General features: G+C 37.2%; 2 long non-coding RNA genes and 1 pseudogene across 2 annotated transcripts in view; 1 reads left to right on the top strand and 2 right to left on the bottom strand.

The window, feature by feature from the left end:
* The window catches only part of LOC145117466 (uncharacterized), a 1,926-nt gene extending 611 nt beyond the window's left edge, over window positions 1-1,315 (bottom strand). Inside the window, exons 1-2 of the long non-coding RNA XR_013712678.1 lie at window positions 595-1,315; window positions 1-64 (exon numbers count right to left, since the gene is read on the bottom strand). The exon at window positions 1-64 is cut by the window's left edge and continues 24 nt beyond it. This is a non-coding gene — a long non-coding RNA (uncharacterized LOC145117466). The remainder of the gene's footprint in view (window positions 65-594) is intronic.
* Window positions 1,316-39,727: 38,412 nt separating this feature from the next.
* Window positions 39,728-42,775, bottom strand: LOC145117512 (uncharacterized). Its single transcript, XR_013712696.1, has 3 exons — window positions 42,181-42,775; window positions 41,615-41,714; window positions 39,728-40,320 (listed from the first exon to the last, which is right to left on the bottom strand). It is a non-coding gene; the product is annotated as an uncharacterized LOC145117512 (long non-coding RNA).
* A 10,190-nt stretch (window positions 42,776-52,965) lies between these two features.
* Window positions 52,966-53,295, top strand: LOC145111401 (putative mitochondrial protein AtMg00820 pseudogene; annotated as a pseudogene).
* The last annotated feature ends 18,794 nt before the right edge of the window (window positions 53,296-72,089 follow it).

The following is a 72,089-nucleotide window of genomic DNA, read 5'->3' as shown; positions in this document are numbered from 1 at the left end:
TTTGGTGTCATGGAAGCAGGCTTTGGTGTAGTTGTGTCTCATGTTAAAGAGGATTCACTATCATCTGTTGAAAAACAAGAATAGTTCCCAGTTAAAGCTTAATAAACATACATATTATGTACTTGTGATTTGTATATAACATTAGCTTCCTATTTCAATCCCAATTTATTATTTATGATTTTAATTATTTTCAGTCTTCATATATATATATATAAGAAAACAATGAGTTTCTGTTTATTTGAGTTTTTTTCAAGGTTCAGATCTAAAATGTGAGAAATCGAATTGAGAAATTGAATTGGGTTTATTATTTTCTTTAACAACTCTGGTCCATAGACAAACTCACTTCAATTTCACAATCAATTTTGAAGACAAACATAGATTTCAATACAAAGTTTCAAGACTCAAAACCACATATGTTCTTTAAAAAGCCCATAACCACCATTACACATCGACATCTGGAATACATACGAGCACAACTTTAATAATTAAAATCCAGTCGAGCCAAAATCCAGATCCAGAAAATAAAATTAACTTAAAAATATTCAAAATTAAATTCTTGAGAGTTTGCGTAATGATGATTTCATTTGTTTTCACCTTACAATCGAGACTAGAGCTAACAACTGCTGCCTTCGTTTTCGCCTTACAACCAAGGCCAACACTATTGATCTTCGTTTTCCAGCATCAACCCACAAAAGAAAAGGAAATGAAGAAGAAATAACTGATATTTGAAATGGAACAGAAAAGAAAAAAAAAATCTGATGAGCCTTACATCCACTGCTTTCGCTTTCGTTCCAACAACCCAACAGCCACTACCTTATATCAACCCCTCTCGAACACCACTGATAATGATCACCTTCGACTACTGCTGCCATGGAGAAGCTGCGACCAGAACCACCTGCCTGGTTGCCATTTTTTTTACAACATCATCACCACCCCACTGCTGCAATCGAGCTCCTCCTCCTTCGACAACCCCACTTCACCGTTAAAACCCGAGAACCTCGAAGATCCTGCAGCCTCTTTATCGTTTTTCACATCCAAATTGGAAACCAAACACCATCGAACTAAGAAAGATAGACGAAGACATAAAACGATATTTGATTTTTGAGAAGCTGTCGATTGAAAGGAAGAACAAGAAAAAAGATTTCTTGATTTCTTTTGTTTGTGTCGACTGGAACAAGGAGAAAGAACAAAGAAAGAAAGAATTTTTTTTTTGTGTTCATTTGGTTATCGATCAAATAAAAGAAACAAGAATGATCTCTTTTGTCGGCTGGACACACAAAAGATTAGGGCAACAAGGATTTCGGCTTAACCTAATCAATTTGGGCTAACTTCAAAAGTTTATTTGGGAACCGGATGATAATCAACAAAGCAGTTTATAAATTATTTAATTTTATGTGTTTAAAGTTTAATTTTATGTTACTATTATATGAAGTTATAAACGTATTATGTTTTGGTTATATAAAGTAAAATGAAAGTAACGAATGAAAAGTAAAAAGATAATGGTATGTTTAAATAAAAACTAGGCTATGAAATCTTAATTGGAAATAAAGAAAAGATATGGCGTGTATATTTTTGCTTGAAAATAAGAAAAGTATGTGAGAGATGTACAATTTATTTGTAACCATGTTTTTCCTTCGTTTATTACCGTATATTCTCTGTTATTTTTATTATTTTATATTATAAAAATAATGAATAAAAAAGTTGAATGTACATAAAAAAAATAAGCATGATAAAAATAATGAATATATTGTGTTTTAAGTTGAAGTATTCAACTCATATTAAATGGAATTTTGAGATGCTCAGTTTTTACTACAAAAGCAATATAGAATAATGATATGTTATTTTTTGAATTAAAGAACAACGTATATTTATTTTTTAGTAAAATTGTTTATAAACAATTTCATTTTATTTTTAACCAAAGCCACAAAATATATTTATTTTTAACACAAAAAAGCAACATATTTTTATATGTAACGAAAACCGTCAATATGCTTATGTATTTAACCTAAAAAACAATATATTTATATTTTTAACCTAAAACAGTAATGCATGTTCTAAATCTATTTGTGGATGCATTATCTCTTTTTAGGTATTACATGACTTCAAAATAAAAATAATATACGAAACATATGTATTCACCGACTTAGTACAATATGCCGAAACAAACAAACCGTTGAAATTAAACAAACCGAAAGGAAACTATTAGACGGTCGCCAAAACGAAATGAATTTTGTCTGAAAACTAATCATCGTCACCGCTGAAAACGAAAGGAAACTATTTGTCGATAAAACCTATTCACGGACCCCGCATTGAATACCGTTGCATATACTTTTACATTTAATCTAATTCTAAAATAAAAACTAGAGCAATAGATGACACCGAATAGGAAACTATTTCGCCGAAAGGAACTATCTGACACAAAACAACACGTCAAAAGGCTGAAACGAACTATCTGACACGAAAATGAAACTAACCGCCGCATGAAAACTATCTACCATAACGAAAAATCCCACGTCGCCGCATCGCGCGGGTACACTACTAGTATATATATATATATATATATATATATATATATATATATATATATATATATATATATATATATATATATATATATATATATATAGTGTTCGAACCGTATGTATGTAAGGTTGGGCCCATTTGTATGACGGGTTGGGCCTGATTGTTTGTTGGGTTGGGCCCGTTACTATGGATTGGGCCCAATGTTGGGTTGGACCTATTGATATGTATGGTATGTGGTATTTTGGGGAACTCACTAAGGTTTGTGCTTACGGTTTTTTGGTTTAAACATTCTTTAGGTACCTCCACTTCCAAAGGGAAGGGCCCGGCATGATCGCACATCATCCCCATGATTTTATTCTGCATTGTTATTTCGTCGCACTCTGATGTTAAGAATATTTATACTATGATTGGTTTGGAGCAATTGGTTGTATCTTTTGGGTGTTTAAAAAATGAAAATTTTACTTCTAATTTTAGGACGTTGAAACAACCTGTAAGTGATGAAATATGTGTTCATATGATGTACTCTACTCTCTACTGACATGTATTGCGTAGAAATCCCTTAAACAGTACTGTCAACTCGATGTTAGACGATGATTCGTAGGATAGATCCTTGGAGATGAATATAGAAAAGGACGGGATGGGTAATCGAGTTAATTGTTTGATGTGAAATAGATAATTAAACAAATTAATTATATTATTGTGGGTTGAAAACCCTATGTACTTACCAGACTTTCCATCCTGACCCACTCAATTTCTTTGTATCACATGAAGCAGTACAAAGGTACATGGATGATGATGTTTGGATCTGATAAGAGATTCGAGGAGATGTATGTCATAGTATAAAAAGATGTTGTAAGGATTGTAATGACTACATTTATGCTTATGTTTCTTGTATGAGTTATGACATCCCAAGTTTTAACAATCAATGAAAAACATTTTTTCGTAAACACTTTTTATTAGACAAATTATGCAATTACAAAGAATACTCTTTTTTAAAACTAAGCATAAAGAAAATGTCTTTTTGCACTATGAAAATGAGGATGTCAAATGGCTATCCAAAATCAATTTGAGTTCAGTACACCATCAGATGAGGGTTAGGGAGGATGACATTCAGAAGACAGCCTTTCATACTCATTATAGTCATTATGAGGTTGTGGTGATGCCTTTTGGGCTCACCAACGCACCGGCGACGTTCATGGATCTCATGAACCGGGTGTGCAGACCGATGTTGGATCGATCAGTGATCATTTTTATTGATGATATCTTGGTCTATTCTAAAACTAAGGAGCAACCTGACGAGCACCTTTGTAAGATTCTTGGGGTTCTACGGATGGAGAGGTTGTATGCTAAGTTCAACAAGTACGAGTTCTGGTTGCGCGAGGTTCAGTTTTTGGGGCATCTCGTTAACCAAGACAGTATTTTGGTCAATCCAAACAAGATTGAGGTGGTGATTCAGTAGGAGGTTCCGAGATCTCCATCGAAGATACGGAGTTTCCTCGGGTTGGCTGGCTACTACACGAGATTTATTCGACATTTCTCCAAGATTGTAGTTCCTCTTACCAAGTTGACGAGGAAGGATGTCACTTTTCACTAGGGACATGAGTAGCAGGTTGCTTTTGAGACCCTACGGCAGGGGTTATGTGAGGCTCCGGTTCTAGCACTCCTCTAGGGAGTTAATGATTGTCTGGTATATTGTGACGCATTTATTTTAGGCATGGGTGCCATTTTGATGCATAGGGTTCATTTGATAGCTTAGGCTTCGAGGCAGCTGAAGCCTCATGAGGCGCATTATCCTACTCGTGATCTTGAGTTAGGGGTAGTGGTTTTCGCCGTCAAGATTTGGTGCCTTATCTATATGGGGTTCCTTGTACTATCTACACAGATCACAAGAGTTTGAGATATTTCTTAGATCAGCCAAATCTGAATATGAGGCAACACATGTGGCTTGATGTAGTTAAGGATTATGACTATGATATTTTATATCACCTGGGGAAGGCCAATGTGGTGGCCGATGCTTAGAGCCGCAAGACGAATGGTACTCCCATTCGAGACTTATTTTTAAGAATGACCATCATTTCACCACTTTTGGATATGATCAGAGAGGCTCAGGTTAAGGAATTTAAGCGGGAGAACTGAAAGAAGGAGAAGATCAGGGGTCAAATTGATAGATTCATCACCGATATTCGGGGGCTATTGATCTAGTGTGGGTGGGTTTGGGTTCCAGTTTCTGAGGGATTCCATCATACAATGTTATAGGAGGTGCATAAGTCTAGGTTTTTGATTCATCCTGGAGCCACAAAAATAAATTGAGACATGAGAGTTAGTTATTGGTGGCCCTTCATGAATAGGGAGATATCACGGTTTGTTGAGAGGTGCATAATATTTAGGAAGGTCAAGGCCGAGTATCAAAGACCACACAGTAAGTTGTAGCCTTTAGAGTTCAATATGTAGAAATGGTACCAGATCGCTATGGACTTTATCACCAAGTTACCAAGGACAGACAAGGGACTCGATGCTATTTGGGTTATTGTGGGTTGTTTGACCAAGATTTCCTATTTCCTTGTTATTCGAGAGAGCTCATCGGCCGATAAATTGGATGAAATTTATATTCGAAAGGTTGTGGCTCGTCACGGGGTGCCTACTTCTATAGTCTCAGATAGAGATATTTGACTTACATCCAGGTTTTGGAAGAGGTTCCATGAGGAGTTAGGTACCATACTGCATTTCAGTACAACATACCATCCGCAAACGAATGGCCAGAGTGAGAGGACTATTAAAACTATCGAGGATATGTTGAGAGACTGCATCATTTATTTTAGTGGGATCTGGGAATCCTACCTTCCCTTGACTGAGTTTTCGTACAACAACAACTATCACGCCAACATTGGCATGCCTCCCTACGAAATTCTCTATGGGAGGAAGTATCGAAACCCGGTTTAATGGGGGCGAAGTTGGGCAAAGAGTCATGGGGAGCACAAAGGTGGTGCTCAAGAAGTGGGAAAATGGCCTACCCATTAGATCTTCTAGAGGATCTCAATCAGATCCACAACATTTCCCATGTTTTGTAGTTGATGAAATGTGTGATAGACGAGTCCATTGTTGTCTTGTTGGATGATATTCAGGTTGATGATCGCATGAATTATATTGAGAAACCAGTGGCGATTCTTCATAAGAAGACAAAGGCATTGCGCAACAAGGTGGTGCCCTTGGTCAAGGTGCAGTGGCAGCATCGGAAGGGCTCAAAGTGGACTTAGGAGCCCGAGGCGGAGAAGCACAAGCTCTACCCGGATCTGTTTTCAGTTGAGGATTTTGAGGGCGAAATTTTGTTCAAATGGGGTAGAATTGTAACATCCACTCCTAGGAAATGATTCATTTATGTTTTGGAAATTAAAGAAGTAAAAGGTGGGTTTTGTGATGACCAAGATGTGGTGGAGGATACACCGTGATGTGGTCATGGCCTTATACACAGCCAGAGTGCAAACCCTAATTTTTTCGGGTTTTCGGCCATATGTAAGGGATGTGATGGCTAGGGTTTTCATATCCTCGACATCCATCACCTCCCTTTCAGCCTATAAGAAACCATAACCTCCATTTTTGACCTCGTGAGCTCTTTGTGGTGATTTTAGCCTCTTGAAGAAGAAGAAGGTGTTCTTGGTGCATTTTTTCAGCAAGCAACCCCCCCCCCCCCTCAACATCTTGTGTTGTTTTAGGACTCTTGTGATTATTAGGTTCAGTCTTCACTATTTGAGAGATTTTTCATCGAGTTGATATCTGTGAGGTGAGTCTTATCGCTATATTACATATGGCATAGTAGGGTGCATGCTAGACTAGCTAAATCTTATTTTCTGATCGTTGCTTTATGTGTTTATTGAGTTGCTGCTAACTCCAAGACTGTTGATAGTTCACACGGTTGTTGATAACCCATGAGGCTGGTGTGAGTCCATATGATTGCTGATAGTCCTCAGGACTGTTGATAGTCCTAGACTTGCAGATAACCCATAACTATTTATTATGATGTGTTGTATGTGATATTTCGGGGAACTCACTAAGCTTTACGCTTACAATTGTGGATTTAAATGTGTTTCAGCTACTTCCGATTACCATGGGAAGGCGAAGGCTTGATTGTACACTTTCATTGGTAGTTTTCATGATTCAACGTTTTTGTGATACTCTGATTTTTAGGATGACTGTATTTCGATACTTAAGGTTTCTTGACTTGGTTTTCCTAGAAACGATAATTTTACTTAACTTAAAAATGAAAAAAAAATGGTTGTGATTTTGGGATGTTATAGTTGGGAATTAAGCCTCTTATACAAGGTGTGGTCTCTTGTGATGGTGACAAGAGTAGTCAATGGATGAACACCGATGGGGGTGGTTAACCACATTAAATCATGATTTCTTCTCAAACTATCGATTCCTAAAGGTGATTCCAAAAACCTTTACTTAAAGCCTTAACTGGTTTTTGTTCATGAAATCAAATTTACAAATCTAGGTTTTCTATTTATTTGTAATTAGACATATCTGGTTCATATAAGTTTTTCCGATTTTGATACTCCATGCCATCTTTAAATGAATCCACCATCTACAATTTTCTGGTGAAGATCTTAAGTTACAATGCTCTACATATATGAGTTGCAAGAGCAACAACAATTTCATATTTGACCCACCATAATTGTAGGTTATTTGGATTTCATGAATCCCAGTTTTGAACCACATTTTGTTGGTTATTGGGTGTTCAACTTTTCACATCTAGATAAAACAAAGAGGAGTATTAACTAGGTATTAGCAGAGTTTTCTAAAAATTTGTGGAATTGCAGAAAAATTAAAACACTTTACATCCCAGGTTTAATCATGGTTTTACAATAAAATCTAATCATAAAAATAAACAAGGAAAATACAAGGAAATAAAATTATTCTTCTAATCTAAGTCCTTGTGCTCTTATCTTCTCACGTACAATGGCTGCTACCTAAACCTGAAAACATAGAAAACATCTACTACATCATACCATAGGTCTGGTGAGTTATATTCTATTATGTCTTCATGCTTATCTACTCTTCATCTAACTCTTTTCAATCTTTCCATATTCCAACCTTTCTTTACTTTTTTCTCATACTCTACATTCTAAACTCTTTTTGTCAAAGCATACACCGCCATTCTTTCTCATTCATCTATCTGTTATATCTTTTTCTCATTTATACCTTCTGCTCTTGATCTATCTCATACTTTATCTTCTACTCTTCTTCTATATGGATACATACTTTATACATACATTATCATCTCTTTCTATATCTCTCTCATAGTCTTCTTCCTATATCTATTTTATTGTTCCTTACTCTGATCTCATCCCATACTTCGTATGTTCTTCTCATACTCTATGCATGCTCTTCTCGTGTTCTTACGATGCTCTTCACACATATCTTGCTCTTAGAATGTCTATCTCATAGTCTGCTTACTCTTCATCTCTCTATTCTTAAATCTAATGCCTCATCATTCTATTCTCATCTAGACCCAACAGTCCCATCTTATACTATACTTTCATCTATCTTCTAAGGGAAACAACATCCCACTACCATTACCAGGTACACTCGTCTGGTCTTACTCCCCTCTCTTATGATTCCTTGTGGATTCTTTATCAAGTTTGTTCTCTTAAATAACTCACATATTCCGTACCCTTAATCGTTCGCAAATTCACATCTAAGTTTTTAAAAGAACTCTCTTGCCATGTTCAACTCATGGAACGTTTTCTCTATATTCTCTAACCATACAATCTTATTTGTAACATCTAGTTTCGGGATGTTTTTTATTACGAGGTAGCAGACTGTAATTTGATCAAATAAAGGTTGTTGACTTCAAGAAAATAGATTTTAGACCCTATTGGATATTGATAACGTTGGTTAAGTGATTTAAGCCCTTGAATTGTGCTTTTGAGCCAAAGAGTAAAATAGGAAAAGTGATATTTTGGACTTCTTTCATGAATTAATGAATTTAGTTCAGTCTATTTTATGTTAGAAGTAATTAGATAGAATTGTATCGATTTTCACTACCTTCATGTGCATATAAAGATCACTAAAAACAGAGTTGAAACGAAGAAGTTATGATTGTTTGAAGTTGGAATAGAATTGGGAAAAACACGTCACCACAACATTGTAAGGAGGTCACCATAGAGTGGTAAGTTGTGTAGCCAGGGCACATTAAATTAGGGTTTGATTTGTATTTAAAGGCACTAACCCATTGTTTTTTAAGGTTTGTATTACTCGGATACACTTCAAGTATAAAGAACAACATAAAATTAATCTAACAAATAAAGAACGAAAAGTAAAGAACACAAGATATTCTCCAAGTTATCTTTCACCAAGAAAGAGTTTGATTTCACCAAGAAAACGTGTTTGTCACAAGGACGGTCACAAAGACGATCGAAGACACTAAGCCGTAGAGATACATTAGGTTTTCACCCTAATGTTTTATATATACTAGTCTATACAAGTATATCCCTTGATTGAAGGAATTGTATCTTACCTATACTAAGAACAGATCTTCATAACAAAGATATCGGATCTGCTATCTATTCTACACCTATATGTATCATTACCAAATATACAAAAGATTACATAGAATAACTAACTATACACCGACGCTGATAGACTTGATACGCTGGTGTTGATGGTGATGTATACGTTGTCACTGATAGATAGCATGTAGAGTTTGACTCATCAGATCATAAGGTGTGACCTTACAATCTCCCCCTATCTGATGATGTCAAAATTAATCTTCTTCTTCAGAGTCATCAAAAGAATCATTTTAGAACTTGTCAGCTTCTTTCAATATCTCATGTTTAACGCATCCGAATTCATCAATTTAAAGCTCTTCCAATCTTTTACTAAGCTCCGGAGATATCAGCACATAATATCCTCTTTCCAATTCAAAATGACCAAGTCCTTCGATGCGAAGATGAAACAAATGTTCATTGGGAGCAGCAGGAAGATCATCAGTGCGTTTAAAGCACAAGTAATTTTGACTGTCAAGATAGAAAATGCCATGCTCCGGTTCTCGAATGAACATGTACTGAACTGGTTCAACACCCACTGGTAGTTTGTTGTTGATGTATCGGGTGCCATAAGGAAGAAGAAACTTGGTATTCTTGGACTGTCATGGAGTGCTTGTTCTTCTTGAAGATGATGGTCTAGATGGACCAGCTGATGGAACAAGGTTCAGCTTCTTGACTTTGTTAAGTAGTTGCTGAATTGCCAACTTCACCTCCAAATCTTGAATACTCTTGTGTTTGTCAATAATTTCTTGAATTTGCATCCACTCGTTGTAGCCAAATTTGACTAACTCACGAGCAAATACAACCTCGGTGTATTTATATTCCATCTTCTTCTTAACCAACTGAAGCTTCAGAGACTCGTTCCTTGGTTTGGTGCATCTTACCTTGATAATAAGATCAGGCTTTGCTCTACGAGTCATAACATCTCCAAACTTCTTTCTGTTAATGTAACAACCTGTTATTTCGCCTTTATGTAATAGTATATATATATATATATATATATATATATATATATATATATATATACATATATATATATATATATATATATATATATATATATATAATAAAGAGAAATTTTTGTATACTATGTACATTTACATATCAACCCTTAAAAATGAAATGTTAAACAAACTTGTTTGGGATGAACATAGTGGTAGAAATCGTGTCAAGGATTCCAAAAATATAAAGAAAGCCCAATTCCGAGTTATAACGAAGAAGTTATGACCTATCGAAAACCCGCGACAAAACCGACAAAACACTGTTTAACGTAAAAAGTAAATTTTTAATAAAATGTTTTTTAACCTTAACTATCTAAATCAAAGTTATAGTATACGTTAAACCGAGAGTGTCCATAAAAAGAACGCCAAAATCTGACTTCATATGAAAAAGTTATGATTTTTCTAAGATTCGACATAGCAGTACACAACTAAAAACTCGAAATAAAGATCGAGTGATTTTTAGCCGACGCAACCTAAACGAGAATTGAAGGTCTCGTTAATAGTAGTAAAATGATAAAAAGACAGACGAAAACGGCCGTTGGATGAAGAAGTTATGAATTTTTAACGGACTTTTTTTGTCCCGGTCTGTTAAAAATATAACTTTTAAAATAAAGTCAAAATTAGCCAACGGAGACTAAACGAAAGTTGTAGAGCATAGTCTCACCTACGCGTGGATATAAAGAACGTCAAAAATGGAGCTCGTATGCAAAATATATGAATTTTAGAAGTTTGGAGAAAGGAAGTACGCCCCGCGTACAAGAGTACGCCCAGCGTACTCGGAAACAAGGTCAGCAGCCAGCCACGTCGACGCTCCGTCACCCTCTCACTGCATGCGAGCCATTCATGCATACTAGCTCCGACACGTAACGACTAGGCTAGGCACTTATGCTACGCCCAGCGTACGCAGCGTACGCCCAACGTACGGGGAGGCCTCAGCCTCCTATAAATAGGAACCGAGACCTCCGGTTTTAAGTGCCAATTTCCAACCTCTGTCATATATTCACTCACTTTTAAGCCTCTCAAGACTACCCCGACTCCCCGATGACATATCCAAGCTCTGACGAAAGCCCGAATCCCCGAAATTCTCGAGAAGCTAACATCTTTCCAGCCAAAGTGCTGCCCGTGTAAAGCCCACTTTTCATCAAATCGTCACTCTTACCAAGTGAGTTCATACCCCCCGTATTTTCATAGTTTTTACTGTTTTAAGGGGGGGGGGGGGGGAATACAAGTCGAACACAAAGATTTTGTTTTACAAATAAATGGTTTCAAAGATTGTGTTAAAATGACATCAAGTCATCAAAAGTATTTCAAAATGTTAAACTTCTTTTAAATGGTTTTATAAACTTATATTTTTCCCCAGAAATCATATATATATATATATATATATATATATATATATATATATATATATATATATATATATATATATATATATATATAAGGTTTAAAAGGCTTAAACTGATAGCTCACTTTGGTTCATTTTCCTTGTTTGGATGTGGGATTATAAGTAATGGTTATTTGTCCAAATGTCATTTAAATTTTACTTATATATATTTGCATATGTATATAAATATAAAAGTTAATTCATTCAGTTCAAATACCCTTTGTAACATGTTGAGCAAGGGGTTGCATTCATGAATAGTTAGTATCAATTCGGAAAATACATTTAAATTATAATAGGTATAATTTATAATTCATATAACATTAATTCACGATTCAAGTATACTAAAGTACACTGTTTTACAAGAACATAGGATTTGATTCAAAACTAATCAAGAGCATACATCTTTCATATACTGATTCAGGGGCATACTATCAATCATTCATTTCAGAATGATTGGGTTTTCAAAACTATTATACATGTAACGTCTATATGCTTTTTATGAGTCATTTGATTCAGGTTGTTTAGTTCATTTAAACAACATAGTTAGAGTCCTGACATTATAACCAGAATCTCCAGTCGGGGATCGAAACAATGTGTGTATAGATCTATATTGGGATTTACAACCCCGCGCTCAGACTGCTAGCTACAGTCAGGCATACACGCCTACGAGTGACAGTTGTTATCAACAGTTTTAGACGCCTTCAAAGCGTTGGGTCAGGCCATCTAGTCTCAGTATGGTTATAATAACTCATTAAAAAGGATATTAACAATACCTTAGTGCATAATTAACTAAACGTAAGTACATTTTCAAAGTACCAATTTACCATGATACAGTTTTTACAATATTACACCTCAGTATTCAATAAACAGTTGGTTAAGCGAGGCACACTCTCACTTATACAGTTTATACAAAAGGATTTCAATAACAGAACATTGGTTTACAAATAGAACGGTTTTATGTGATTAAAACTACTTTTCATATACATCAGAAAATATAGGATTTTCTGGAACAGTTTACATATTCAAGAAACAGAAAACATACTTTCAAAACATAAATACTTATGCACTCACTCAACTTTATGTTGATACTCTCTTTTCAAATTACGTGTATTCTCAGGGAATCAGTAGATAGGTACTCCCCGAGCTTTAGAGAACATGGAGCTATTTTGAGTCATGTCTTCTTCTTTTGTATAACTGTTTTGGTTTCAATATACAATTATTGAACACATGTAGATATTTATACTTTTTAAATACAATGGTTGTTTGTACTTTGATTACTATGATGCATGTGTTGTGTCACAACTAGCATTTTTGCTAGGAAATTCCACTCTCATATAATCATTCAACTAGTATAATAACTGGTACTCTAAGCGAATACCATACTCTAGGCTCGTCCAAATACATCTCATATGCTCAAATAAGGGCTGAAAACCCTTAGAAATCCCGATTCAAGTTCTTTATGGGCTAGGATTTTCTTACTGGGCCTAATGGACCAATAAGCATTCAATTCGACTATTTTGGGCTTAGAAACCCTACTTGGATTCTAAATGGACCCAATTCACAAATCTATAACATTTTGGACCATTTGGGCCTAGAATGATTCATTCTAACCCTAATGGGCCTTATTGGGCCATAACTAATCTAATTAACCCTAGTAAGCCATAAATTCATTCTTTTATGCCATTTTGGGCCGTGAGTTACCCACAAGGGCCCAATGGGCCGAAAACCATTATTGGGCTCTAGAAATTTGAACTAAACCTAGAATGGACCCAAACTACCCATTCTTATCCCTTTTGGCCCAAAATCTCGGCCGATTTGTAAAAAAAAAAAATTAAGGGAGGATTAAGGAGAGAGTGACAACTCAAGATTACCCACCATGCATCTAAGTATTATTCTTCATACATCCTAGGCAACTTTAATTCACTCCTATCATAAGATAAACCTCTCTTCTTCTCTCCTTTTATCCTCTCGGCCAAACCTCACTCTCACCACCACATTTTCTTTCAAAAATATTGCAAGGAAACTCTCTCTAGAAAACCTTTTTCTTCCTCCAAAAATCTCGAAGATTAGTGTTGTTTCAAGAAGGTTTTTCACTAAGATTATCATCTTGGGTAAGTTCTTATTTAGATCTATGATTTAACTTCTTGATCTCTTAAAAAATCTCCTCTTACACCCATATTTTTGTGGATCATGTTCTTAGAACCATCTAAGGTCAAGATCTACTCAAGAAAGCTTGCTAGGATCAAAAATCTTCTTCCACTTCTTCATCAAAACCGATCCATCACCCCAAGGTGAGTTCATACCCCCTACTTTCGATTTTTACTTGGTTTTGTGGGAGAATACAAGTTGCTTTATGTAGATCTATGTGTATATGCATGAATATGTGTGTTTTTCATGACTTATTTGGTGATTATGTGCTATTTACTTCATAAATCTAAAAATATGTTAAGAATATTAAGTTTATCACTTGGATCCACATGAAAACCTTGAGAAAAGTATGTGCTATCACATATAATACATGTAAACTAGTAGATCTGGGATTTATACACTCAAAATAGTAAAAATGAGTGTTGTGTTCAAAGATCTATAAACTAAACTCAAAAATCAGTCCTTCACAGAAAAGTTTTGGTCCAATCTCGAACTGTTTTGACCACCTTAATGATAATATTTTTCAAAACTGTTTTACATGCAAAACGTTCAGGTTTCTACCTTTAAAATGAGTACTCTCACCTTTTCATACGATTTCTCTACAATATTTGGCGAATTTTACAAAACTGCCTATTAGATTTGAAATAATTTCTGACCAGCCTGTGAAGGTGAGCAATTTCACACTTGTTAGAGGCCATTAGATTTGGCTTATTGGGCCAAGAACGTCATTTTTACAAAAAGTGGGCCTTTTATGCTATTTTAGGAAATACTTGAACCAAAACCAACAATAAACTAACAAACGGATTAATTTTGATCATTTCTAGGTTATTGGGCCTTAGTGGCCCATTTATATGTTTGATAGGTTTTGTATACTATTTGCGCGCTATTTGGGCCTATAAATACCTTAAATGTGAAATGGGCCTTAGTTGTCCTTTTACATATATTTTGGGCCCATGTTATAAAATTTCATTCATATTAGGTTTTGAATGTTTAGCGATACCCTAGTGGCTCACTTACATGGTTCGTTGGGCCTGGAATGAGTTTTATACGTTTATCTTCGCGTAAATTCGATTAAGGATCTAGTGAGTTTTTGTCGGTTGACACCTATTAAGTGTTCAATCGTAGCTTGTAGTTATGATCAGAGTCTATTGGAGGGAGAGCGGGGTATTGTGTATAGATCTATACGGGGATGACACCCCACACCTGAGTTGTTCGCTACAGTTAGACTACATCGGTCTAGGGTAACTATAACCTTATTCTATTTTCCAGTCGGCGTTCACAAACGCCAAGACAGGTGAAATTGTCATTATTTAGTATGGTTATAACGGCTCACTTAGAGGTATTAATGTTATGAAGTTTGCGGAAGACTATTTTCTTTTATGTTAGATTACTAGGAAACTTACTCACACTGGTACCCCACCTCAGTGTTGGTACGGCAGCATTATCTATTTTCTTTTATGATTGGATTACTCGGTAACTTACTCCCACTGGTACCCCACCTCGGTGTTGGTACGGCAACATTAACTATTCTTCTTTTACGAACAACATCGGGTTGTCCGGGGACATTCTATATACATTCTCTTCAATCACTTTTGACATTCTATTAAACAATAACACACATGCATTAAAACAAGATCAGACATAAACATACCAAACTATTTTAAGAAAATACAGGATTTGCTTGTGATTACGAAGTCATACAAATCATTTTCTCAAATATACTTATGAAATCACCAACATTATATATGTTGACGTTTTCAAAATAACTTGTATTCTCAGGGACTCGTTAAGCAGAAGAATCAACAAGAATAGGGGATTTTGTTTTGTGCACTGTCAAACATCATACATTGAATGTTTTGGTCATGTTATTTAAAATATTGTACTTGATGTAAACAATGGCAGTTGTATTATATTATGCATGGTAATGATGATGTTATGTTTCATTTATATTCACTGTAATGATATTTCAAGATGAAGTCACACACAAGCCCCCGGACGTTTCCGCCGTCTGGTTCGGGGGTGTAACAGATTTGTATCAGAGCATTATTTATAGTGAACTGGCATATCTAACCATACAAGATATGCAACTATAAATACAATGGGACTAAACTAATATGAACATAATGATTAAAATACATACCTATGTGTGCATTTTAGAGTAATAACACAACAAGAACAGTAAAAGTCTTTGGAGGATTTGAACATCGCTATTAAACCCGGGCAGTTATGTAGTCGTATTGGGGGTGAATGTAGCCTGATCAGCTATATTCATTCAAAATACGACCAACATGTGTTCGGGAGTAATTGTGATGGACAATGAATCAAAAACTTACCATTTAATTATCCAAAGAACATATAGAATCAAACCTAAACAAAATTTAAATACTATAGGAGTATTTGGTGTGCTATTTGTTTCTAGTAATTATACCCCTTCGTGCAATACATTATAGACGGGCATCATTAGCCAGGAGACCCCTATTTCCCTAGTCACGGGAATGCAGGGTGGCTTGACCCAGAAGAAGACTCAAAGGAAGAACCAGAGGAGGAACATGAAGTAGAACTTACAGATGAACCCGCCGAGCCAGTAGTGAACCTCGAAGAGGAAGAGCTCGAGGGCGATGATGATGATGACTCGGATGCAGAATCCGATGTCATCAATCCTCCATACAGAGCCAGAGTACCAGCCTATCGTATGGGCCTCGATGGCCCCACGCCCAATGGGCACACGACATTTGGAGATGGAGTCACGAGCAGGGGATACGACCACACTACGGTAGGAACCGAGGTCTCTTCAATCTTAGTCATAGAAGACCAGTTGACTGGGCCCTCCCAGTCATGGTCCGGCGCACCCGATACGTTGGCAACCAAGCTCAGGACACCCCAAATCAAATGGACCAAATGCGGTTGCTGTTAAGAGAGATGAGAGACAAACACAGGAAGTGAATGGAGACTCCCGAGCAAGACCGTTAATTTGGGAGGTACGACTACAAGATACCGAGCGACAAGTAGCTCGTCTCCGAGGTGCATCCACTTCATGAAAACCACCACTAGATACTTTCCGCCACAATTTGGATCAGCCTTTTCTTCCCCCCCTACTATCCGATGTGACTCTCTTTCGAGTACTAAGACGGTACTTACCAATGAAACAACTATGTGCTATCTTTATTTCATGTTATTGCATAAATTCAATTATATGCACAACCGAACCCTCGAACCCGCTAGATACTTAAGCATCTCGGAACCAAAAACAACCCATATACTCTAAGGATAGACGTAACGATCGTGCCAAATTTGCGATTATCTACTACCGTAAATACATCATAGGGATGTAGATGGAAACAATGAGAATCATACGACAAGACGCGAAATTTATAGAGTACAACCAGGAATGACGATCACTACTTACGATCTGGCTTATCATCATGCATCAGGAAAATGTCATCCCACAGAAATAACAAGCACGCCCACGAGACACCGCTCCTGCAGATGGACTCTGCTACATTCCAAGCTGCTGTAACAGCGGCAGTAACCGCTGTTATGGCACAACTCAATGCAAACAACACCAATAGAGGTGGAAATAGCATCGACAACTCCAGCCGTAGGAACGAGCACGGAAACCAACAAGTGACAGCTTATCAAGGCACTCCAAACCCCAAGCATAAGAGTAGGAAGCGAAAGTCTGGAAGTAAGAGAAAAGGACAGTCAACTCAAGGGTCCTTGAAGAAGCAACATGTTGTTGCTTTCCATGCGACCATGACACCTACTACATCAACACCAGCGAGAGCATATGCTGGAAGTCTTCCAAAATGAAACCAGTGCAATTTCCATCATAAGGGAGCCTGCCGGGAGCCGTATTGTAAGAAATGAAACCAAAAGTGTCACACCACCAAATACTGTAGAACTTATCCACGACAGAATCGTCAGCCAAACAAAAACAACAACAATCGCAACAACCTTAACAACAATACCAATGATGAGACCAGTCACACCTGCTATGGGTGTGGAGGAACCGGTCACTTCAGGCGTAATTGCCCCAAGGCTAACAATCAAGGAGCAGAAGGATCAGGAAGGGTCCTGACCTTGGGTCAAGGCGAAGCAGTCCAAGACCCGACAGTTGTGTTGGGTTTTGAGCATTCTAACACTTCCTAAGTGTACATGCAACCCTAATAAACCTTGGATCTATGTTTGTCTAAGGTACATGCAAAATATTATTTTCCAAGGTTTATAACCTATCTAGCATGGCATGGGGTACTTTTAAACATAAAAGGACTAGATGAATTACATACCTTTTGTTGATTGTTGATTCCTTGGAGTTTGAGAGCCAAGCACCAATAATGTGAATGCCTCAAATGGAAATCACAAATCACCACAAACTTGGAAAATGTATGAGAGAGTATACTAACACTTAGAAATCGGCCACCACTATTACACACACACTAGCGTGTTATTTCATGCAACATGAGCTTGTTTATATAGTGTGCATGGTTAGGGTGAAACCCTAATAACCCATGTCTTTTCCTTTCCAAGGATCCATGGGTTAAAAGCTCCATGGATCATCCATGGACTTCCATATAAGATTAGCCCATTAACAAATGAGTATTAGCCCACACCATATAAATATAATAGCCCATGATTTAATTAGTCTTCCTTTTAATCACTAAATTAATTCATAATTAATTCAAGATTAAAACTAATTAAATAACATGACTTTATATTAATATATTATAACTTATAATATATTAATAAATCGTAAGTATACAATTCTCATAAAATTATCCATAAACAGTTTGGGTGAAGTGCAACCCAAATGGACCATGCCGGGTCGGGTCAAGTATATACCAAATAAGTTATGGACTTAGACACCTTATCCAACAGTCTCCCACTTGGATAAGTCTAATAACTGTATTTGCGTATGTTACTTCAGGAACCAACCAACAATCATAGCTCTCGAAAACTCTGTTGAACTATGAAGCGCCATTTTAGATAAGTGATCATATAATCCTCTGTTCTCATGATATCAGCCGGACAAATACATGGAACAACGTCGTACTTATTGTCCAGCAGTTTGTTTCCCGATTTCCGATTTGTTTGACAAAGAACTAAATTGAACACATCAATTAGGTTCTGACCGGGCCCGGTACATAGGTCAAAACAAAATCATCGAGGGGCCCAGATATCGCTTCTAATCCTCCAAGACTAGAAGGAACAGATAAACTTCGACTCATATACTTGTTTCTACTACTTGTTGAATTATATACAAAGGCACGTTTTATAACATCAAGTTACTGATGCGTTTACGTGCAACCAATGCACAACCAACTCATAGGTAACAACTCATATCTCTAGGTTTGAAGACTTATATGATATTACCGTCTCACGATCACTCGAGATAAATTCCATGAAGTGATACAAGTGAGCGTGGGTTAATTCCAATACTCATAACTTATGAGTACTCATGAATGTTGTAGCAACCATTGCTATGTCTAAACACGTTTAGCCATCTACAAACTCGATTCATGACAGTCTTAATTCATACCTACTTCCAACATATGAACGACTGTGGAGTGTTTAAATAACTTAGTCATTCGGAAAGAATAACCTAGCTATTCTGGAAGTCAAAACATGCAAAGTGAAACACAATAATAATCGAATCCAATATGGTCTCAGAACCCTTTTGAATATAAATAAAACCACTTTTTATTTATCACCATATTGATTACACATTATTCATTGTATAATGTTTCAAATAATCAACTTAATACTTGAACAAAAACAACAGTCGTCCCATGCTCCTAGCATGTACACTTTGTTTTTCTAAACAACAGTTATGCCATACTCCAAGTATGCACACTATGTTTGTCTATGATCTTTACTTTGTGAAATAGATCAATTGAACATGATTCCAATGATGCTCATTTCACAATCCCAAATCCTTATTGTAAATGTAAGAATTCCTAATTCCTACCATTTATCAAAAAAACTGTTAGATTTTAAACTTATATGCACTGATCCTCTCGTAATGATTATGCACAAGGTCACCAAAACCTTGTCATCAGTCATTACAGAGGATTCCAAAGGAGATCAACTCTATGGAAACGAACTCTCATATTCAAAGTACATTGCTTTGAACATCCTTCTTGCATAAAAGTTTCTAACTTTCTCATAGATTCTTAATATCCAACTCCCAATATGGAAAATTTCCATATTCCTATTTTGATTATCATATCTGAACAAGAGCTACCTCTTTTCAGAATATATCCATATGGTCCTTCCAAAATTTAACACTATACTTCCAACTGTCCCTGAGCAACCAATCTTTGGTGAGCCTCAGACTGTCCTCGACAATTTCTTAATCACTTTAGTCATATCCCGTTCTAGACTTTTCCCTTCTTAATGCCCTAAGCATGTGGAAAATTTAGAAAGGATGAATATTATAGCACATGCAATCGATCCTATATCCGAAGCATATGGGACACGATTCATGATGTTTCTCATAAAGACATGATACCAGACCAGTCTTTTGCTACAATATTTTTTATTTGTCATGTTTTCAAAATTTAACTATCGAGAGGGATGCTGTAATCATAATCGATTTTTTTTTGAAAACGCAATATATATAGAATTTCTTTAAGTTGAACCATTCCAACATAAAATACATATATATATCCTTGACTAAAGATGATTAAAAAACTAAATCTAAGCTTTTAGAATTGAAATGAAGTATAATTTCCTCTCCCTTAATTATAGCAAAACAACTTTTTCAACCCCTACAACATTACGAATTGAAACTTTTGTTTTTCTATAATTAACATTGCTAACTTGCAACACTAAGCATAATAATCATGCTCCCACTAACATGATGATTATCAGCATAACACTTATGCTCCCACTAGCTCTGACATACTTCCAGAAATCAGCTGGACTTCTGAAATTTAGATTCGTACACCCCTTTTTTAGATAGCTCACATGTGTGTCTAAACAATTTCCAGAACTATGAAAAGGGATGCCGTAATCATAGTCTTAATTGTTTAGACTTTTGCCATTTCTCACAAGTCCATGTTAGTGTGCCAGTTAACCACACACGCTCCACTAACGTCTTTGAGAATGCAAACATCACAATTGCTATCTACTTAAAATCTTCTTAGTGAAAGCATTTCCTCACCATCATTTTCATGAATCGGAGAGAAACCTTATGACACTTAGATTTTATAGTGTATGGGTTTCTATCCATGTGAATTTGTCAAAACCATAATCACAAGACAAGGTTAGTAACAAATTCAGCCTTACATGGATTGAACTTGTTCAATCTTAATTTCTTGTCATCTGGTGGCACAAGGCCCACCAATGCTTCCAAGCTGTTATGCACACAGTTTAGAACTAACAGAACTCATATGCATAGACAACTTAATAGGAACAGACACAGAAACAAGAATTATGTCAACTTAATAGGTTTCAAACCTTAAGTCTTGTGCTAGTGATAAAACTCAGGTTTTAATCTTGATTAAATCTTGAAATCCTTTCAGGATCTTTAAGACTCCCACTGTCCTCTTGACATATAAGTTTCCCTACTCAAGAACCATTCCTTGACAAAACAAATATTCAAGGGATAGTGCAGATTCTTATCAAGATAAACACTTCACACAATTGGTCTTAGTTGGTCTTTGTCTTATCCAAGACATCACAACTTACCAATTTCAAATGTACAGGAGTAGAAAACATTTTACACTACATTTGATAAGTGTTTTAAACCTTACTTTATGTCACTCAATGTTACAATCTTGGATTATGATTCTAAGAGTTGTTTTGGAACGAAGTATGATCCAACTTCTTGATTTTAACCATTCCAACAATTCATGACCCCTCATCTTAGTCATAACAATGCACTAAGATGTCCTTAGAGTATGAATTTGTGATATGGTTTCATAATCATTAAGATGATCATAAAAACATGTATGATCCATCTTTTTGATTTTAACCATTCCAACAATTCATGACCCCTCATCTTAGTCATAACAATGCACTAAGATGTCCTTAGAGTATGAATTTGTGATATGGTTTCATAGTCATTAAGATGATCATAAAAACATGATACTAAAGTACTCTCCCATCTTTTCAGATTTGAGAAACTTTTATCTTTCTGCCAAATTTAATTCTTCTCATCCGTTCTGCCATACATTGAAACTTTTCCAATGTTACAGAATTATACTTAACCTTATAACCATATTTACTAATCTTTAGTAAATCATGACGAATTGATCTTTGTGGTGGACCTTGACCAGCACACACCCAGTGTGCCTAATTCCTTAGTCCTTCAATTGACTCACATATGCATGTGATCAATGAATTAGTCTTAATTTTACAAAGATGAAAATTCTCATTCATCATACAATACAACTTGTATGATTCCAAGTTTCTGTCTAACTGAAGCTTGGGTGATGAGAACCTTTCCTCATTTGGTAAATTCAGACACTACCACATATGAGAGAATCAAACTCATATTTCCAATATTGCTAGAAACATACAAACATCAATTTTCTATAAATGCCATTGTAAGGGGATATAATATAAAATAAACTAAACAAAACTTTTATTTCTTTATTAAAATGCGGAAAAATATTCCTTACAATGCAACTTTAAATGAAAACTATGCTATTACATATTTCTTAGCAATCTATCATAACTTTTAAGTAGTGGCTCAAAAATCCGATCCTCGAACCATGCGATAGAAATCCATCTTCATGATCAGATTCAACACACTCTTCTTTTAACCTTCCTTTTGCTCGATCCTGCTAAACATCAAGATGCAACCTAGTCACATCATGTAATAAGAATCAACAATTAGGAATTTTAACAAAGTTAGATAGTGGACTTACCTGAAGCCGAGTCAAACATTTTGTCTCTACTTGCTTTCAAATATTTCAGGTATTCAGGGCAGCTTCGCTTCCAATGTCCCTTCTCATGACAATAAAAACATATAGACTCTTTGGGAATGGTACACGAGACAATCACAGACTTAGCCTTTCCCTTTACCTTTTAGTCAACCGGGTTGACCAAGGCCGATCCCCTTCCATTGGGACGAGAAAGCTTTTCTGGACTTCTAATGTTACCATTGTCCATGTCCATGGAAGTTTGAGAAATAGATTTTCCATCAATATTTGCTTGACCATTGCGCCAAATCATTGCTGATTCAGCAGCAACAAGCAAATAAGAAAGATCTATTAGTGTTATGTCGGGATCTGTCATATGGTAGTCTTTAATAAACTCACTATATGACTCAGGAAGTGACTGAAGAACCCAGTCAACAGCGAACTTCCTTGAAATAACAGCACCCAACATTCTCAACCTGTCTATGTGTGACTTCATTCCTAAGACATGAGTGCACACAGGTCTTCCATCTTTATGTTTCATTTCTAGTAGAGTTTGAGTGATCTTGAACCTTTCAAGTCTTCGGGCTTGTGGGTCAGGGAGAATAAATGGAGGAGGTGGGGGGAGTGAAGCATGATGTTGAGGGACATCATCTTCAGGAGGAAAGCTTGTTTCAAGCGATTTGGGAAGATCATAGTTGTCTGAACCAGACATCTACAATGGGAGGAAATCAAGTTAGTTGATTCAAGTCCTTAATATAACACCCAATATGAAATATTAAGGCTAGGACCCAACACAATATTTTATAACTTGGAAGAGGGATGCCGTAATCCAAGCTATAAAATATTTGAAGGTAGGTGAATGACGATTCACCAATTTCCACCATGAAAAACGAAATAATTTATTAGGTTTTAATTGGATTTGAAACTCCTAGATCTTTTGAGATTCATTGAACTTTTCAATGGCATGTTTCAATCTCGATTGTGCCCTTCAAGTTTTGTGACTGGGATGCCGAGGATCACAAAACAAGGTGTGAATAACCATGCAAACTCACTTGGTACCCTCAATATTATCACCTAATCGATGTGCCGGTTAACCACACACGCTCCACCGATCTATGATAAACATTAAGTCACCCTTCGTGATCCTTACTAGTCCAAGTTAGTGTGCCGGTTAACCACACACGCTCCACCAACGACTTGGTAAGGTACAAAGTGTGAATTTCATGGGTTAGCACCATATTCACATTTTCCTAAAGTAACTAAGATTGGGAATTTATAAAAGGTTTAGTTACTTTATAATATTCATTATACTTTTAATGAGAATTTAAAGTCATTGTCCTACCCGTTCGGCTAACGACCCTCCACCGATCAAGGAAGCGGTGGGTGAGAATGGACACCCATTAAGTTGCCATTTTATAGGCAACAACCTTATACCCCCCTTATAGACCGGCTTCGTGAATGAGGCCTACTAACGGTAAAACGACTTGATCTTATACATATATATAATAATTAACCATTAATGTTATAAATAGTATAAGGGTTGAATTTTAGCTTTTAAAACTCTAAGGGTTTGGAATTAAAGTTTATTAAAGTGTGTGAAACTTTACAAATTCCAAAACTTGAGGGCAAGTTTTGTAACTATCCAAAACTTTTCATTTCATAACTTATGAATTAAAGGTTCATAAAACTGAAGACTCTTCATTTTATGTAACTTATGTGTTTTAAATGTGTGTTTAAAAGAAGTGACCTTTGGAAATCCATAACTTGAGGACAAATTATGGATTCCATTAAAACACATAAATGATCAAGAATTAATCCTAAACAATTTAGCAAATAATTCCTATCATCTTCTAAATTCATAAGAACATGAACATGATCATCAAAGTTTCAAGAATTATATGAACACATACAAAGCATGAAATTTTGATATAAGCTATTGTAAATGGATTAGAACAACCATTACACCAACTAAAACAAGTTTTAAAACACCAAAACAGTTTAGGGTAATGTTTCTAGTCCATTTCCAGCAGCAAAAGTCGAAAATCTGCATTCTGAGGCTCCTACTTGCCGAGTGCACGAACCTACTCGGCGAGTAGGATGAGTTTACACATGAACTCGGCGAGTCCCCCCATGGACTCGGCGAGTTCATCAGTCAGACAGCAAAAAATCGACTTTTTATCACTATTTTGCATCAAGTATCAAACAAACAAGCCTAGGCTCTGATACCACTGTTGGGTTTTGAGCATTCTAACACTTCCTAAGTGTACATGCAACCCTAATAAACCTTGGATCTATGTTTTTCTAAGGTACATGCAAAATATTATTTTCCAAGGTTTATAACCTATCTAGCATGGCATGGGGTACTTTTAAACATAAAAGGAGTAGATGAATTACATACCTTTTGTTGATTGTTGATTCCTTGGAGTTTGAGAGCCAAGCACCAATAATGTGAATGCCTCAAATGGAAATCACAAATCACCACAAACTTGGAAAATGTATGAGAGAGTATACTAACACTTAGAAATCGGCCACCACTATTACACACACACTAGCGTGTTATTTCATGCAACATGAGCTTGTTTATATAGTGTGCATGGTTAGGGTGAAACCCTAATAACCCATGTCTTTTCCTTTCCAAGGATCCATGGGTTAAAAGCTCCATGGATCATCCATGGACTTCCATATAAGCTTAGCCCATTAACAAATGAGTATTAGCCCATACCATATAAATATAATAGCCCATGATTTAATTAGTCTTCCTTTTAATCACTAAATTAATTCATAATTAATTCAAGATTAAAACTAATTAAATAACATGACTTTATATTAATATATTATAACTTATAATATATTAATAAATCGTAAGTATACAATTCTCATAAAATTATCCATAAACAGTTTGGGTGAAGTGCAACCCAAATGGACCATGCCGGGTCGGGTCAAGTATATACCAAATAAGTTATGGACTTAGACACCTTATCCAACAAGTTGTTCCTGGTACGTTCCCACTTAACAACTCTTTTGGTTGCATCTTACTCGATAGTGGAGCTGATCGAAGCTTCGTTAATAACAAATTCGAGCACTTACTGAAACAACAACCCCAAAAGCTAAACGAAGCCTTCACGGTGGAAAGGGCTAACGGGGAAAACCGAATTAACCTAGGATATTTATGTAGGGTATACCTTAACACTAAACAACCATTCATTTCAAATGAATTTAATGCCAGTAAATATTAGGAGTTTTGATGTGATAATCGGCATGGTTGGGTTAAGCCCCTACCGTGCTGATACTATGGTGATAAACCTGGCACCAATCCACGTCTTAACTCATGCATTAAGGCACAAAAATTCCTGCACAAGAAGAACTACGTTTTCCTCGCTCACGTTGTGGACAAGGCCAAGGAAGAAGTAAGCATACAAGGTATTCAAGTAGCATGCGATTTTCCGGATGTATTTCCCGAGGAACTTCTGGGAATACCCCAGAGAGACAGGTCGAATTTCGAATCGATCTCATACCGGGAACCACATAAATTGCCAATTCATCCTACAGGGTAGCTCCCGCCGAAATTCAGGAGTTATCCAGTCCATTGAGAGAATTGTTGTGCAAAGGATTCATCGGACCAAGCTTCTCACCCTGGGGAGCTCCGGTCTTGTTCGTCAAGAAGACGGATCCTTCAGAATGTGCATCGATTTTAGGGAATTGAATAAGCTCACTATCAAGAACCGATACCCACTCCCTCGGATTGACGACCTATTTGACCAGCTCCAAGGGGCTATCTACTTCTCCAAAATAGATCTAAGATCCGGTTATCATCAACTCCGAGTCCAAAAGAGGATTTTCCACAAACTGTTGTCCAAACTCGATACAGCCATTTCAAATTCGTTGTGATACCCTTTGGTCTAACGAATGCTCCCACAGTATTCAAGGACCCTGCGAACCGAGTTTTCCCAACCATTCCTAGTCAGCCTTTTCATTATTTTCATCAATAACATACTCGTCTGCTCACGAAGCAAGAATAAAACACTGTCAACACCTACGACCGGCCTTGAAAAGCATCAAAGCCGGAGAATATCGCGGAGGAAGCACTGCATGGATCGAGATAACGGAATTACTTCAAGATTTTAACAGTCCCTTCGGAAGGATATAGGAATACAGCTAGTCATGAGCATTGCTTACCACCCTCAAACCAATAGCCAAAGCGAACGGACCATTCAACCACTCAAAGTCATGCTACAAGTCTGGGTGTTTGAATTCAACAAGTCATGGGATACCCAGTTGCCCTTGATTGAATTCTCATACCATAACAGCTATCGCAGAAGCATCAAGGCTACTCCTTTCGAGTTTTTTTTATGGTCGTAAATGCAGATCACTCGCCAGTACTCCCACGGGACCAGAAAACCATTCGCAAAACGACAGAGAAGATAATCCAAATCGGAACTCGACTTCAAGCATCACGAGACAGACAGAAGAGCTATGCTAACAAACGGCAAGGACCCCTGAAATTCCAAGTCAGGGATCGAATACTATTGAAAGTCTCTCACTGGAAAGGAATGATTCACTTTGGGAAACAGGGAAAATTGAACCCGCGATACATCGAAGCGTTCGAGATTCTTGCCTGAATTGGTCCAGTAGCTTATAAGCTGCAGCTACCTTCTAAACTCAGCAACGTACAACCCGTATTCCACGTTTCAAATTTGAAAAAGTGCCTATCTGATGAAACTCTCTTCATTCCTTTAGAAGAGATCGAAGTAAACGAGAATCTCCTGTTCACCGAAGAGCCAGTCAAAATCATGGATAAAAAAAAGGTGAAGCATGCGCAGCAGAGCCGCATTCCAATTGTCCAGGTTCGATGGAATGCCAAGCGCGGACCGGAATTCACATGGGAACACGAAGACCAGATGAAGCATAAGTACCCTCACCTATTCTCTCATTCATGAACCAATCTTTCGAAAGAATTTCGGGACGAAATTCCCTCTAACGGGGGGATGCTGTCACAACTAGTATTTTTGCTAGGAAATTCCACTCTCATATAATCATTCAACTAGTATAATAACTGGTACTCTAAGCGAATACCATACTCTATGCTCGTCCAAATACATCTCATATGCTCAACTAAGGGCTGAAAACCTTTGAAATCTCGGTTCAAGTTCTTTATGGGCTAGGATTTTCTTACTGGGCCTAATGGACCAATAAGCATTCAATTCGACTATTTTGGGCTTAGAAACCCTACTTGAGATCTAAATGGACCCAATTCAGAAATCTATAACATATAATACATGTAAACTAGTAGATCTGGGATTTATACACTCAAAATAGAAAAAAATGAGTGTTGTGTTCAAAGATCTATAAACTAAACTCAAAAATCAGCCATTCACAGAAAAGTTTTGGTCCAATCTCGAACAGTTTTGACCGGCTTAATGATAATATTTTTCAAAACTGTTTTACATGCAAAATGTTCAGATTTCTACCTTTAAAATGACTACTCTCACATTTTCATACAATTTTTCTACAATATTTGGCGAATTTTACAAAACTGCCTATCAGATTTGAAATAATTTCAGACCAGCCTGTGAACGTGAGCAATTTCACACTTGTTAGAGGCCATTAAAAATTATGACAAAAATTGTGAACAAATTAGACAAAATTTCCAAACTTCCAGAATTTACGGATCCAAATTTTGACTTACGATGATTTTTCTACGAATTTTCCAACAACTAGATCAGAAAAGCCAAAAACCAGAAAAATGTGTGGTTTTACAAAAATCAAGCCAAAAATGATATTTTCGACAAAAATGGGTTTAAAATGTTATTTTTACCAAAACTAGTCATAAAAACAACTTTTGAACAAAATAGGGACTAAAGTGTTATTTTTACTGAAATTGGGCCTTAATTGTCAATTTTTGGCTTATTGGGCCAAGAACGTCATTTTTACAAAAAGTTGGCCTTTTATGCTATTTTAGGAAATACTTGAACCAAAACCAACAATAAACTAACAAATGGATTAATTTTGATCATTTCTAGGTTATTGGGCCTTAGTGGCCCATTTATATGTTTGATAGGTTTTGTATACTATTTGTGTGCTATTTGGGCCTATAAATACCTTAGATGTGAAATGGGCATTAGTTGTCCTTTTACATATATTTTGGGCCCATGTTATAAAATCTCATTGATATTAGGTTTTGAAATGACTCACATGTTTAGTGATGCCCTAGTGGCTCACTTACATGGTTCGTTGGGCCTGGAATGAGTTTTATACGTTTATCTTCGCGTAAATTCGATTAAGGATCTAGTGAGTTTTTGTCGGTTGACACCTATTAAGTGTTCGATCGTAGCCTATAGTTATAATCAGAGTCTCTTGGAGGCAGAGCAGGGTTTTGTGTATAGATATATTCGGGGATGACACCCCACACCTAAGCTGTTCGCCACAGTTAGACTGCATCGGTCTAGGGTGACTATAACCTTATTCTATTTTTCAGTCGGCGTTCACAAACGCCAAGACCGGTGAAAAATTGTCATTATTTAGTATGGTTATAACAACTCGCTTTGAGGAATTAACGTTATGAAGTTTGCGGAAGACTATTTTCTTTTATGTTAGATTACTAGGAAACTTACTCACACTGGTACCCCACCTCGGTGTTGGTACGGCAGCATTATCTATTTTCTTTTATGATTGGATTACTCGATAACTTACTCCCACTGGTACCCCACCTCGGTGTTGGTACGGCAGCATTAACTATTCTTCCTTTACGGACAACATCGGGTTGTCCGGGGACATTCTATATACATTCTCTTCAATCACTTTTGACATTCTATTAAACAATAACACACATGCATTAATACAAGATCAGACATAAACATACCAAACTATTTTAAGAAAATACAAGATTTTCTTGTGATTACGAAGTCATACAAATCATTTTCTCAAATATACTTATGAAATCACCAACATTATATATGTTGACATATTCAAAATAACTTGTATTATCAGGGACTCGTTAAGCAGAAGAATCAACAAGAATAGGGGATTTTGTTTTGTGTACTGTCAAACATCATACATTGAATGTTTTTGTCATGTTATTTAAAAGATTGTACTTGATGTAAACAATGGCAGTTGTATTATATTATGCATGGTAATGATGATGTTATGTTTCATTTATATTCACTGTAATGATATTTCAAGATGAAGTTACGCACAAGCCCCCAAACGTTTCCTTCGTCTGGTTCGGGGGTGTGACATGTTGTGATTTTACAAATGAAGTCCTCCACCCTCGGACGTTTCCGCCGTCTGGTTTGGGGGTATGACAGTTAATAAGGTCATTCAACTCTGAAACCCTATGTTGTTTATCTACACTATTATTGAAGAGTTGAATTTTCTTGACATGATCGTCAGTGCTTTGAACATTTGTACTTTCTTCAGCGGAAGCAAGAGCTTGAGTAAGTTTGGAAGACAAACGTTCGCCTTTTCTGGCTTCTTTCTTTTGACGAATAGCACAATTATTGTCTATCATGATCTCTCTTACTTCATCAACAGTTAAACTCCATATTTTAACCAATTCATTCAGATAAAAAAATGAGTTTGCTTTTCATGGGAGGAGGAGGAGATGTTGAAGGATCACTAGCACTAGAACTTCTAGCTTCAGTGTCATGAGCTCCCCTTGAGGATGAAGCCTTCCTTTTTCGAGGATTGAGCAGATCAGCATCAATTTCACTATTAGTTCCTTGAGGAATCTCCCCACAAAGTATGAATCAGGGTTGATTACATTCAAAGGAACAACAGGAACAGCAGCTGGCGGCTCCTAGATCAACAAACCCTTCATAGTCATTGGTTTTTGATTGATCACCAGTGTCTAGAATGGGTTAACAGTAACAATTTCCATGTGGAGGTCAGCTTTAACTCTTCTAGTTTCAGGCATCTCAGGCCGAGATGGAGTTTGTGTAATCACCACCATTTTCTTTTGCTGATCATGACTCTTTTGACTATTCTCCCCCTTTTTGGCAGCATCAGATTGGGTAGGAGAACTAGATGGTGGAGGAATATTTATAGATGGCGGAGGAGGTGGGGGTAAACCTGATGATGGGGTTGGAGGTGGAGGAGGAGGAGGATTATCACCTGGAGAATTTTGTGGGGTGTCATCAAAACCCATATCATCAACATCATCATCAACCAAGGCCATAAAACGCTTCATATCAGCCACATCCTTTTCTACTTTAGTCAACCTTTTTCCTAGAGATTGAGTTAATTGCACTATTAGAGAGAGTTGAGAAAACACAACAGTTTGAAATTTGGAGATGGACTCTTCCTGATCATCCTGATGAAAAGCAGTAGTCTTAATAGGTTTTGGCATAGGAGGAACAGTCTTAGCTTGAGGATAAGGAGACGCTAATTTTGTAGAAAACTCATCTTGGATCGTTGGCTCAACAGTTTCCTTGAGGTGGAGTTGATCCACGTTGTACAACATCATCTGCAGGGGGAGTGGATGACAATCGAATGTGCTTGTTCATCCTTGGAGGACATTTCATTCCCTGAGCAAGGTCTTTGCCTTTATCAGTGGCTGGTTCTTCTTCATCATCATCAGTGTCTTCTTTTTCATCAGTCTTTTCTTTGTTACCAGCGCCTTCTTCATTATCATCCTCATCATTCTTTTCTTTTCTTCATAGTCTGAGGATTCAACCACGTAAGGTTTTTCAATCCATTTTTGCATCTTTTCAGTAATGAGAAAATCATCTTCAGGTGGAGCAGCATTAATAATCTTTGAGGAGAGGGCAGGAATTGGAATAATAATCACATGACTTTCAACATAGCCTTCCTCATGAGATAAGATTAGTCCAAGCCAATGGGGATAGGTAACATATAATGGCTTTTTGTTCCCAGTGATGCAATCAATCATCAGATCAAGAAAAAGTTGAGCAAAATCCAGTCTTTTGTTGTACACAATAAAAAACAAAATCCTTTACACAAGGAGATTCAGTTGATCCAAACTTCCAGTCTTGTGTCCAAGGCATTTGCCAATAACCCCAGTACACTAACGAAGAGTGTATTTGGAAGGATCACGAGTGGTGCCCTGAAGACTAATGTTATTCCCTAATCTTTCACAAACAAACTTACACTTTTCTTCAGAGGGAGTTTCAGAATAATATTCTAATAGAGGAAGACGAATAGCGGTTCGAAAAGATTGCACATAATTAGTAACCCTATATTGACCATCTCCAATGGTTCCAGTAATGGTTTAAGCATCAGAATCAACAAAGCATGAATATTAGAACTCACAAACTTGTTTAGGGTTGAATGGATCGGGGAAGTCACAGAAGGCATATCGAAGAGGACAGCTCTTGACATAGTTGACGAAATCTTCAATTCTTGAGTTTGTGAACTGCTTTGGGATATCAACATCGAATGCCACATTGTTTACTTGAATGATGATGGGAGAGTCAGGCGCAAGAGGACCTGTGACGACATTAGCATTAGGGATAAATTCGTATAGAGACTTTGACATGGTGAAAGATTGAGGAAGATGATGGTTGAGAGATCCTTTTTTTAGAGATATATATAGAGAGAGAGAGAGGGGGAGAGAGCGAGAGAGAGAGAGAGAGAGAATTGCTTGAATATCTTGTAAAAGTGACATAGGACGGAGTATTCCCAGTTTATACCAAAAAGTTTCTTCCTTTTTACGTAATCATGACTGAAGAGATCTTCGCTGTAAAAATCTCGTATCACAAAGAAATGATGGAACTTTTAATCGTCATCCAAAAAGTTACGATTGAGATAATAAAGTTACATTATTGGGGCACAACATCAGCGGCAATGAACATCAGTGTAAGTGATAAGTGAGTGGTGTGTGATGGTCACCCAGTAAGTTTGTTATGTCTCCTGATAGTGTGGTCTTAAACTATCATTCCCTGACATAGTATTTCGAGATCTCATCAGTGTGTGGTTTCATACGCTGACTCATTAATCACTTTTATTAGAAGAAAAGGGCAAGAGTGGGTAGGTGCATGTAATATATCACGAATAATGATATACCCATCGGCACAGATTTTTTAAATTCTCATCAGCATCTGGTATCACACAATAAATCATGAAATTCTAAATAATAATATATGGAGAGAATGGATTGATGTGTTTGATAAGTTGTGGTGTTTTATCTTAACCATCCGCATAGATTTTTCAAGCTCTCATCAGCATTTGGAACATTACGTTGAATCATAAAGCTTTAAAGAAGAATGTAAGGGTAAGAATGGATTGTTTCAGTCATGCTGAGGTAGAATCAGCGTGAATCGTTAACAAGTATAACTCATCAGCAAGAAATGTTTTTGATCCTTGCATCATAAAGTTTAGTTGCATTCTAGAATCATAGTTTCACCATCAATTCATAATGATACCATGTCATACCTCAGTCTTGGAGGTCAGGGACATGAACAACCCTTTGTCATTTAAGGACCAGAAAAGTATCTCTTATGTTGATGATTGTGTAGTCAGGGTAAGCCATTGGGTTTTGCTCAATGTTTCAGCAGAACATGAGATTTGATGCATACGGCAAGCATGCTTCTAGGGACAGAGTCAGGTAGGATAGTTAACTAAGAATAAACACCCAAGACTTTCTATCAATTTTTTATATTTGGACCAGGCAATCTCACTTAAAAAGTTTAGATGATGTTAAACAATCAGTGTGAGGGGTGACGCATTGTTCTCAGAAGATGGTCTCACTGATGACAGACTTAGAGAGACTTAGTCACATACAGTAGCATGCTGCAGGGACGATGATTTGTAAAAAGTTACATACTTGGCTTAGAATTTCCATCGTCGGATCCTTAAAAATGGTACAAAATAATATACAAACAAAATAGTTAGTCAAACAAGGAAATATTCAAAAAGCGATATTTTTGCAGCTTTTTCCGAAGCGTGATAAAGACTCGATTCATTAAATATTTTTAATTGAATGGCCATAAATGCACTTCCATTTTCCAAGATATATGCCCTTCAAATCTCGCTATAAAAGAAGGCAAGCAAGGATAAATTATATCAAACAAGAAACACAATTCATAGTAAACAAATAGAGAAAATGCCTTTTGTTGGAGCATGTAAATGCTCTACAAATTATGAGTGATAAGTTAGGTTATTTATTCCCTTTATTGTATTGTTTGTTTTCTCTCTCCTTATATATAGAGAGAGTTGGTCATTGTAAAAGTAAAAGTGCACGAAAAATGTAGTTTTCTAGAGAGAGAAAGTGTGGTGGGATCTCCCCCACCAAGGGAGAGTTATCTCTCCCAACCATGTTCTTGTATTGTAATATTATTTCTCTCTTTCTAGTGATTATGGAACTACTCATATTATATTCTTCATTTATATTTTATGATCGTTAAATCTCAAGATGTTATTATCATTCCGCATCCACCGATCCTCAAATAGGTTTCAACAATTGGTATCAGAGCCAAAGTGGTCGATTTTTAAACAAAACTCTGATTTTGAAAAGCCTTCTATACCACTGAAGCTCATTCTTGAAAATAAAAAAAATAAAAAAAAATAAAAAAATCAAAATAAAGGAAATATGGCACAAGCTTTATCATTGAACGTTTCCAACAATGTTGGAGGCTCGAATAGAGCTCCAATAATTGTTGCAAATGAATACCACCATTGGTCTCAGAGAATGGAAAGGTATCTCAAGAGGCTCGGTAGAGATGTATGGAGGTTTGTGGAAGAAGGACCCCATGTCCCTATTCTCACTCTCGTTCAAGCAGATGGTGCTTAGGCACGAGTAGGTGGAGGTCAGGCAACAATGAATCGGCCAACTAAATATGATCTTGACAAAATGAAGAATGATGCCATAGCCTTTTACGAAATCTCTTGCGGTGTTGCTCCAGATAATTTTGACATCATTATTGTCACACCCCCGGCCGAGGCGGCGGAATACGCCGGGCTGTGCGACTTAGTTCATGGATCCCAAGCAAATTGAATATACATCACAAGTTACAAAAATAACAACATAGCAGTTACATTCAAGTTTAAAGTTCGAATACAAGGTTCCTACATATAATAATAGGTTCATAAATTCGCCTTACCAAGTATGCAGACAAAACAAAACCAAATGAGACTAGACTGCCTGAAAATCCATGAACAAATCTTCTGTTAAAGGCCGGTTCACTGATTTCCTGAGAATACATGTGATTTGAGGGTCAACACAAAGTTAGTGAGAGTTACAGGTTTTCTGCTAACCGCAGTAATGATAATTTATAAGTCTAGAAAGTAGTTCTTTTGTGGTTAAAACCATGTTCGATAAAGGAAGAAATCATAAGTAATTTCGTGATTGGAATGTTTGTTAAAAAGTTAAACCATAAGTAAATCGATGTTTAAAATATTTGATAAATAGATAAACCATAAGTAATGCATACTGAAAATGCTGGATAAGGAGTTAAACCATAAGTAAATCCATACTTAAAATGCTTGATAAAGAGTTAAACCATAAGTAAGTCCATACTTAAAATATTGGATAAAGAGTTAAACCATAAGTAAATCCATACTTAAAAAAAGTTTGATAAAAAGTTAAACCATAAGTAAATCCATACTTAAAATGCTTGATAAAGAGTTAAACCATAAGTAAATCCATACTTAAAAATGCTTGATTAACAGAGAAACCGAATATGTGGTTTCTAGTTAAAGAGTCTGGTTAATGCCTATAGTGAGTCCTATAACCGAGCTATGCGACCCGTTATAATCCCTGCACAACGCTTCATTAGACGTCGTAGTTATACTAAAGATAATTATCACCCGCTTCGATTGATCAGTCGAGGTTGTAGCTAGCAACCGCAGGTGGGGGTGTCAACCCGTATAGATCTATACATGCATATCTCGCTCCGAGGATTAACGGTTATAGTTTAAATGGGATTACTAAGTTGTTAAGCTTAGGTAATGAATATTGTCTCACTATAGAGGCCATTAAATAGGTTATACGGTAAAGTTCCACTATAAAATCCGAGTAAGTTCGATAAATCCGTAAAAATGTATGTCACTCGCTTGAATAGATAAAATGTTTCTTCACATGAATGAATGATTTCCAAGATATAATTGTTATAATTTGTACATATATAATTAATAAATATGTTTGTACATGCTCGAAACAAGTAAAAAAAAATTATGCACAAGACTAATAATATTTTTAAACGCACGTATATCGTAAAGAAATCGGTTTATAATACATTATTTTGACAATAATAAGTATTAAAACTAGATATATGTTTTATATGTGTATTCCATAGCCGATATATAAATTTAGCATGTTTGTAAACACATTTCATAACCGGAAAATATATTTATATATATTTCACATGTATTCCCCCCCCCCCCAAAAAAAAAAATAATAAAACATAAAAAGGGGCCGTAACACTCACCCTTGAAGCGTGAACGAGTCTCGAGGGTGAAACTTGTCGTGAAATTCGTTTTGTGACGTTCCGTGCTCTTAAAACGAATCACCGGTTCTACTTAAATTACCTAATAAACCAAAAAGGTATTTTAGTATTAATTATTAAGTATAGGGTGGTATTTATTAAAATAAATAAGGTTTAGTGGTTGATTTTGCCAAAATCATACTCCAGGGACTGATTTTGCAACTTATTCTCAAAACCAGGGGTTGAATGTGAAATTTTTTTGGACTAATTTTAGTTTCAGGACGAAAACTGTTAAGGTTTTCGGAGGGAGGGACTATTCTCGGTCATTTTAATGGCAGTTTGACTTAAATGGGAATTTAATTCCCATGAGGGGCTAGATTCGTGAAATCAGCATTCTTTAGGGTTATATTTAATTAAATGGAATCAAGGTTTGTACAGTGTCATCCTTTACACCATATCGGGATTTACAGTATGCAAACAATTACAAAACTAAACTGGGTCCTTGCTTCATCGGGAAATAGAGTTCGAACGGAACAAAAATAAGGTAACGGTGGTGGTCGATTTACTCACAGTGGCATAAAGGTAGCTGGAGATACTCCACACTAGCAAGGTGACGATGATGGTGGCTCGCTGCCAGACCTCCATAGCAGCGGCGGCGGTGTTCGAAGAAAACAGAGCTGGTACGGCAGCTTGCTCTCTGGTTTTTCTTGTAGAAAACTCATCTTGGATCGTTGGCTCAGCAGTTTTCTTGAGGTGGAGTTGATCCACGTTGTACAACATCATCCGCAGGGGGAGTGGATGACAGTCGAATGTGCTTGTTCATCCTTGGAGGACATTTCATTCCCTGAGCAAGGTCTTTGCCCTTATCAGTGGCTGGTTCTTCTTCATCATCATCAGTGTCTTCTTTTTCATCAGTCTTTTCTTTGTTACCAGCGCCTTCTTCATTATCATCCTCATCATTCTTTTCTTCATAGTCTGAGGATTCAACCACGTAAGGTTTTTCAATCCATTTTTGCATTTTTTCAGTAATGAGAAAATCATCTTCAGGTGGAGCAGCATTAATAATCTTTGAGGAGAGGGCAGGAATTGGAATAATAATCCCATGACTTTCAACATAGCCTTCCTCATGAGATAAGATTAGTCCAAGCCAATGGGGATAAGTAACATATAATGGCTTTTTGTTCCCAGTGATGCAATCAATCATCAGCTCAAGAAAAAGTTGAGCAAAATCCAGTCTTTTGTTGTACACAATAAAAAACAAAATCCTTTACACAAGGAGATTCATTTGATCCAAATTCCCAGTCTTGTGTCCAAGGCATTTGCCAATAACCCCAGTTAAATACTTCCAACCTACACAAAAACACTAACGAAGAGTGTATTTGGAAGGATCACGAGTGGTGCCCTGAAGATTAATGTTATTCCCTAATCTTTCACAAACAAACTTACACTTTTCTTCTGAGGGAGTTTCAGAATAATATTCTAATAGAGGAAGACGAATAGCGGTTCGAAAAGATTGCACATAATTAGTAACCCTATATTGACCATCTCCAATGGTTCCAGTAATTGTTTAAGCATCAGAATCAACAAAGCATGAATATTAGAACTCACAAACTTGTTTAGGGTTGAATGGATCGGGGAAGTCACAGAAGGCATATCGAAGAGGACAGCTCTTGACATAGTTGACGAAATCTTCAATTCTTGAGTTTGCAAATTGCTTTGGGATATCATCATCGAATGCCACATTGTTTACTTGAATGATGATGGGAGAGTCAGGCGCAAGAGGACCTGTGACGACATTAGCATTAGGGATAAATTCGTATAGAGACTTTGACATGGTGAAAGATTGAGGAAGATGATGGTTGAGAGATCCTTTTTTTAGAGATATATAGAGAGAGGGGGGAGAGAGAGAGAGAGCCAATTGCTTGAATATCTTGTAAAAGTGACGTAGGACGGAGTATTCCCAATTTATACCAAAAAGTTTCTTCCTTTTTACGTAATCATGACTGAAGAGATCTTCGCCGTAAAAATCTCGTATCACAAGGAAATGATGGAAATTTTAATCGTCATCCAAAAAGTTACGGTTGAGATAATAAAGTTACATTATTGGGGCACAACATCAGCGGCGATGAACATCAGTGTAAGTGATAAGTGAGTGGTGTGTGATGGTCACCCAGTAAGTTTGTTATGTCTCCTGATAGTGTGGGCTTAAACTATCATTCCCTGACATAGTATTGCGAGATCTCATCAGTGTGTGGTTTCATACGCTGACTCATTAATCACTTTTATTAGAAGAAAAGGGCAAAAGTGGGTAGGTGCGTGTAATATATCACGAATAATGATATACCCATCGACACAAATTTTTTAAATTCTCATCAGCGTCTGGTATCACACAATAAATCATGAAATTCTAAATAATAATATATGGAGAGAATGGATTGATGTGTTTGATAAGTTGTGGTGTTTTATCTTAACCATCGGCATAGATTTTTCAAGCTCTCATCAGCATTTGGAACATTACGTTGAATCATAAAGCTTTAAAGAAGAATGTAAGGGTAAGAATGGATTGTTTCAGTCATGCTGAGGTGGAATCAGCGTGAATCGTTAACAAGTATAACTCATCAGCAAGAAATGTTTTTGATCCTTGCATCATAAAGTTTAGTTGCATTCTTGAATTATAGTTTCACCATCAATTCATAATGATACCATGTCATACCTCAGTCTTGGAGGTCATGGACATGAACAACCCTTTGTCATTTAAGGACCAGAAAAGTATCTCTTATGTTGATGATTGTGTAGTCAGGGTAAGCCATTGGGTTTTGCTTAATGTTTCAGCAGAACATGAGACTTGATGCATACGACAAGCATGCTTCTAGGGACAGAGTCAGGTAGGATAGTTAACTAAGAATAAACACCCAAGACTTTCTATCAATTTTTTATATTTGGACCAGGCAATCTCACTTACAAAGTTTAGATGATGTTAAACAATCAGTGTGAGGGGTGACTCATTGTTCTCAGAAGATGGTCTCACTGATGACAGACTTAGAGAGACTTAGTCACATACAGTAGCATGCTGCAGGGACGATGATTTGTCAAAAGTTACATACTTGGCTTAGAATTTCCACCGTCGGATCCTTTAAAAATGGTACAAAATAATATACAAACAAAATAGTTAGTCAAACAAGGAAATATTCAAAAGCGATATTTTTGCAGCTTTTTCCGAAGAGTGATAAAGACTCGATTCATTAAATATTTTTAATTGAATGGCCATAAATGCACTTCCATTTTCCAAGATATATGCCCTTCAAATCTCGCTATAAAAGAAGGCAAGCAAGGATAAATTATATCAAACAAGAAACACAATTCATAGTAAACAAATAGAGAGAATGCCTTTTGTTGGAGCATGTAAATGCTCTACAAATTATGAGTGATAAGTTAGGTTATTTATTCCCTTTATTGTATTGTTTGTTTTCTCTCTCCTTATATATAGAGAGAGTTGGTCATTGTAAAAGTAAGAGTGCACGAAAAATGTAGTTTTCTAGAGAGAGAAAGTGTGGTGGGATCTCCCCCACCAAGGGAGAGTTATCTCTCCCAACCATGTTCTTGTATTGTAATATTATTTCTCTCTTTCTAGTGATTATGGAACGACTCATATTATATTCTTCATTTATATTTTATGATCTTTAAATCTCAAGATGTTATTATCATTCTGCATCCACCGATCCTCAAATAGGTTTCAACAATTGGTATCAGAGCCAAAGTGCTCGATTTTTAAACAAAACTCTGATTTTGAAAAGCCTTCTATACCACTGAAGCTCATTCTTGAAAATAAAAAATAAATAAAAAATAAATAAAAAAATCAAAACAAAGGAAATATGGCACAAGCTTTATCATTGAACGTTTCCAACAGTGTTGGAGGCTCGAACAGAGCTCCAATAATTGTTGCAAATGAATACCACCATTGGTCTCAGAGAATGGAAAGGTATCTCAAGAGGCTCGGTAGAGATGTATGGAGGTTTGTGGAAGAAGGATCCCATGTCCCTATTCTCACTCTCATTCAAGCAGATGGTGCTTAGGCATGACTAGGTGGAGGTCAGGCAAAAATGAATCGGCCAACTAAAGATGATCTTGACAAAATGAAGAATGATGCCATAGCCTTTTACGAAATCTCTTGCGGTGTTGCTCCAGATAATTTTGACATCATTATTGTCACACCCCCGACCGAGGCGGCGGAATACGCTGGGCTGTGCGACTTAGTTCATGGATCCCAAGCAAATTGAATATACATCACAAGTTACAACAATAACAACATAGCAGTTACATTCAAGTTTAAAGTTCGAATACAAGGTTCCTACATATAATAATAGGTTCATAAATTCGCCTTAACAAGTAGGCAGAAATAACAAAACTAAATGAGACTAGACTGCCTAAAAATCCATGAACAAATCTTCTGTTAAAGGCCGGTTCACTGATTTCCTGAGAATACATGTGATTTGAGGGTCAACACAAAGTTGGTGAGAGTTATAGGTTTTCTGCTAACCGCAGTAATGATACTTTATAAGCCTAGAAAGTAGTTCTTTTGTGGTTAAAACCATGTTTGATAAAGGAAGAAATCATAAGTAATTTCGTGATTGGAATGTTTGTTAAAAAGTTAAACCATAAGTAAATCGATGCTTAAAATATTTGATAAATAGATAAACCATAAGTAATGCATACTGAAAATGTTGGATAAGGAGTTAAACCATAAGTAAATCCATACTTAAAATGCTTAATAAAGAGTTAAACCATAAGTAAGTCCATACTTAAAATATTGGATAAAGAGTTAAACCATAAGTAAATCCATACTTAAAAAAAAAGTTTGATAAAAAGTTAAACCATAAGTAAATCCATACTTAAAATGCTTGATAAAGAGTTAAACCATAGGTAAATCCATACTTAAAATGCTTGATAAAGAGTTAAACCATAAGTAAATCCATACTTAAAAATGCTTGATAAACAGAGAAACCAAATCTGTGGTTTCTAGTTAAAGAGTCTGGTTAATGCCTATAGTGAGTCCTATAACCGAGCTATGCGACCCGTTATAATCCCTACACAACGCTTCATTAGACGTCGTAGTTATACTAAAGATAATTATCACCCGCTTCGATTGATCAGTCGAGGTTGTAGCTAGCAACCGCAGGTGGGGGGTGTCAACCCGTATAGATCTATACATGCATATCTCGCTCCGAGGATTAACGGTTATAGTTTAAATGGGAATACTAAGTTGTTAAACTTAGGTAATGAATACTGTCTCACTATAGAGGCCATTAACTAGGTTATACGGTAAAGTTCCACTATAAAATCCGAGTAAGTTCGATAACTCCGTAAAAATGTATGTCACTCGCTTGAATAGATAAAATGTTTCTTCACATGCATGAATGATTTCCAAGATATAATTGTTATAATTTGTACATATATAATTAATAAATATGTTTGTACATGCTCGAAACAAGTAAAAAAAAAATTATGCACAAGACTAATAATATTTTTAAACGCATGTATATCGTAAAGAAATCGGTTTATAATACATTATTTTGACAATAATAAGTATTAAAACTAGATATATGTTTTATATGTGTATTCCATAGCCGATATTTAAATTTAGCATGTTTGTAAACACATTTCATAACCGGAAAATATATTTATATATATTTCACATGTATTCCCCCCCGCCCCCCCCCCCCCCCCCCCCCCAAAATAATAAAACATAAAAAGGGGCCGTAACACTCACCCTTGAAGCGTGAACGAATCTCGAGGGTGAAACTTGTCGTGAAATTCATTTTGTGACGTTCCGTCCTCTTAAAACGAATCACCGGTTCTACTTAAATTACCTAATAAACCAAAAAGGTGTTTTAGTATTAAATATTAAGTATAGGGTGGTATTTATTAAAATAAATAAAGTTTAGTGGTTGATTTTGCCAAAATCATACTCCAGGGACTGATTTTGCATCTTATTCTCAAACCAGGGGCTGAATGTGAAATTTTTTTGGACTAATTTTAGTTTCAGGACGAAAACTGTTAAGGTTTTCGGAGGGAGGGACTATTCTCGGTCATTTTAATGGCAGTTTGACTTAAATGGGAATTTAATTCCCATGAGGGGCTAGATTCGTGAAATCAGCATTCTTTAGGGTTATATTTAATTAAATGGAATCAAGGTTTGTACAGTGTCATCCTTTACACCATATCGGGATTTACAGTATGCAAACAATTACAAAACTAAACTGGGTCCTTGCTTCATCGGGAAATAGAGTTCGAACGGAACAAAAATAAGGTAACGGTGGTGGTCGATTTACTCACAGTGGCATAAAGGTAGCTGGAGATACTCCACACTAGCAAGGTGACGATGATGGTGGCTCGCTGCCGGACCTCCACAGCAGCGGCGGCGGTGTTCGAAGATAACAGAGCTGGTACGGCAGCTTGCTCTCTGGTTTTTCTTGTGTCCGACCGTTCCCGACGAGGAGGAAGGCAGCAGATCAACACAAAACTCCATTCAACAGGAGAAGAGGCGGAAACGGTGCTGGTGACGGAGCTGTGATGGCAGCTTCACTGCCTTCGTTTCCTTTCTTTTCCGGTGAGCTCAACGAGAGAGAGAGGGGACGAGACCTACTTCTTTGGTCTCTTCAATCTTGACTGAGTCGAACGAGGGAGTCATAAACAAAACGAAGGTGGTGGATGGTGATGGCAATGGCGGCCTTGCTTCTTTGTTTGCTGTTAGCTGACCAAGGGGAAGCAGCAACGACGCCGGGTACTTGGTGGTGTTTCTCCGATGAGTGAGTGATGGAGGCTGCTGCCTCTTTTTGGGTCTCACAAAAGAAAAGACGAAGGTGTCGTTTATGGGGAAGAAAAGAAAAGGAAGTGAGATATGAGAGAGAGAGAGAGGATTCTAGCACAACAACTTCTTCTTTGATTCAATTGCAGCTCAATGGACGTTGACTCTGTATAGTCCACAAAAATTGGCTGACTTCTCTTATTTGAAAGCTCCCCATGCATGCCAAGCTGCCAGCATGCCCTTTTTTTTGTCTTATTTACAAGCCACCTCGATTTACGTGATATCAATTTCGGAGATCGTAAAAATTATTTCGAAGGTGCCTTGAGGATGTCACGGTCGCGGTGATTTCAAATATCTAAACGAAATTCAAATCTGATATACGAATCACCGTGAAACATCGTTCGAAGTTTCGCGTCTAATTGGTTTGAAACGTTTGATTTTTCTGACTTTTATAAATATTTTTATTAAAAATATTCTGAGAAGTAAATAAAATATTAGACTGTAGTCTGAGTCTAAAAACGCTCTCAGAATTTATATCTAAGGTGTGCAAGTGCCTCAAAGGATCGATACGGTTTATGAAATCAGATAATGTCAGTGTTATATCGGTTTGGTTTCTTAAAACGGTCATATCTTTTGCATATGAACCCCGTTTTAGACGTTCTTTATATATCCGCGATCAGGGAAACATGTACTACGAGCCTAGAATATTTTCTTTGTTCACAGGCACTGTTAGGGTGCAAAGTCACTCTTGGATGTAGTGTTTTAGGCTTTCCCCTTTGTATGTGTAAATCGGTTGAGTCTTTCCTATAAATAGGAAGTGAGTGACTCCCATTATGTAAGGAACCATTTTGGAGTGTTAGACTAGAGGGAGAAACTTTGTACAAACCCATTTGTATATTCTTTCTAGATCTAATATGAGCTTACAAAGATTTATTTACTCCTTGTGTTCTTGAATTTGTATGATGATTCACTAGATCTTTCTAATTCTGCACATGCCATCATAATCAAAACAACTACAATTGGTATCAGAGCAGGAATCACATATGTGATCTGATTTTCATTCATTCAAAAAGTTTTTGAATCAAATTTTTGGTTCAAAAGTTTCCGCACTTTTTGATCGTGAAAAACTTGTCTAGATCTTAATTCATACTCTGAATTCATACTCTGATTAATTCAATACTCGATTCTTTGATTCATCAATTGGTATCAGAGCGGGTGTTCTTGATTTGATCAAGAATTGATCCTTGATGACTATCTTGATTTGGTGATTCATTTTTTGATCATTAATCTTCGTGATTTGGAGAGTTTGGATTCTAGAAATCGAATTGATCTTTGATTCTACTCATAATTCGATTTCTTCACTAGAATTCAAGTGATTTTTGCTTTATCTCTGTAGAAAACTCATTCAAAATCACTTTCTCTCTCTATAAAACCCAAGTTCATATCATTTGATTCAAAAGAATAGAAGCAATTATGGAGAAATGGATGATACATAGTAAGGATGTTCAAGGTGAATGCACTTTTGAATATCTTCTTTATAGTTTGACTGTTGGATTGAAAAGTGAATGTGATATCGTTGTAAATGGAGAAAAGAACGAAGTTGGAGAATTAATTAGTTGTCCAATTTTTCAAACCAAAGATTTGTTTGATCGTTTGGTTACAACATATCAAAAGAGACGAAGAAATAGAAGAGATGGAGAAGTCATAAAAGGAATTTCTCGTGCTGAATGCAAATATGGAAGCAATAAACTTGAATATTATGCAGATTGTCGTGAAGCTCGGGAAGGTGTTCTTGATGATGATCTTGATGTTCAAGAAAAAGGCGTTCAAGTTGATTTTCAAGATGAAAAAGTTTTTTGCTCGATTGGAGTTCAAACCGATGATATTTTGTGTTCTTGTGATTCGTTTGAAGGAATGATTCCTTATCGGAAGCCGGTGATCCAAGAAATTCACAAGTATCAAACTCCAAAAGATTTGATTCAAACTCATAAAGTTGATGTTGTGGAAAGTGGGTTTGTTCATGAGATCAAGTCTTCAAGATGCAAAAAGATGAGAAAGAAAAAGAAGAAGAAGATTAATCAGAAAAACAAGCGGGTTTACTCACAAAAATCGTCAAATGTTGTGAAGTCGAAATCCGTGAAGCAAATTTGGGTTCCAAAGCAACAATCTCCAAAGGTTGCATTGAATTTGAAGTCAAAACCCAAAAGTGTTGATGGTTCTTTTGAAGATGTTCTTGGATCGATGAAGAACACGAAGAACACAAAGAACGAGTTGTACATCTCGCATAATGGGTGGTACAATGTTCAAATTGGAGATTTTCTCATTCCAACAAAAGAACCAAGATCTTCTAAATTTGATTTGTTCGTTGAAAATGGAACTCAGTTCGTCAAAAAGGTATCTCAAATTCTCAAATGGATTCCAAAACGTCCATGATTTTGATTCGTATTTTGTGTTTTTCAATTTTTGATCGATTTGACTCGATTGGATCGACTTCGTTTCATGCCCAATTGTAGATCCAATCTATTTTTTTTAGATCAAGCCCAAGCCCAAGCCCAAACCATAATCAAAATCATTTTTATTCTTTAATCATGTAATCCGATTCGTAAGCCCAAAATCTAATGATATGTTACTGTTCATCTTTGAATTAATAAGCCCAAAGTCAATTGAAGTGCTTGATTCGTTCAATTCGTCGCCGGTCTCATTTTTTTTTCTCTTCACTGTCACTCGCATATCTTGTTCTTAATCCATTGTTCTTGAAGTTTGATTTCGCTATCATCTTACTGAAAAATCGATTAGAAGCTTGTGTTAATCAATAATTGTGAATCGGTTGTGTATGGATTCGTATATTAACAAACCGATGATGATCAAGTGATTGTCGATCACTGTTTTTGATTTTGATAAAACTGATCAAAAACGTTGAAATATTTGTGACGAACATGTGAAAAACAGTTGATTTATCACGGTTTTGATCTAAAATCGGACATTAGAATCAGGTATTTCATGTTTAGTGATCTTTGATTTCGAAAAGTCAAACCCAGAAAATGTCAAATTCGATTTCTATTGGTTGATTCAGTGAATTGAAAGTTGAAATTGGTTATTACAAGTTGTTTAGAGGCTGTGAAAGTCGAAATCAGGCTCAATTTGGGATTTAATTTTGAAGTTGGATGGATCTTGTTCTTGATGACGGAAGCTACGATGTCGATAGGTTTGTATGATTCAGTAACGGAACTGATGTTATGATGAAATCAGTTTTGTGGGTTGATGTTTTCGAAGGTTTTTGGAATTGAAGTCTGAACGATTTCGAATATTTTGAAGCTATCGATTTCAAGGATCAAATGAGAGGAATCGATGGTTTGAATGGATGAACAGGTGGGTAACGATTATATGCGAAGATTGAGTTAGCTACTTGTGAAAGGAACGAAAGTCAAAGAACGTTTGGAATCAATGATTCTGTTTTGGAACTAGAAAATGAAGCGAACAATAGAAGAAGGTTTCGACTGTAATGGATTTTTGGAATCGTATTAAGTGCTTATGGTCGAAATAATCTTCAATTTTGGAATTAAGGGATTGATTCGAATCTGTGTGTAAACTATGAGTTGGAGTCGATTTCGTGCCTGTATGTTGTATGTGTGTTCGTTCGCGTCTACAGGGAAGAATGATTTTGATGGAAATTTGCTTTTGTGATCGATTGTCAAGGAACGAACAAAACGATGAACTGTGAAAATTTGATTTTGGGATTGTTCGAATGTCCTGGCAAAGTAATAGATCCGGGGATGTGATTCAAAAGTAATAGTTTGGGAAGAACTGTAAGGAACGAAGAACTGTGTTTGGATGTTGAAAATTCGATGGTCACGGATTGTTGATTTTGATATCGACGGTTTTTTTTTTCAAAAAGCGAAGCCGTGGTTTATAGTTGAAATCGAGAAGATTGAGTTTGTTGTTAATGATTTTGGAAGAACTGTAAGAACGAAAATTCGATTCAGAGGTTGGATGATTAAGAGGTTACTGTTCATTAAGAGGCTTCGAATGCCTTTGAATTCGTGTGTTTGGGAAAATTTTCGTATGAAGAGGAGATGCTTTCGTACGAAGCGTTGCAAAATTTCGTATGTTTGGAATGGAAAAGCAAAATTTTCGAATGTAGTCCCTCAAGTTTCGAATGGTTGACAAATGGAAAAAGACTTCGTATGAATAATCCAAATTTCGAATGTTTTGATCAAAAAGCAGAATTTTCGAATTCAGCCCCTGAACTTTCGAATATTTGGCAACCTCATGAATTAATTGAAGTTTCGAATGTTTGACACTTTTCACCCAAATTCGAAAATATTCTGAAAATTCGAATGTTTGGGATAACTCTTCGTATGTTTGGAACACAAATGGCATAATTTTCAAAAATAGTCCCTGAGGCTTCGAATGTTTGGCGGTTCATACCCAAATTCGAAAAAGCACTGTTTTTGCTGAAATTGAAGAAAATGCATTTCAAGCCCCTGCAGTTTTGTGCAAATTGACGCTTTCTACCCAGCTTTGGAAAAGGGGGAGAGTTTTGCATATTTTAGCTGTTTTAGGCGCAATGGGTCCCTGCAAGTTTCAGAAAGTGACGATTTTTACCCGGTTTTTGAAAAATCTTGCAACTTTCACCCAAAAAGTCAAAATTTTTCATAAATTGGAAATTTTTTGTGGCTTTTTCGTGATTGTTTTTCCGTGCAAGATTTTTGGTGATTCATTTTTGGTACACATCAAGGGGGAGTATTGTATTGTTCATTCCTCGAGCGCTTCTCACCCTTAATGGGTTTTATAATCATTTTTTGATTATAAAAAGGGGGAGAATGATGGGTATTCGAAGCGGGTTTCTCGGATATTCATTTGCGGATTTTGAAGACCAGTGTTACTTCGAGGGGGAGTTTGGTCTTGATTGCGCTAGCTCGTTGGAGACTGAAGCTGGGACATCCAATCCTAACTTTGAGGGGGAGAATGTTAGGGTGCAAAGTCACTCTTGGATGTAGTGTTTTAGGCTTTCCCCTTTGTATGTGTAAATGGGTTGAGTCTTTCCTATAAATAGGAAGTGAGTGACTCCCATTATGTAAGGAACCATTTTGGAGTGTTAGACTAGAGGGAGAAACTTTGTACAAACCCATTTGTATATTCTTTCTAGATCTAATATGAGCTTACAAAGATTTATTTACTCCTTGTGTTCTTGAATTTGTATGATGATTCACTAGATCTTTCTAATTCCGCACATGCCATCATAATCAAAACAACTATAGGCACTTGATACAAAATTTCAGTTTTTCAGTCGTTAACCAGAGTTACAGTTTGTGCTTTACGTTTCGTTCAACATTTTCCATAATTTGAGATACGATACCATTTCATATCTTATTTTATTTGGGAAGACGTTACAATTCTTCTAAAATATGCATTAAAATTCAATCGGTCAGTATACAAAAGGTTCGCGGTGATCTAACCGTTTACAGATTCAACCCTAAATTTTGGGTTGTCACAATTATCAACTGCAAGTCTGCCAAGCAGATCTGGGATGTGCTCAAAAATCTTTATCAAGGGTTAGAACAAGCTCAGGATAAGAAACTCACCACAACTCTTAATGAGTTTAGCAAATTTAAAGCTCTTCGCGGTGAAATTCTTGACGATTCGTTCAAACGATTCAATATCATCATCACGAAGTTATCAAATGCTGGTACAGTTCGTAGTAATCATGAAACAACCCTGCAATTTTTGAACGGTTTGGAGAGACATTGGTCTACCGTGAAGATGATTTTACAAGGGGATAGAAAGATTCATACATTGTCCTTGTTCAAGTTATATGGAGAACTTCAAGCACAAGAATCAACTGTGCTAAAGGATTGTGCAGACCTGGGTGGACCACTCGCCCTGATGGCTCAAACTCCACAAGTCAAAACTCCACAATATTCATATCACACGGAGTCATCCTACCCACTTTCATATGACAACCCACCGCAGTCATATGAGGCTGATGCTGAAATCGAAGACGAAGAAGAATTTCAAAATGTCATCGCCTTGCTCAGCCAACAGTTCAACAGACTGCCACCACCATCATTTCGTAAAAATCAACAGTTTACCAAACCACCTTTTAACCACACCTTCAATCCAAATAATAACCACTCAGCATATCCCAGAAACCCTCACCATCCAACCCAGCCACAAAATGCACATCATACCAAAGAGGCACCGCAGTCCAACAAACCATCAGACTCTGGTACCTCAACTGAAGATAAAAATGAATTCATTATCTGCCATAAGTGTCATAAAGAGAATCACTTTACCAAAGATTGCAAAGCAAATGTAATTAAGTACAAGTCATTCTACCTTAGAATGGCCCAAGAGATGGAGGAGAAAGAAAAGGCAAGAGCTTATGTTTCTCAAGTGAAGAGGGATCATCAAGTGTGGTCATCCATAGATGAGGATGAAGAGTTTGACAACAACAATAGAAAATGGAAGATCTGTATGGTTGCAACTACTAAAGAGGATGGATCAACGAATTTGCATAGGAATTACTGTTACATGGCCAAAGATGGCACTCTCAGCATCGTCGAACAGGTAAAAATCGTGACCCATTCTAATAATTACAGCATGCATGATTGTGAACCATACTTAGAAAGACTTAATGACACATGTGATGATGTCCTTTCAGACTACAACAAAGCACTAGATGAAAAGAATATAGCATCCCAAGAGCTATACCACGTGAGAGGAAGACTTGAGGATAAAAGACTTAAGGTTGCTATGTTAGAAAAGGATTTGTTACTAGAAAAGGATGCTAGGATGTTGAATGAAACTCAGTTAGATATTTCTTTAAATCAACGGGATCTTGATCGGAGAGAGATTGTACGTTTTATTCAATTAATAGAAAGCTCTTTAATAAATCTGAAGCAATTGAAAACTTAGTCAAAAATGGGACCGTAGATAACATCTATAACTGGGGATGGTCCAATGGGTACTCCACAGATGAGAACTCTACTCCCCGATTTAATGCTGATCGTCCCTATGTCCCACCAGATCGTGAGTTTCATTTCCCAGTCAATGATAAAACATTTCCCGAAAACATAAAATGTCACTTCAGTAGACTTCACAAACTAAGTAACAACTGTGTCATTGAGTAAATTCTTCCTAAATCCTAAGGTAATCCAAATGATCAGTTACCCATCATTGGCACAATTTTTCCTGATTCTCAGTCCACTTCAGATGTAGATGAAGAAATCATTGTGGAAGGACCAGAACTAGTTGTAAATTATCCATCCTTTCCTTCCATAAAATGTCCCAACAAAAGGCCATCTTTGACATACTCTGCGGTAGTCCAGTCACCTGTATCGCAGACCCCGGTCAAAAGCACAACGATTCTTCAGCCCATTCTTCATGAATTGCCAATTTGAAAATTTTGAATTTGGACAATGTTATCAGAGTCCCGAACTTTCTAATTCTGATGACTCAAGTCCCCGTTTTTCAACTCATTCAGAGATTTTCAAGAAACCACAGTTAAATGTCTCTGATTTCATTTCTCCAAAGAATCAAGCAAAAGTGGCTTTCAAATAGGAGCTCAGATCCCGACGTAAAAAGCAGGAAACTGATCTCAAAAAAAAAACTTTCAAACAAACCAAGCTTTCAAATCAAAAGAATTTCGAAAAACCCCATTACTGCCAAAAATCTTTCAAATAATATTGCAGTCAGGGGATCAAGCAATAAGGAATGTACTGTGACAAAATCTTTTTCAAACACTCCTGCAAAATTTCAAAAGAAAGTCACATCATTTCAACAATATTCCTTAAATGATCCAAAGTGGAAGGGTGTTCTGCCAACTCCTGAATGTTCAAAATCACATCAGTCAGTCATCAGGTCAAAACCTAAGACTAGTCCACGTGACAAAACTTTTTCATGACCCAAGAGCACTACAGCCAAATTTCACCCAAGGACCGGTCACAAGTCTTGAACCACATCCTCCGGACTGATGACAAAATACGGTGTCTGGATAAACGAGAAAAATCTCTCCTTTGGATTTTATCCGCTAAAAACATCACGTCCAACCCAACCTCACAAGCCCCCAAAAGTTGTGAAACACCCTGGACTAGGTTAAAAAACTGAAAAGCAATCTGTTCCTAAGTCCCGCGTGCATGCATCCATTAAGAAAAGTTCTCATGTGGCCATGGGCTCCAAACTTGTTTGGGTGCCCAAACTAAACCATTAATTTGCAGTACATGTGCAAGGAGGAACAAGAAGAGGAGTGGTTAATTGATAGTGCATGCGCCTTGCACATGACCGGAATGTTAGAATACCTTCGCGACTTCAGGTCAATCTATAATGGTGGACACGTCACTTTTGGAAACAATGCAAATGGAATCATCAGGGGTGATGGTGTACTGACCACGGGAAGTTCCTCAATTTAAAGAGTGGCTTACGTAGAGGGCCTCAAGCATAACTTGATCAGCGTGGGTCAATTATGCAAGGTTGGTCATCGGGTTGAATTTGATAGTGAATATTGCAACATAATGACAAATGACAGAAACACCTGATTGATCAAATCCAGTGCCGAAGGGACAATGTATCCCTTGGATGTCTCATTGATCATTGGCAAACCACAGTTGTGTTTTCTATCAAAGGCAGTATCTGAGGTAAGTTAGTTATGGCACCGCAAACTTGCTCATCTCAACTTCAGATATATCAACAAACTGGTCAGCGAAGAACTAGTATGTGGCCTCCCTATCTTGAAATACAGTAACGATATGTTGTGCCCAACCTGTGAGTGTGGAAAACAAACAAAGGGAAGTTATCCTCTGATTGTCGATTCTTCAATTGTTGAACCTTTAGAGCTACTTCACATTGATCTCTGCGGTCCATCTACCATAGCCAGTCTTCATCACAAGAAATATATTCTGGTTATAGTTGATGACTTTACTCGCTTCACTTGGGTCTTCTTTTTGAGAATCAAATCCGACACACCGCAGATCATGATCAATATTATAAAATAAATAGAGATCCAGATCAAACTACCAGTCAGGAGGATAAGAAGTGACAATGGGACTGAATTCACTAATTAACTCTTGAATAGGTTTTTAGTTTTCAAGGGCATCAGTCACAACTTTTTGGCACCCTACACACCATAACAAAATAGGGTAGTAGAGCGAAGAAATCGCACATTGGTCGAATCAGCTAGATCGATGTTGAATTTTGCCAATCTTCCTCTTTACTTCTGGGCAGAAGCAGTGGAAACTGCATGCTTTGTTCAAAACCGAAGTATCATTTGCAAACGTCTTAACAAGACTCCTTATGAGGGTCTCAAAAACAGCAAACCCAATGTTCGATTCTTCCATATTTTTGGTTGCAGATGTTTTGTGATCAACAACAAGGATCAACTTAACAAATTTGCACCGAAATCAGATGAAGGCATTTTTCTTGGCTACTCAACCAACAAAGTGGCCTACATGGTTCTCATAAGACGTATAAGACTGATAGTCGAAAGCTTTGATGTAAAATTTGATGACTATTACGTCCGCAACACTGCTGCTTCAACTGAAACGAAATATATCCTGGAAAGTGATATCCCAGCCTCTTCGGGTCCGTTGAACATAGTTGATATCAACTATGATGATCTTTTTGACCGCGCAGAGACAACTCATCTCTCTGAAATCCCGGTGTCTCCGGTAGCCCAACAACAACATGTTGAGGTATCTGGCCCGACCTTTTCTAAAGACTTGTCACTCAATACTTCCACCTTTCCGGTTAAGGGGGAAAGTTCAACACCGTTGGAAGTGACAACCATCAAGGTTCCAGTACTAGAAGATGCAGCTCCGGTTTCTACCCGCAGAGTCACTATCCATTCAAATGATTCTGAAAACTCTGAGGATAAAGAAGTTGAGAACACTAACACAAGATCAGATTCAAGGTTTATCACTCACTCATCAGTCCAGTGGGAACCGATGTCACTGGCTCAAGGAGAACGGTCTTCGGTTCAGGGGGAACTCTCATACTCAATTCAGGGGGAACCTCCTTCAACAGCTGCAGATCAAATTCCTACAGTCCAAGATACATCTGCGGGCTGATCCCAAGTCGAGGGGGAACTACCTTCTCCAACGGCAGAGTCCTCTGACGTTGAAGATATTCCCTCAACCACAACTGCAGATCATTAACAAACTCATTTTCACATTTGGACGAAGGATCACCCACCGGGTCAAATCATCAGCAACCAATCCTCAGGTATCCAAACTTGATCCTCTAGTGATTTAAATAACCATTGTCACTATGCAGCATTCATGTCTTAGGTCGAGCCCATAACTACAAAAGAAGCACTCATGGAGCCTGATTGGATTGTTGCTATGCAAGAGGAACTTGCTGAGTTTGAAAGAAATAAAGTGTGGAAATTGGTACCGAAGCCAAAAGGTCAGACAATCGTCGGTACAAGATGGGTATATAGAAACAAGCTAGATGAATCCGGTGCGGTGGAGAGAAACAAAGCCCGGTTAGTTGCTAAGGGGTGCAGTCAACTTGAAGGCATTGACTACGATGAAACATATGCCCCCGTAGCCAGGATGGAAGCAATATGCATTTTCTTAACGCATGTTGCACACAAAAACATCAAAGTGCATCAAATGGATGTAAAAAGTGCCTTTCTGAATGGATAACTGAAAGAGGAAGTCTATCTCTAACAACCTCCAGGCTTTGAAAGTCTAGAATTTCCAAACCACTGTTACAACCTGGAGAAAGCAGTATACGGTCTTAAGCTGGAACTGAGGGCGTGGTGTGAGACTCTCTCTGAGTTTCTTGTCACGTCGAGATACAAAAGAGGTGTGATTGATCCCACGTTATTCAGACGATCAAATGATAATCACTTGATGCTTGTTCAAATATATGTGGATAATATCTTTTTTGGATCAACAGATCAGGGTATGGTGAATGATTTTGCAAGGCTCATGACAATCAAATTTCAAATGAGCATGAATAGAGAGATCAACTTTTTTCTAGGACTTCAGGTTAAACAAGTCCCTCAAGGGATATTCATTCATCAAGAAAAGTATACCACTGAGTTGCTAAAGAACTTTTCAATGGAAAATTGCTCCTCAGCCAAGGTCCCGATGGCCTTTGGGTACAAGATCTCATCTGACCCTACCGGAGAGTCAGTTGACCATAAAACCTACCGAGGAATGATTTGATAGTTGATGTACATCACTGCCAGCCGACCGGGTATTGTATTCGCAACAGGTTTATGTGCTTGGTACCAAGCTGACCCTGAAGTATCTCACTTGACCGCAGTCAAGAAAATTCTCAGATATCTAAAGGGAAGTAAAGCATTAGGCCTCTGGTACCCTGCGGGCAATGACTTCAATCTTCAAGCGTTCACATATGCAGATCGTGATGGGTGCATATTAGATCGTAAAAGCACTTCAGGTGGATCTCAGTTCTTAGGAGGAAGATTAGTTAGTTGGTCTTCAAGGAAACAAAACAGTGTTTCTTTGTTTACCGCAGAGGTGCAATATGTGGTTGTAGCCAGCTGTTGTTCCCAAGTCCTTTGGATGAAGACTCAACTTATGGACTACGGTTAGAGGATGTTACAGATGCCCATTTACTGTGATTCAGAGAGTGCAGTAGCGATTTCTCATAATCCTATTCATCACTCGAAGACGAAGCACATTGAACTACGGAGCCACTTCATCAAAGACCATATCCTCAAAGGTAACATCGAACTCATTTTTGTGCCCACTCACGAAGAAATAGTTGATGTTTTTATTAAGGCACTCGATGCTACAAAGCTAAATGGATTTTTGGAAATGCTGGGAATGATGAACACAGACCCGCAATTCTTTTTGAATTAATAAGTACCACAGACCACGTCTGGTCTCCAAGGGTGAAGGGATTGCTTCTTTTCTTCTCAAAAAAACTCTTGAAGCACTTTCTTCACTGTGGTTCTAGAATAATATATCCTTCATATTCTTTTCAGTATACCTTGTATAATGCAATCACATATGATCAATATATTCATTGGGTCTTTTATTTCTAACCTTCATGATCAAGTTTGTTTACAGCTACCACAATCACTTTGCTTTCTACCGCAGTTGCACTGAATGAACCTCCAGTCATAACTTCATAAAAGCTTTAAATGATATTGTATGCTACTTAATGGACTTTAATATAAAAAAAACATTCTTCAAACATTAGTTTTTTCGCACATGATTTTTCAACCCTTTTTTTCAAATCACTTTCCTCAGTCAGGTTCCTTTTTCGGATAAAAAAACAAGTGAATCATTTTCCATAAACAAAATCTTTTAAGAAATCTTTTTCCTCAACCAGTCATGTCACTCATCCATTTAAAGTCTAATCCGTTTCCACTTCCCCACTTTTTACAACGGATAAACCACCCCCACCCCACGATCAGTCGGCGTGTGATCATGGTACAGCAAAACGCATTTAATGCTCCTCTTTTCCTGGAAACAATTTAATTTCGATTTATTTTAATTTTTGCTGATAATGGTAAAAACCCACGGGTTTTTAACTTTAACAACTGTAATTAAAGTGATAACAATAATTTTTGAAATCCGGAGGTATAAAACCCCCAATTCTTTCCAAGATAGCTTTTACGCTATCTGAACTCTCTCTCGACGAACTTCATCTTCTTCATCCTCTTTCTAAACCATTTTCTGCAAGTTCTCAAACCTTTTTCTGTGCAACAATGGTGAAATATGGAATATCAAAGAAACAGTCAAAAGCATCCGCTTCAGGCCGTCTCACTGGTACTGAATCCACCATCAAGGATCAAACACCATCGATTGTTTCAAGAAGTTTCAGAGCAATCTTTGAAGATCATCCATCATACAATCAAGCTATCAAGTTAATGATCAAGTTCCTCCCGTCTCATCCACTGTTTCGTGCTTTTGATTCCTTCACAGAGGTTGTTCCTCTGTCTATGTTGTTCAAGTGTGCCTTCTCAGCATTTCGACCTAGCCACAATCTGCAAGAAGTTGATCTGAATCTTGTGGATGATTCTCTGGTGGTGTTAACAAAGGAAAAGTTTTTAAATACAATCAATCTCAGAGTTCTTCCATCGTCAAAGTTCTACTCCCCCCGCACAAACGATGTGTTCTCTACCCTTTATCAAATGGGGTACCAAAAGAAGCTCATAGGTGTTTGTGAGTTCAAAAAGAACCAATTACCCGCTGTATGGCAATTCGTGTGCCATTTCGTCATTAGATGTCTCTCAGGAAGGACTGGTGGTACTAACAATATGGGGATCAAGCTCTTGGAGATCGTTTGGAGTATCTACACGGGCAACGCAATCAACTATGGCCAGATCTTATGGGATGATTTCTTGCAATACATCCCCAAAGATGCTCCAAAAGAGAGTGTGACAGAGCTTACTTTTAGCTCAATTCTGGTCACTTTGCATCTTCGATCTTCACAAGGAGGCCAAGCTTGATATGGGCAACAACACAAACCTGTTTTCAACCCGCGATCTCAAAAGGTACACTACTTCTAAATATCAAACTATGTTTGGACCCATTAGACGATTACTGATGTACATCTTGGAGTCCATTGGAGTCACTACGGTAGAGGTGGCTGACCACATACAGGCTACGAGTGATATTGCCCCATATCACTCTTCCCCGCCTAGACCCAGTCAGCCCACCGCAACACAGGACCCCTAGATAACCGCAGACCAAGATACTCAACCAAAACCCAAAAGAGTCAAATATCTTGTGGTCTCAAAGAAAACTCCCAGGAACGTTGTGAAAAAGGGAGTTGTTCCCTCCAAGAAAAGAAAAGCCAAGACCGCAGACTCTTCTGTTGCGGCTCATCAATCTCCTTCCAAGGCTTTTGACTCTCCGGTGAATGTTATTGATGACACTCACCCTGAGCCTTCGATTTCAGGATATATTTTTAGGAGAAAGAAACTTAGGTTGACCTCTAGTCATGACCATATGCGAACCACGACACATACTGAAGTCTCTCAAAAGACTCCGGTAGTCATTGGAGTCACCGCAGACTCACCCTCTAAAACCCAAACTCACCACTCAGATACAGAAAGTGTATTTGTTTCATCTCATCATGAAGACACACCCCCAATTGGATCCCAAGTGAACCCAATTTTGACGAGTCGCCCTAAGGTCTCATGGGCATCACGATTGCACTTATTTGATCCTGAAGAATTGAAATCCATTTTGCTTAGTGTCACACAAACACTCAATACACCAGTTGCACTACAGGGCACTTCTTTCCTAGACCTTGCCAGAACTGAGCCGAGGCCAAACTTGACTTTAGGTCAAGGAGACCAAGGAAGTTTAGGAAATCCTATTCCATCGACATTACGATCAAGTGGTCTAGGCATGGGGAGCACAAATGTGCAAGGAACCACGAACCCGAGGGACACCTCGGAGAAACAAGGATTTGACGGTTATAAGATTGATGATTCTTGGACTCGATACCGTCCAACTACCGAGTCCGGAATCAGAAAATTTGAAGCATTCAAGAGGGAAGTGAAAGCACAAAAAGCGCAACAAATCCAACAACAACAGGAAAAAGAGGAATCCATTCAAACCGTAGCAAAGTATTGGGCCGATTCCATCAACAATGCCAAAACGGTCCATGACATTCTTACCATTCAACAATGGGTGTCTACCATGGAGGAAGCTGTTCAAAATGCTCATCAACTGGAGAACATTGTTGGCACTTCTAAACCTCCCCCAATGAAGAAGATCACGACTCCAATGACGATGGTACGACAATTGAAATAAGCTCAGCTCATATGTTCGGTCTGGATGATGATACTTTTGAGGATGTTCAACAGCCCCTTCCCTTAGATGATTTCATCATGGTAGTTGATGACGAGGAATTGAGTGGGTCTCAACACTCCACCTCCAAACCAAAGAAAAAGAAGAAGATAAAGATTGTGGTGTCCAGAAAAGAGTTCCTTAGTCTGCAAACCAAAATCGACCAAATCTTGGCTGCAGTCTCTACCAATCAACCGCAGAACACTGAACTTGCAACCCCGCAGTCACTCGTTGACCGAGTGGAACGATTGGAAACAAGGGAGAGAATGGTCGCAGAGCGTATGATTATCAGGGTTGAAATGGGTATAAGAGAGCTGGACAATAGAAGAACCGCAGATCACAAGGAGTTCATCTCAATAGCTGAAAAACTCATCAAGCAGATAATTGAACAGAAGAATAACTTCAATCAATCTCTTGAAAAACAAGCAATTCATTCCAAACAGCTTTTCAAAGAAACCCATACCGCATACGAATCAGGTCTTGTGGTTCTGCAAAACACAATCAATGGGTTACGGCGATCACTCGCTGCAAAGTCGAGTGTTGATGAAATTCTCCATCTTACAAAGGAGATTTATCAACTACTCTTCAACAATGAAATCCCGAACAATCTCCAAGTGTGTCAACAGATGAAGACTCAATTTAATAAAACCTTTTAAAAGATCGATGGGCTCAAGGAATGGTTTGAGGAGCAACAAGAGATTGCTTCCTCAAAAGGGGAAGTGAAGGCACTCCAAGAAGAGAACAAGAACAATACCCTTCACATCTAGGGAGAGCTTGCATAGATCTTGGTATCAGAATCAAACACCTTTCCTTCCTAGCATTTGAAAAGAACTTTATAACCAGCGTCACAAAGTTGACTGATGGAGATGAAATTGCCTTTTAGACCCTCTACATAGAACACATCTTTCAGCTTGATCGTCCTTCACTCAAAAGTTCCAACACCCATAACAGCCCTTCCACTATTGTCACCAAATACCACCATTGGACCATCCTTCTCTGCAAAGTCTGTTAAGACGGACTTGAAAACCAGTCATGTGTCTAAAGCTTTCACTATCTAGGTACCAAGTTTTTCCTAGAATTAGACTTGATCCTTGGACAGCGTGAGAATCATCAGCATCACACATGTTAAGATTACCATCAGGGGAATCACTGATCAGATCCATTAAACCCTTAACATTTGTCCCCTCATCTTCAGATGCCTCCTCTTCTTTCACCCATTCTTCATGATCCTCTTGCTTTGCAATGAAGGCTTTTGGAAGAGAGATGTTTTCCTTCTTCATATGAGCCAACAGCTTCTTATACATCACTTCATAATTCTCAAGACTTTGAGCTTCTTTCTTCTCTTTGCAATCCCTGGAAAAATGGTCATGGCTTCCATAATTAAAACGGTTACCTGAGTTTTTCATTTTTGAAGTAGACCTTCTCGCTGAATTGACTCCCTTAAACTGAGCTCTTTGAATCCCATTTGACCTGCTTCCTTCATAACTCTTGAAAATAAGTTCAGCGTTGGCAACAAGTTCATCATTGAGATCTTCATCACTCTCCTCACCATGATCTGAGATATCTGAGTTGTTGATATGCTTTATTGCTTCCTTTCAAGAAATCAAGGCTATAGCCTTTTACTTGCTTGAATCCTTCACGATGTCTTTACGAAGCGCTTTGATCTCTTCGTAATTTCTCAAATTTCCAAACAAGGAGTTTAGATCCATAACATTTATCTTTTCACTATTCTTAAGTACATCAGTGTTGATCTTTTCACTATGCTTAAGTACTCGTCTCTAGCTTTTTCTTCAAGGCACAAACGGGAGCATTATTGACCATAATTTAATACATTGGAACGTGAGGGCCTTTTTCAACAATGTTGCGCATCTCATAGTTCATGGTTTCAAGAACAACCATGGCCTTAATTTTCCACATGGAAAAGTTATGCTCATCAAATGGGGGAATCTTGTTGATACCAAAGGATTTGAGATTGTTGGAAGTCGAAATGATTACTTGAGTGTATCAAAAACCCGCTCTGATACCAATTGAAGGTTTTTATCGATCGGATACACTTCAACTATAAATAAGAAAAGCAAATTAATCTAAACAAATAAATAACAGAAAGTAAAGAACACAAGATATTCTCCAAATTGTCTTTCACCAAGAAAGAGTTTGTTTTCACCAAGAAAATGGGTTTGTCACAAGGACGATCACAAAGACGATCAACGACACCAAGCCGTAGTGATACATTAGGGTTTCACCCTAATGTTTAATATATACTAGTCTATACAAGTATATCCCTTGATTGAAGGGATTGTATCTTATCTATACTAAGAACCGATATTCATAACAAAGATATCGTATTTGCTATCTATTCTATACTTATCTGTATCATTACCTAATATACAAAAGATTACTTAGAATAACTAACTATAATTTGATGTTGATAGACTTGATACGTTGGCGCTGATGGTGATGTATACGCTGACGCTCACAGATAGCGTGTAGAGTTGGACTCATCGGATCATAAGGTGTGACCTTACAGTTTTAGGTCATTTTGGAGCCTCAATTTCATCAATAACACCTCTTTATAGCAAACCCTAGCCTCCCTTCATAAATAAATCTCCTCCTCTCTCCTCTCATCCATATTCTTCAATTTTTATAGCTTTTGGGAGTTGTGTTCTTCAAAGACTTGGTTTTGAAGCTTTTAAATTAAAGAGACCAGCCTTCATCTACCTTATGGACCCTTATGAGTTGCAAAGATCCTTGCTTTATTGTGTTTCTTCATTAGATCTATGAGTATTTGGTGTGTTGGTCCATTTTAATGATTTTTGGTCCCTTTGTGACTTGTTCCATGGAGTTTGAAGAACTCCATGAGCTTTGGTTCATGTTTAAAGTTCAAATATAGTGATTTTGTGGAGTAAAGATTGGATGCAAGTGTGGATATAGTGTCTAAGTCCATAACTATATTTGGTATGTACTTGACCCGACCCGGCATGGTCCATTTGGGTTGCACTTCACCCGAACAATTTATGGATAATCGTTTGAGAATAGTATAAGTTATGATTTATTAATATATTATAAGTCCTAATATATTAATATAAAATCATATTATTTAATTAGTATTGATCTATAATTAATTTAGAATTAATTTAGAGATCAAAAGTATGACTAATTAAATATGGGCTCTTATATTTATATAGTGTGGGCTAATGCTTATTTGGAATGGGCTAGGCTTGCATGGAAAGTCCATGGATACTCCATGGAGCTTTAACCCATGGATCTCATGGAAATGAAAAGACATGGGTATTAGGGTTTACATGGATGTAACCCTAATCCACCACACTATATAAAGGAGGCTTTGGTTCTTGAAACAACACTAGTTGATGTGTGTAAACCAAGAGGGCCGATTTCAAGAAGTTTGTGACTATTCTCTCAAGTTTCCAAGTTTGTGGTGATTTGTGACTTCCATTTGAGGCATCCACATTATTGGTGCTAGGCTCTCAAACTCCAAGCAATCAACTACTACTACAAGGTAAGTAATTATACTAGTTTTATTTGATTCAAGTATCCCATGCCATGCTAGTTAGGATAAGAACCTTGGAAAAATAATTATTTGCATGTATCTTAGTCAAACATAGATCCAAGGTTTCTAGGGTTGCATGTACACCATAAGAGTGTTAGAATGCTCAAATCCCATCAGTGGTATCAGAGCCTGGTTTGTTTATTTGATACTTGATGCAAAAAAAAAAAAAAAAAAAAAACTTGAAAATCGAAGTTTTGTTCAAAAGCTCGTATCAAAATTTCAAGTTTTGTATATGTACTTACGATTCTTGAAATTTTTGATATGAACATTCATAAACATATGAGTTTAGAAGATCATAGAAATTATGTGCTAATAATTGATTAGATTAATTCTTGATCTTTATGTGTTTTAATGGAGTCCATAACTAGTTCTTAAGTTATGGATAACCAAAAGTCACATTTATAAATAACCATTAAAAGAACACATAGGTTACAAAAATGAAGAGTCTTCATTTTTAATAACCATTAACTCATAAGTTATGAGAAATGAAAAGTTTTGAAAGTTTACAAAACTTGCCCTCAAGTTTTGGAACATGTAAAGTCATATTAAAAACTTTAGTTCCAACCCCTAGAATTTTAAAAGTTAAAATTCAACCCTTATACTTTATAATATTATAAGTTTAATAATATTTATATATGTATAAGATCAAGTCGTCTTACCGCTAGTACGCCTCATTCACGAAGCCGGTCTATAAGGGGGGTATAAGGTTATTGCCTATAAAATGGCAACTTAATGGGTGTCCACTCTCACCCACCGCTTCCTTGATCGGTGGAGGGTCGTTAGCCGAACGGGTACGACAAGGACTTATAAATTCTCATTAAAAGTATAATGATAATACTAAAGTAACTAAACTTTATTGAATTCCCAATCTTAGTTATTTTAGGAAAATGTGAATAAGGTGCTAATCCATGAAATTACACTTTACACTTTGTTTAAGTCGTTAGTGGAGCGTGTGTGGTTAACCGGCACACTAACTTGAACTTAACAAGGTAGGTAAAGGGTGACTTAATGTTTATCATAGTATCGATGGAGCGTGTGTGGTTAACCGGCACATCGATTGAGGGGTAATACATTAAGGGTACCAAGTAATTTGCATGGTTACTTCACACCTTGTTTTGTGATCCTCGGCATCCTAGTCACAAAAGTTGAAGGGCACACTCGAGATTGAAACATGCCATTGAAGAAAGTTCAATGAATCTCAAAGAATCTAGGAGTTTCTAAACCAATTAAAACCTAATTAAATATTTCATTTTTCATGGTGGAAATTGGTGAATCGTCATTCACCTACCTTCAAATATCTTATAGCTTAGATTACGGCATCCCTCTTCTAAGTTATAAAATATTGTGTTGGGTCCTAGCCTTAATATTACAATTGGGTGTTTTGTTAAGGACTATCTCTATATCTAATCTAATCTATTCCCTCTTCTTTTCAAATGTCTTCCAATAACAATGCTTCTGGCTCAAACCCTACTAGCTCCTTCTCTCTCATGAATCTTTGTGGGAGAGTCATCTTTGATGGGTCCAACTTTACAGATTGGATCAGAAACATCAGGATGGTCACTCGGTATGAGAACAAAGAATATGTTCTCGACAAGGAGCTGAAGGTACCCGAGCCAACTGCTACTCCTGAAGAGCTTGCTGAATATGAGGTACATGAAAGAGATGCTACAAAAGTGGCATGCATCATGATGGCCACCATGACAGCCGAGCTCCAAAAGTCCTATGAGGACTATTATCCTTTTGAGATGCACCAGGACTTGATGGACCGCTACCATCAAAGTGCTCGTCAAGAGCGATATGCAATAATCTCCTCCATGATAACAACCCGAATGAAGGATGGTGAACCCATCACGGGCCACATGCAGAAAATGCAAAGGTATGTGGACCGTTTACTGAAGCTGAATGTGAACTCCCCTGAGGAGTTAGCAATAGACATCATTTTGCACTCCTTGCCATCGTCTTATGATCAATTACGCATGACATATCACATGAACAAGGAAGAATTCACCCTCAGCAAACTTCAAGGACTCTTGAAGACCACCGAAAGTGGTCTAAAGGGTAAGTCGGTTGTTACTACTCCTACTCCTACTCCAACTGCGGCCAATGTCTTGGCAATCGGGAATGGCAAAGGGAAGAAGAGAAAGAACCCTTCTAAGGGTACCAAGGGTAAGACCCTTGAAGGCTCCTCTTCAAGCAAAACCAAGAAAGGTTTTGTCACTCCTTCTGCTAACCCTAATGAGGCTGAATGCTTCTATTGCCATGAAAAGTCGCACAGGAAGCGAAACTGCCCAAAGTACCAGCAAGATTTGAAGGATGGGAAAGTAAAATCCAACCATGCAGGTATATACACTATATTGTCTAATAACTCACCTCATTCTAAGTCTTGGGTCCTTGATACAGGTTGTGGTATTCACATATGTTGTGATTTGCAGGGACTAAAAAGAAGTGAGAATGTGGAGCAGGGAAAGATATTGATCATGGGAAACAGGAAAGCTTCACCTGTCACCAAGATAGGAGTTTATTCCTTAGTGCTAAATAGTGGGTTTACATTAGATTTGAATAAATGTTATTATTCGCCAGAAATGGCAAGAAATGTTATTTCCTTTCATGCATTGTATAAACAAGGTTTTACCTTTTATTTTGATAATAATAATGGTAGTATTGATGCTTTCTTTAATAATGTTCTTTATTTTAAAGCATTACCTTGTGATGGCGTGTATGAAACTGTATCTGTTGTAGATAATCTAGGAAATAATGTATTGTGTATTAACTCTTCCACTAGCTTAGATAAAGCATCCTTATGGCATTGTCGTCTTCGACATGTAAGCAAGAAATGCATAGGCCAACTCCAAAAGGATGGAGTCTTGGAGTCATTTGACCTAAAGTCAGATGATAGTTGTGAATCTTGTTTGCTTGGTAAAATGACAAAGTCACCTTTTACTGGCACTTGTGCTAGGGGTGAAGGTTTGTTGGACCTCATACACACGGATGTGTGTGGACCCTTCAGAACCGCCACAAGAGATGCTAATCGGTTCTGTGTGACTTTTACTGATGATTTTAGTAGATATGGATATGTCTACCTAATCAAGCATAAGTCAGAAACCTTTGAGAAATTCAAAGAGTTTAAGCAAGAAGTGGAGAATCAGTTGGGCAGGAACATTAAGATGCTTCGATCCGATCGTGGTGGTGAGTATCTTAGTACTGAGTTCCTTGACTATCTTAAGGAATGTGGGATTGTCTCACAATTGACACCTCCTAGGACACCACAGTTGAATGGTGTAGCTGAGAGGCGCAATCGGACCTTGTTGGACATGGTTCGTTCCATGATGAGTCGAGCTTCGCTACGAATCTCATTTTGGGGGTATGCCTTAGAGACTGCCGCCCATATCCTTAATCTAGTCCCTACAAAGAAGGTTGCCAAAACACCTCACGAGGTGTGGACTGGAAAAGTTCCCAATCTAGACCACATCAAGATTTGGGGTTGCGAGGGTTCCGTGAGACGCGAGACTCACGATAAGCTCGAACCCCGAAGCGAAAGGTGTATTTTCATCGGCTACCCACAAAAATCCTTTAGTTACATCTTTTACAGACCCAGTGATAATGTGGTCTTTGTAGCAAGAAGAGGATTCTTTCGAGAGAGAGAATTCATGAGCCAAGGCGACAGTGGGAGGCAAATTGACCTTGAGGAAATTCAAGAGTCAAGTGGTGAAGGAACCTCAAACCCTAGCCCTCAACCTGAGGAGGAAACTCCTGTTAAGCTGACTGAAGAATCTATACCTCTGAGGCGTTCCACCAGAGTTAGGAATGCACCTGAGCATTATTATGGTTTTCATATTACTGCAGAAGGTGAGACACTTATCAGTGATAACACACTGGTAAATCTGGATGAGCCTAACAGCTACACGGAAGCCATGGCAGGCCCTGAGGCTGCTAAATGGAAAGAGGCTATGGATAGCGAGATACAGTCCATGTATGACAATCAAGTTTGGATATTGGTTGACAATGTACCTGATCGTAAGATAGTTGGGTGCACATGGATCTTCAAGAAGAAGACCGACATGGATGGTAATGTACATACTTATAAGGCACGACTGGTTGCAAAGGGTTATTCTTAAACTCCGGGAGTTGATTATGATGAGACCTTTTCACCAGTGGCCAAGATTAAGTCTATTAGGGTTCTGTTAGCCATTGCTGCATTTCATGATTATGAAATATGGCAGATGGATGTCAAAACCGCTTTCCTTAATGGAAAGTTGGCTGAAGATGTTTACATGGTTTAGCCAGAGGGTTTTGTCAGTACAGAGTACCCCAATAGAGTGTGTAAGCTCGAGAAATCCATTTATGGATTGAAACAGGCACCTCGCAGATGGAATCTTTGCTTTGATGAGAAAGTCAAAGAATTTGGGTTTTCAAGGAGTGAAGATGAATCTTGTGTCTATATCAAGGCTAGTGGGAGTATAGTCAGCTTTTTGGTACTGTATGTGGATGACATACTACTCATAGGAAATGACATCCCAACCCTGCAGGAAGTAAAGTCCTGGCTTGGGAAGTGTTTCGCTATGAAGGACCTTGGAGAAGCTGCCTATATCCTAGGGATAAGGATTTTGAGAAACAGGAGTAAAAGACTAATTGGACTTAGTCAAAGCACCTATGTGGACAAAGTGTTGAAAAGGTTCAACATGCATAACTCCAAGAAAGGAGAGTTACCCATCCAGAGTAACGCCAGATTGAGTAAGACACAAAGCCCTAGTACTGAGGCTGAGATAACAGAAATGAGTCGAATACCTTATGCTTCAGCTGTAGGATCGATCATGTATGCTATGACGTGTACTCGACCTGATGTAGCCTTTGCTTTGAGCATGGTTAGCAGGTATCAGGGGAACCCTGGCAAGGCACACTGGACTGCGGTAAAGAATATCCTCAAGTACCTACGGAGGACTAAGGACTGGGTCCTTACCCTCGGTGGCAGTGAAGACTTGAGAGTTGTAGGGTACAGTGATGCTAGCTTTCAGACTGACAGGGATAATTTCCGCTCTCAGTCGGGCTGGGTCTTTACCCTAAACGGAGGGGCAATTACTTGGAAAAGTTCCAAGCAGGAGACAGTGGCTGATTCCACTTGTGAATCAGAGTATATAGCAGCAAGCGAGGCAGCAAAGGAGGCTATATGGCTAAAGAACTTCATCGAAGACCTTGGAGTTGTACCAGCTATAAAGGAGCCAATGGAGATTTTCTGTGACAGCAATAGTGCGGTTGCCTTAGCCAAGGAACCAAGAGATCATGGGAGATCCAGACACATTGACATAAAATATCACTTCATCAAACATCGAATAGAAGAAGGAATCCTCGTGGCAAAGAGGGTATCATCGGATGAGAACCCAGCAGATCCCCTCACGAAGGGACTGACTCGGGCTAAGCATCTCCAGCATGCTCGGAGCATAGGGCTGAAGGATGATATTAGTTTTAGTAGTTAGATAATCTTGAAATTTGTAAAATGTAATTGACATTTGATGATAAATAAAAGGTGTTATTTATGAGTAAAGTGTTGCTATCTCTTGTTAATCGTTTACTATTATTTCTTTTTGCATGTTTTGACTTCCAGAATAATTATGTTATGGTTTATATCATATTATTCAAACTCTCCACAGTCGGTCATATGTTGGAAGTAGATATGAATCAAGAATGTCATGGGTTGGCTTGTAGAGGTCTAAGATGTTAGACAAAGTGGGGCTACAACACTCATGAGTGCTCATAAGTTCTGAGTATTGGATTCAACCCACGCTCACTTGTATCACTTCATGGAATTTATCTCGAGTGATCGTGAGACGGTAATATCATATAAGTCTTCAAACCTAGAGATATGATTTGTTGCCTATGAGTTGGTTATGCATTGATTGCACGAAAACGCATTGGTAACTCGATGTTATAAACCGTGCTTTTGTGTGTAATTCAACAAGTAGTAGAGCAAACATATGAGTCGAAGTTTATCTGTTCCTTCTAGAATTAGAAGCGATATTTGGGCCCCTCGATGATTTTGTTTTGACCTATGTACCGGGCCCGGTCAGAACTAAATTGATGTGTTCAGTTAAGTTCTATGTCAAACAAATCAGAAATCGGGAAACAAATGCTGGACAATAAGCAAGACCATGTTCCATGTATTTGTCCGGCTGATATCTAGAACAGATGATTATATGATCACTTATCTAAAATGGCGCTTCATAGTTCAACAGAGTTTAAAGAGCTACGATTGCTGATCGGTTCCTGAAGTCATACTTGCAACTATAGTTATTAGACTTATCCAAGTGGGAGACTGTTGGATATAGTGTCTAAGTCCATAACTATATTTGGTATGTACTTGACCCGACCCGGCATGGTCCATTTGGGTTGCACTTCACCCGAACAATTTATGGATAATCGTTTGAGAATAGTATAAGTTATGATTTATTAATATATTATAAGTCCTAATATATTAATATAAAATCATATTATTTAATTAGTATTGATCTATAATTAATTTAGAATTAATTTAGAGATCAAAAGTATGACTAATTAAATATGGGCTCTTGTATTTATATAGTGTGGGCTAATGCTTATTTGGAATGGGCTAGGCTTGCATGGAAAGTCCATGGATACTCCATGGAGCTTTAACCCATGGATCTCATGGAAATGAAAAGACATGGGTATTAGGGTTTACATGGATGTAACCCTAATCCACCACACTATATAAAGGAGGCTTTGGTTCTTGAAACAACACTAGTTGATGTGTGTAAACCAAGAGGGCCGATTTCAAGAAGTTTGTGACTATTCTCTCAAGTTTCCAAGTTTGTGGTGATTTGTGACTTCCATTTGAGGCATCCACATTATTGGTGCTAGGCTCTCAAACTCCAAGCAATCAACTACTACTACAAGGTAAGTAATTCTACTAGTTTTATTTGATTCAAGTATCCCATGCCATGCTAGTTAGGATAAGAACCTTGGAAAAATAATTATTTGCATGTATCTTAGTCAAACATAGATCCAAGGTTTCTAGGGTTGCATGTACACCATAAGAGTGTTAGAATGCTCAAATCCCATCAGTGGTATCAGAGCCTGGTTTGTTTATATGATACTTGATGCAAAAAAAAAAAAAACTTGAAAATCGAAGTTTTGTTCAAAAGCTCGTATCAAAATTTCAAGTTTTGTATATGTACTTACGATTCTTGAAATTTTTGATATGAACATTCATAAACATATGAGTTTAGAAGATCATAGAAATTATGTGCTAATAATTGATTAGATTAATTCTTGATCTTTATGTGTTTTAATGGAGTCCATAACTAGTTCTTAAGTTATGGATAACCAAAAGTCACATTTATAAATAACCATTAAAAGAACACATAGGTTACAAAAATGAAGAGTCTTCATTTTTAATAATCATTAACTCATAAGTTATGAGAAATGAAAAGTTTTGAAAGTTTACAAAACTTGCCCTCAAGATTTGGAACATGTAAAGTCATATTAAAAACTTTAGTTCCAACCCCTAGAATTTTAAAAGTTAAAATTCAACCCTTATACTTTATAATATTATAAGTTTAATAATATTTATATATGTATAAGATCAAGTCGTCTTACCGCTAGTACGCCTCATTCACGAAGCCGGTCTATAAGGGGGGTATAAGGTTGTTGCCTATAAAATGACAACTTAATAGGTGTCCACTCTCACCCACCGCTTCCTTGATCGGTGGAGGGTCGTTAGCCGAACGGGTACGACAAGGACTTATAAATTCTCATTAAAAGTATAATGATAATACTAAAGTAACTAAACTTTATTGAATTCCCAATCTTAGTTATTTTAGGAAAATGTGAATAAGGTGCTAATCCATGAAATTACACTTTACACTTTGTTTAAGTCGTTAGTGGAGCGTGTGTGGTTAACCGGCACACTAACTTGAACTTAACAAGGTAGGTAAAGGGTGACTCTTGCATCTATTATTGAGGTAGCTGTTGAGCTTCTATTGAGTAGTTTAGGTGAATTTTTTCACTATAATGTGTAGAATGCTAAAATGTCTTTGTGACTCTTGCATGTATGTTAGGTGGGTTCCATTATGCATGTTGGGAGGGGACCGTTATGTATGTTGGGCGGGGTCCGTTATGCATGTTGGGCGGTGCCCGTTGTGCATGTTGGGCGGGGCCCATTATGTTTGTTGGGCGGGGCTCGTATTGGTATGTGGTATCTTGGGGAACTCATTAAGCTTTGTGCTTATGGTTTTAAGTTTAAATGTTGCAGGTATGTTATCAAAACATGGAATAGCACAACGTGATTGCAACACATCCATTAGAGTTTCCGCACTATCATTTTATGATACTTTGGTGTCTTGTTTTGTAAACTACATTTGAAACTATGATGATCTTTTTATGAAATGGCTTTTGGTTGGTTTGATTTATGTAAAAATCAAAAATTTACTCTATATTTTAGGGACGTTACATTATTCCCGTAGGAATCATTTATCTACATCCCCAAGGGACCATACTCTTATTCCTATAGGAATCATACTCTCTATTCCAGGAGGAATCATACTCTTTATTCCCGAAGGAATCATCTTTCTACTCATCTTTATCTCTTTTATGTGACTCGTCACATAATACTTGTCTCATGGACATTTTATCTCTTTATCTCATCAAGAGACCTTCAACTTCTCATCTAGTACTTAACTCATTAATTACTTAATCTATATTTATGTCTATTATCATATAGGTATTCTACACAATACCAATAATGTCTAAACATACTTACATACTCTTACTTATGATTATATTAAATATAATCATACTCTTACTGAATCTAACATTCTTAGATATTTAACAAATACCTTTCCCATTTAACCATACATTCTCTAGGTACGTACATGCTTTGATACATGTTTCTAAACGTATACCAAATATATGCTCTAAATATCATACATGATATGTTACATGATTTAGAACATATATTCATACTCTATCTTTATCTAAGAACATAAGGGCATTCACTTAGTGCCTCAAGATCCATCATACATACATATATTTATATATAAAAACAAAAACATATATACATAATCTAAAGAGAGAGTGTGCGAGATATAACTCACCTTATTAGTTAGTGAAGAATAACTACCCTTTTTTCTTCAATTCTCCCATTGATGTATATTTTCTTTACTTTTAGGCATATTCATACACATAATCAAGTTTCTTAAAATTTGTCTTAGCCTTTTAAGAGCTTAATGACTCTTTATGTCAAAATGACCATTTAATGGATCAATGTTCTAACTTTTCAGTTTCCACCTCTTAATCTACTCCAACTAATGAATTAAGCATCGCTTATTATGAAATTCATTATAATATAATCTAATTAATCTATTCACCTCTCATTAGTTAGGATTTCAAACTCTAACTTCACATATATGCATTTCACCATGGAAATCACATACCAGGCTTATTCAAAGCTTCTAAACACTCTCAATAGCATCACATACAAGCTATAAGTTAACCAAACCAAGCATCCTCACCAATCTAACACATTCACCATTAAAGCTAAAACCTTAATAAAATTGAGAAATCATTACCGTAGGAGTGTATTTATGTTAAATCCTTGTTAGGCTACATCTCTAGTGTAACACCTGCAGATTCAGGCTAGTCAATTAAGATATATTAAGCATTAAAAAATGATTTTTGATAAAAGATTATTTAGGATAAATAATCTTACCAAAGTAATATTATATGTGACAATGATTCCATACAGATAAAGAACACTGAAATCCGACATCGTATGATATGCTTCTTCGAAGTTTCACAATTAAACCGGCATGGCTCTACGTATCGTAAAAATTGAATTTTTGATAATTGATTTTTTTAGCCTAAGTGATCTAAACAAAAGTCATAGTAGTCGTTAAACCAAGAGCGCACATATAGAGAACGTCCAAATCTGATTTTGTAAGAGGAAGTTATGTTTTTTCGAAGTTTCAGCACAACAGTGCAGTCACAGAAATCAAAATTCTAATCGGTTGATTGATAGCCGAAACAATCTAAAAGAGAGTTTAAGATCTCATAAATATGAACCCGTTGATATAAAGACAGCCGAGAACGGAGTTCTTATTAATAAGTTATGAATTTCACACGGACTATAACAATCTAAACTGGTCTAAATATGAATTTTTGTTAGAGAAAGAATTAGATGTTGAGACCTAAATGAAAGTAGTAGAACTTGTCGAGAGGATTATGGGGGTATAAAGAACGTTGAAAACGAAGCTCGTGTGCAAAAGTTATGGTCATCCAAAGATCTGCGAAAATTACACTATGCTGTTGACGTGGCACATGTTGGAGGTGACACGTGTCCTGGTCGGCGACCGGCTCTCCATCAACGACATGGTGACGTGGCACCATGAAACTTTAACATGTGGCACCACAAGAGTAGGCCACCTGGCAGCCTTCTAGAAGGGCCAAGGTGGCAAGATCTGACGGCGACACTTGGCAAACACTCAAAGGAGTAGCGTCAGCAACAGGGCGTGGCGCGCCTATGGTCTATGTGCAGCATGCGCCCCTGATCCTATATATACATCCTTCAATTTTCTTCGTTTTTCCTCACAAAATCACTTATGTTCTCTCCCAAACCTCTCTAGCCTTAGTATCTGACTTTTTCGGATTTCCGAGTAGTTTTAGCTAGGCTCTAGAGTAGCTATGAGCCCGACAAAATAGAAATTTCGGTTTCAGAGTCCTGTCTGTGCGTTTTCCCGGTTTTCGCTAAAATCTATGTAAGTTAAGCTACACTCTTTTTTATTTTGTGTAACTTATATTTATAGTCATAAGTCGTTATGATGAACTTATAAATAATATTTATTAGTAATTCCAAGTCAATATACCGATTGATCTACTTATGGGGATGATATCTAGGCTGGATTTAGTAAGGTGCTTAAAATGAGATTTCCAAACAGTATACTTTGTATACCAAACGGACACTACCTCCAATATGATCATACCTGGTTGTTCCTTACTTGATAGATCTTGATGTAGACATTGGGATTATTGAGGATTCTAGACTATCATTAGTCACCGAGAATATTAGACTAAGACTTGGTAT

The sequence above is a fragment of the Lactuca virosa genome, chromosome 5 (assembly GCF_052849685.1).
Source record: "Lactuca virosa cultivar CGN04683 chromosome 5, Lactuca_virosa_CGN04683_v6, whole genome shotgun sequence".
In the NCBI taxonomy this organism is placed as follows: domain Eukaryota; kingdom Viridiplantae; phylum Streptophyta; class Magnoliopsida; order Asterales; family Asteraceae; genus Lactuca; species Lactuca virosa.
This window is presented reverse-complemented; position numbering and strand designations above follow the sequence as displayed.